The 72089-nt window shown below is 41.8% G+C and overlaps 1 protein-coding gene across 1 annotated transcript; it reads left to right on the top strand.

Annotated features, from left to right (window-relative positions):
* Positions 1 to 23280: 23280 nt before the first annotated feature.
* Positions 23281 to 69282, top strand: paxip1 (PAX interacting (with transcription-activation domain) protein 1). Its single transcript, XM_071206288.1, has 23 exons — positions 23281 to 23850; positions 27144 to 27278; positions 32325 to 32368; positions 32540 to 32603; positions 33079 to 33189; positions 33320 to 33395; positions 34675 to 35202; positions 39140 to 39252; positions 39384 to 40323; positions 43559 to 43653; positions 43769 to 43864; positions 44624 to 44761; positions 44988 to 45109; positions 53891 to 54075; positions 55724 to 55767; positions 56187 to 56254; positions 56352 to 56454; positions 60393 to 60561; positions 60651 to 60751; positions 60883 to 61017; positions 61204 to 61279; positions 68345 to 68409; positions 69020 to 69282. The coding sequence occupies exons 1-23, from the start codon at positions 23770 to 23772 to the stop codon at positions 69029 to 69031; spliced, it is 3501 nt and encodes a 1166-aa protein (XP_071062389.1). The 5' UTR covers positions 23281 to 23769; the 3' UTR covers positions 69032 to 69282.
* Positions 69283 to 72089: the final 2807 nt, after the last annotated feature.

Genomic DNA, 72089 nt, shown 5'->3' with positions numbered 1-72089 from the left:
GCTATAGGTGCGAAAATAAAAAATAATTAGAATATTTTTTTTTTTTGATAAAATATTTTTATATATTTATAATTCTGCAAATATTACGATAAACTCACAGCTATTTTGCGGCCCAGCAGTAACTACGGTACCGGTCCGCGGACCGGGGGTTGGGAACCCCTGCTTTTAAGGTCCCATGTCATGCTTTTCCAGTTATTCCCTTGTGTGTTATGAAGGTTTTTCTGCATGTAAACGGTCTGCAGAGTCACAAACCCTCAAAGTACACCCTGTAGGGAGTACTACAGGGTAACTCTCTAACTCTCTCTCTAACACAGAGAAGACCTGTCTATGCTGCCCCAGAACGCCTCGTTGGAGATTTATATTTTTCCATTTCTTTCTTCCTGGTACCAAGTGACATAACGACGACCTGTTGGCAGCTATGGCCACACCCTCTGCCAGCCTAACATTTACTGTTGGAAGCTCAGGTTCAGTTCAAAATTGTATCCAGTCATGCCAAGGGTCTGTTTCCTGAGATGTGAGGGGAAATCTCCACTGTTTGCCCTATCGACGGCAGAACCACAACGAAGTCAGTGGTTGAAATTTATTTTTAACACTGTTTCTTCAGAGGTTCGAAGAACGTTACTGTGTGCGCGGCATTTCACGGACCAAAGCTTCACAAACATTGCACAGCTTGGGGCTGGATATGCAAAGCGTGTGGTGAAGTCGGAGACGCGATGCAGAAAGCTCAGAGAGAATCGGAAATCTCGGATACATACAGAAACGGTAGCATTGGACTGTTTTTTTTGGCGGATTTGCATAAACTGTACATTGACTGTTTCATGTCAACCAGCTCAGATGGTAGCCAAAGACACGATATGGAATGGATGATATCCAAAGGTGCGAGGAAGAAAAGGGCTTTGAGAGAAAGAGATAGCTCAGTAATGGCGCATTTCCACTACACGGCCTCGCTCGGTATGGCTAGGCCTTGTTAGGACTGGCTCACTTTATGGCGCATTTCCATTACAGTTTAGGAACTGGGGTAGTATCTATAGTAACGCAGTGTAGGCGGGGCGATCGGCTTTTTGGCGGGCGGAGCGACGCTGCATAAAACTGCCGGCGCCATCTTCAATGTGACACAACTCACAAAACACAACAATGGAGGATGTGGAAGCAATTGTTTACTTGTTTCTTGGTATGTGGCTTTTTATCACAGCAAGTAGGCAAACTTTGTTTCCAAATAGCCTGCTTATAGTAAAACGAAACGCAGAAGAAGCTGACTGGAGAGTTTTGGCAACGCGGCAGAGACTACTACAGGACGACTCTAATCACTACTAGACTACAACGCTACTTGGTAAGCTAACGTTCGCTAACTAGCAATGTGTTTAGGCTCACGCTCACTATACGACCAAAGTGTTTCAAGTATTTAATTAATTGGGTCTACCACTTTTACGTATTAAAATATGTATGCTTTTGTTTGTGTATTTCAGAAGTTACGTCCTGGGAGACAATGACTATCCCTTGCAAAACTGGCTTTTAAAACCCTTCCCTGACACTGGACGGCTGACAGCAGAACATGTGCAATACAACAAGAACATTTGCAGAGCACAGGTAGTGGTTGAAAACGCTTTTGGTAGACTGAAGGGAAGGTGGCGTTGCCTCATAAAAAGAAATGACTGTGATGTGAAACGTGTGAAATCTATGGTGCTGACATGCTGCGCTCTGCATAACCTCTGCGAGAGTCATGGAGAGGCCTATGATGATGGGTGGAATGCACCAGCAGCAGCAGAGCCTGGGGTAGCAGTGGCACAAGGTGCAGAGGAGGAGGGCACTGACATACAAGAGGGTTTGATGCGCTACCTGAATAGCTACAAGTTCATTGTATTGTAATTAGTGCTGTCAAAATTATCACGTTGACGGCAGTAATTAATTTTTAGAATTAATTGCATTAAAATATTTAACGCATGTGCAGAATGGCCCGCCCCATACATCCCACCAGTGGCAGCGCCAGGGTATGGCTGGGGTATGCTACATCCATACCAATAAATGGCTTAGCCCCACCATGAAAAATGATGTTAAAGTTAGCAAAATAAAGTCCGCCAACTCGCGCAGAGAATTGCACAGACAGCAGTTAGTAAGATTGATTTTAGTAGCCACTTGTCTGGAAATACCTTGTACGCAGGTTTTGTGCGTAATCTGAAATGCGTACCGTCACTTGTGTCACAAAGCGCATTTGCGTACCGATGTAGGCCTACTTGTGAAGCTTTTCCAGAAGGCGACAGAGTCGTTCTCCGTGTGCACAGACGGGCTGCTGTTAACGTCGGTCTGTACAACGGAATTGTGCCAAAACTACGCCAACCGGCTGCGGAGGGAGACTCCCCCCCCTTCACTGGAGAACTGTGCTAAAACAGCTGATCACAACGTTCACACTCTGTGGTCACGAAGTACTCCACTAGCCACCCCCCGCCCCCGACTTTCCTGAAGTACTCCCCCGTTGATAGAAATCAACACATAATGAATTAAGACCCCACGGTTTGATGATTGATAGGTGCTCTCTTTCATTTTGACACAGAAAAATGTTATAATAAACATAGATACTGTGTTAAATGTTTATATCCGCCTTCTTTCATTTATCTTTCCATTCCCACAACAATATACATAAATAAATGGCATATTTTGGACATAGTTCGAATGGTGATTAATCATGATTAATTCATTTTTAAACTGTGATTAATCTGATTTAAAATGTATAATCGTTTGACAGCACTAATTGTAATACATTTGTTTGTCAAATGATTTAAACACCTTTTTTTTTATCAGAATTTACAATTTAGTAAATATTCGAATTTCAAGCACCAGTAAGTACTGCCCCATAATAAGAACATTTGAGAAAATATCAGATTATGAAAAGAAAATTAAGCAAATATTAAAAGCAAACTATAAACATAAATACAAAAGTGTAAAACACAGCAAAACTACAAAAATATAAATGCAACACTTTTGTTTTTGCTCCCATTTTTCATGAGATGAACTCAAAGATCTAAAACATTTTCTATATACACAAAATAACCATTTCTCTCAAATATTGTTCACAAATCTGAAAAGATCTGTGATAGTGAGCACTTCTCCTTTGCCGAGATAATCCATCCCACCTCACAGGTGTGGCATATCAAGATGCTGATTAGACAGCATGATTATTGCACAGGCATGCCTTAGGCTGGCCACAATAAAAGGCCACTCTGAAACGTGCAGTTTTGCTTTATTGGGGGGGTCTGGGGGGTCCGAAAACCAGTCAGTATCTGGTGTGACCACCATTTGCCTCACGCAGTGCAACACATCTCCTTGGCATAGAGTTGATCAGGTTGTTGATTGTGGCCTGTGGAATGTTGGTCCACTCCTCTTCAATGGCTGCGAAGTTGCTGGATATTGGCAGGAACTGGAACACGCTGTCGTATACGCCGATCCAGAGCATCCCAAACATGCTCAATGGGTGACATGTCCGGTGAGTATGCTGGCCATGCAAGAACTGGGATGTTTTCAGCCTCCAGGAATTGTGTACAGATCCTTGCAACATGGGGCCGTGCATTATCATGCTGCAACATGAGGTGATGGTCGTGGATGAATGGCACAACAATGGGCCTCAGGATCTCGTCACGGTATCTCTGTGCATTCACAATGCCATCAATAAAATGCACCTGTGTTCGTCGTCCATAACATACGCCTGCCCATACCATAACCCCACCACCACCATGGGCCACTCGATTCACAACATTGACATCAGAAAACCGCTCACCCACACGACGCCACACACGCTGTCTGCCATCTGCCCTGAACAGTGAAAACCGGGACTCATCCGTGAAGAGAACACCTCTCCAACGTGCCAGACGCCATCGAATGTGAGCATTTGTCCACTCAAGTCGGTGACGACGACGAACCGGAGTCAGGTGGAGACCCCGATGAGGACGACGAGCATGCAGATGAGCTTCCCTGAGACGGTTTCTGACAGTTTGTGCAGAAATTCTTTGGTTATGCAAACCGATTGTTGCAGCAGCTGTCCGAGTGGCTGGTCTTAGACCATCTTGGAGGTGAACATGCTGGATGTGGAGGTCCTGGGCTGGTGTGGTTACACGTGGTCTGCGGTTGTGAGGCCGGTTGGATGTACTGCCAAATTCTCGGTAGAGAAATTAACATTCAATTCACAGGCACCAGCTCTGGTGGACATTCCTGCTGTCAGCATGCCAATTGCACGCTCCCGCAAAACTTGCGACATCTGTGGCATTGTGCTGTGTGATAAAAGTGAACATTTTAGAGTGGCCTTTTATTGTGGCCAGCCTAAGACACACCTGTGCAATAATCATGCTGTCTAATCAGCATCTTGATATGCCACACCTGTGAGGTGGGATGGATTATCTCGGGCAAAGGAGAAGTGCTCACGATCACAGATTTTTTCCGATTTGTGAACAATATTTGAGATAAATGGTTATTTTGTGTAGATAGAAAATGTTTTAGATCTTTGAGTTTGAATATACATGGATCGGATTTCGAGGCGTAGTCATGGGGGAGGGGGTCTGTAGTTCGGTGGACTAAGGATTGCACCACTGCTTTTTGCAGATGATGTGGTTCTGATGGCTTCATCGGTCTGCGACCTTCAGCACTCACTGGATCGGTTCGCAACCGAGTGTGAAGCGGCTGGGATGAGGATCAGCACCTCCAAATCTGAGGCCATGGTTCTCAGCAGGAAACTGATGGACTGTCCACTCCAAGTAGGGAATGAGGCCTTACCCCAAGTGAAGGAGTTCAAGTATCTCGGGGTCTTGTTCTCGAGTGAGGGAACAATGGAGCGTGAGATGGGCCGGAGAATCGGAGCAGCGGGAGCGGTACTGCAGTCGCTTTACCGCACCGTTGTGACGAAAAGGGAGCTGAGCCAGAAGGCAAAGCTCTCTGTCTACCGGGCCATTTTCGTTCCTACCCTCACCTATGGTCATGAAGGATGGGTCATGACCGAAAGAACGAGGTCGCGGATACAAGCGGCCGAGATGGGTTTTCTCCGCAGGGTGGCTGGTGTCTCCTTTAGGGATAAGGTGAGAAGTTCAGTCATCCGGGAGGGACTCGGAGTTGAGCCGCTCCTCCTTCGTGTCGAAAGGAGCCAGTTGAGGTGGTTCGGGCACCTAGTTAGGATGCCACCTGGGCGCCTCCCTAGGGAGGTGTTCCAGGCACTTCCAGCTGGGAAGAGACCAAGGGGTAGACCTAGGACCAGGTGGAGGGATTATATCTCTTCGCTGGCCTGGGAGCGCCTTGGGATCCCCCAGTCAGAGCTGGTTGATGTCGCCAGGGAAAAGAAAGTTTGGGGCTCTCTGCTGGAACTGCTACCCCCGCGACCCGACCACGAATAAGCAGGAGAAGATGGATGGATGGACTTTGTATACATGTGTTTTTATTATTAATAGTAATAATACATTTATCATTTTTGTACACATTACTTATTTAAATGACTGGTGGCAGTGATTTTGCTCTGCTATGGTGTGAAAATACCTTTAATGACAACAGTAGTAAGCATTAATTGGTTATTAGCCAAGTAAAAAAGTTGTAAACAACAACAATTACACTGGCATTGTTTGTTTAGTTTTGAGTTTCTAAATGATGTTGTTTTCTCTCAACAGATCCTGCAATTTGTTCTCCAAAAAACAACCCTTTGTTTTTCCAAACTCCAAACAACCCAAAGGCACTTTTAAGAGCCACGTCTGCCTTGTTAAACTATCCTTGCTGTGTTGTACTTCATAGCCTCTTCCTATCTCTCTTTTTCTTTCTCTGTCTAACTCTGTTGTCAGTCTTTCTTCTGTGTCTCTTCACTATAATGAGTTATTCTGATCTCGAGGATCTCCTGAGAAGCACAGATGAGCTGGTTGGGCAGAAAGAGTTCAGGGATGACCTACGGAGTGCTGATGACTTGCTTTGTAAAGTGGAAGCAGCAGCAGTGCCATCAGTGCCAATGGTGTGCTGGAAGAAGAGAGACAGTGAGGGAAACTTGATCTTTGCAAGACCACGTTCAACCCGGAATGACTCCAATCAGGGTCAGTATAAGATATATATGTCTAGGCACTTGAGTATATGAAATGAATGAAAACATAACTCTTGGTAAGGGAAAAGTAGTACAATGTAATGGTATACATTTAAAAAAGTGTTTTTTCTGATACAGCTGGCTGCAGTCGTAACACTGATCCCCCCGTTGATGCTCCTGACTGTGATCTGGTCTTTGCTCCAGCTATCGCTCCAGGGACTCATTTGGTCTGGTTAGCCCGAAACACATATTCATACTTGTATCTTTATGTGATACGTACTTCATTTCTAAACTTCGTCATTTGCTAGAATTAAGAACACAGTAGTTAAAGCTTTCAAAACCACTCCATCCAGTATGTTTTAAAGAAAAATAATCATTGTGCTTTGGACTTTATTGTACCATTTTAACAGAGGGGTTTCTACGAGATCTCCAGCAGTCTCTGAGCGATACTACAGGAGATGAGGTGGTAGCACAAACCCCAAGTACTTCTCTGCTGGCGTCGACCAACTGGAGCACTCAGAGAGCTGGATGGCAGCGAGACCACATCTGGTTAACACCGTAGTGGCCCAAGCAAATGTGGGAACACACATTTGCCAACAGTGTTGGAGCAAAACGTCTGTTGTGCGGTGCCGGGATTGCCGACCACATCCCTTCTTCTGTGCTGACTGTGATGTCAGCATGCACACCAGACACCCCCTCCACAACAGAGATGCTACCACTGCAGGTTACTTCCAGCCATTGGCCCCAACAACACATGTAGTAAATATGGCCCGTTGCTCCTGCGGTAAGTTTTGGTTTGTGAATGTACATTTTCTTGCTGGACTTGTTGAGAACTTCATTTTGAAAATGTGAGCTTCCTGAAGATCTCTGTGATAATTCCAAGCAGTGTGCTTAAGTCTCTTTTTAATCTTCTGATGTAAAGTTAAATCCTAAATCTGTCACATAACAATGATATATCTCTCAAGAGACAAATTATTTTTCATTTCCATTTGAATTTTGTTCCAGTGCGGTTTGTAGCTGTGGAGATCCCGGAGTCATTGAGCCTCCAGCCAGGACAGACCGACTGTGATCACAATGAATGGGAAGAATGTTTGTCTTGTTTCTTAAGATAGAGGTTATTGAAGTTTCTTCTTGATAATATCCAACCCTTCTCAAAGACATGTGGGATAGCTTGTTTATTCAAACTTAACATGGGTATTGAGTAAAGAATACCAAATGCATTAAACAAAACCTTGTCTGTTTTTCAAGGACAACATGAGCTAAGCATGCCAGAGTTGGCTTGTGAAGCATGCGCTGCGACATGGACGACTGGGGTTGACCACCTTCTTCGGAGTGACTACTGGCCAGCTACCCTTCACTTCACCACCATTTATGCCACAGATGTTTTCTTCTCATTTGAAGAAATGGCTGCACCTGGACTATCCTTTCAGGCATATTTAAGGATGCTAGATCAGCGAACGTTGCGCTTCGGCCGTGTGAGTATTGAAGTTACTTGTCCTTTTTGATCTATTTGTATTGTACAAATTGTAAGCTGTGTCCTTATAATTTATAATTTATTTTTGACATATTGACTGTTGATGTCCTTATTTTGTTATAGACTGGGAAGATCTCAACTGACAGCTTCATCAAAAGTTTCTTTGAGCGGGAGGCTGTGCGTTATGAGGTGGACATCATGTGCAAGGAGGAGCCCTTCACCTGTCCTGCGTGCAGCCCTGATATGCTTGCAGTTTCCGTGGATGGAAACCGCAAGCATTACCGTTTCAAGAATGCAGCTAGGTACTATAGAAAATATATAATGTCACAGTATTTGAACAGATAACGAAACAAAAGTATCTCGATGTGAACCAATCAACCTTATAATATGAGATGTCATACATTGCTACTTTGATTTATTTAGATCTGAGGAACAGGCCATCTTTGACGGTGTCTTTATAGCCAGGGATGAAGACGTCTCAAGATTTGTGGACTATATACACACACAACCAAATATTATGTAATATTGCAGACTCTAATTATGTATAATAGAATATAATATCCTAATGAAGGGTTTGGTTATGTAAGTCTTTGCACCATTTTCATCAATACATTTTTATATATTAGGTCTCCGGAAGAGGTGTTGGAGGACAGTGGTCGGCAGCCAGAGAGACCTCCCAAAAATCAGCCAGCAAGCTGGATGAGGAGGGACTAGAGCTTGCCGTCTGTCGACATGGAGTGCTCCTCTGTGCTCTCAATATGTACAGGGGAGAAATCTTTGCGTATCCCCTGTACCTACAGACAAAGCTGGCCAGTAGTATGTTCTTTTGCATGGATGTGACCTGCAAATATTGGCCCTACCTCCAGAGAATCACAACAAGCTGTCCAGAGCTCCAGCATCTCCTCGACATGAAGCCCTTTCTCTCAGTGTTTCATGCCAAAGCGAATTACTTCAAATGTGAAGTAAGGAATTGTTACCATGTGACACAATCACTTATGTAAAAACCTCCTTGTGAATAGTGACAAGTTGTAACGAGTCGTACTTTTGAATATATTTTAAACAGGTGAAATGGAGTGGGGCATATCAAGAGGGGGCTGGACTAACCCTAGGGAGGAGGTGGAACAGGTCAATGCCTTCCTCTCTCGGATAGCAGTGACCACAACACACCTGTCAAAAGCAGGTGAGTTACGATAGAACCTTTACTGTCAGAAAGGCACAGATTAGACTAGCAAATTACACCAACAACACAAACTTATAAAAGCTCATTGACGGTTATGACCATAGAACACAATTTAGGATGGCAATATAGTATAAACCCCAGTTACAGTATAAGAAGTAAGAGGAATAGTAATAACGTGATGTTCTCTTTTGCAGGACGTACAGACATGCTGACGCTGATGGCCACCTCACTGTCCCGCAGATATCTGAAGGTGATAACATAGTTTTATAAGAATGACATATTCTTAGTTAGAATTATTTGTGGCTGCAGCCTAAATGTAGATTTCTGTATTTACTTGTCTTTAATTGTTGGACGTTTGTAGACCACAAAAGCTCTAGGAAAGCAATTGCAGTCATGATTTATCAATTTATTTTTCATTTTCAGAATTAGTGATAACCCTCTATTGACATTTGCATTACTTATGAAGCATATGTAATAATATTATCTTAAAACATTTGATCAAATGTCACTGTTATTGTGAATGACTGTGCTTAATACGCCTATTTCGTCTAAAAAGCAACAACAAACAACCCTAGGGATGCTGCTGCCTTGGCCAGCAAGATCGAAATGCTGACAGTAAGTGTCAAGAGACGTTCGCCGCGTCTCTACAAAGACACAGACAGCAACAAAGGTCGTTCCCGGATCCGCCGCAAGATCAGGGATGAGAAGGGGGTCCCGACAGCCACGGTTGAGAAATACAACTCAACGGTTCCAAGCACAGAAGCTCTGTGCCTCCAAGCCATTCTGTCTGTGGAGAAAGCGTGGCCATGGCAGCTACCAAACAGTGGTAAGTCCACCAGTCTGCTGAATGCTCACAGCAAATGTGGAAAACCTGATATATAAAACTATGTAAGACTTCATAGATTCTTTGATGTTGATCTTTCATACACATTCATTCATGTTTTGTCATAAATGCTTTCCAGACTCTTTCGACCTCAGGACAAAGAGAAGAGCGTTCGACCTTGCAGTGAAGAGACTACAGGAGGAGAAGAAGATTCTTGTCCCAGAAATGAACCACCACTGGAAGGTCCTTTCAACCCGCAGTGATTCCCTGAAAGAGCTGTCCTGCCTGCAAAGTACAGTATATATTACATTTGTACTTTGCATGACTTTACACCTCAGTGATAGGCGATGAAGTAACTGATATTGCCTTTATCTTATACATTTAAGATTCACCATTGGGCCTGAGCGAAGACGGGATGAAAGGTCTCCAGAGCATGTTTAGGAAAAAGCAGCACGACATCGGAGAAATGAAGACTCATGCGAGACGATGCTACCAGCACGTTTTGACTGGAGCAGAGACCATCAGCTTCTTCTAAGTGTTTCAGATGAGTCTTCTGACTACGACTCTGACAGCTCTGATGACACACGGTGAAGCCCCCTCCAGACTACCTTCTATTTATCATCTCCATGCTCCCCTCTGTGAAACACTCCGCCAACATGGTCTCAACTTCCACTCCTATGCCGACGACCAGTGGTGTAGTGGGCGTTGAACGCGGGGGTACGCCGTACCCCCACTTATTTGGAGCATGATCTTTTTTGTAATAGTCTAATACATATAAAATCATTGCCAGTCTTATCAGTTGCAAGTGTGTATTTGTTGTAATAATGACAAAAACATAATACATTTCACAGTAATTATAATAACAAATAAAAGCGATTTCCTTAAAGAATTATGATTAGTCATCAGGCTCGTGACCCCGCGGCGAGCTGGGGGTGTGTCAGTGACACACCCACGGCCAGTTTACCGCCCGCCGATTTTGCGGCAGCTCTTTCCCTCAAGAACGCTAACGAAAAAGCTCTATAATGGCAGGCAAACATTTTTTACTTGACTTCTTTTCTAAAAAGAATATAATTCACAAGAAGAAAGAGTCTAGCAGCACCGAAGCTACAAGTGAAGCTGCTACTAGTACTACAGTACATCATCAGAAGAGCCGCCTAAAGACGTGGATAATGCTAACTAACGTGCACGTTAGCTGCGCTAGCAACGTTCCCCTAGCTAGCTCAAGCTCACCTTTCCCAGAGGTATGGACGGAGGAGATGTGGCGGAGGAAACAAGAGGCATACCCGTGGATAGACTGCAAAGCTGGGAAACTGGGCTGCAAAGTTTGTTCATCCATATCTGATGTATCAGTCTTCAAAACGCAGTGTGTGTGTGTGTGTGTGTGTGTGTGTGTGTGTGTGTGTGTGTGTGTGTGTGTGTGTGTGTGTGTGTGTGTGTGTGTGTGTGTGTGTGTGTGTGTGTGTGTGTGTGTGTGTGTGTGTGTGTGTGTGTGTGTGTGTGTGTGTGTGTGTGTGTGTGTGTGTGTGTGTGTGTGTGTGTGTGTGTGTGTGTGTGTGTGAAAAAAAAAAGCAGCGCTGTCTGCTTATTTGCAATGTAGGCTAGGCCTAATCAGAATAATTTCCCGTCCAGATTCAATGTTTGCATTAGTAGGCTATATATATTTTTCGTTTTGTTTATTTAATAAGTTAATTTCAGGACAACTTTGGGAATTTTGTTTGTTTGTTATGAGTTTTAAATAGATTTTGAAAGTGGAGATAGAGAGAGAGAAAAGCAGCGCTGTCTGCTTAGTTGCAATACTGTAGTTTATGCAATTTAGGCCTATACATTGTTTATGTAACATATGTGCCAGTGTGTCCATGGTTGTGAGTCTGTGTGTGTCTGTTGAGCACAGCGCCGTCTGCTTTTTGCAGTACAGTAAGTCAAGTAGGACTAAGCATACCGGTAGTTTCTGTGGACCTGTCTGCCCGTTGTGTGAGTGCACTGCGCGCGTGCACACTTGTTTGGGATGACCTAATTTAAAATAGCGTCCCCCCAGTAAAAAAATCTCCACTACACCACTGCCGACGACACTCAACTCTACATCAGTGCCAATCCATCATCCCAGCTACCCCCACTGTCACTAGTCAACTGCCTCCGCGACATCCAAGCCTGGATGTCAACAAACCTACTGAAACTCAACAAAAACAAAACAGAGCTCATGGCTGTGGCCCCAAACACACTGCTCCGGAAGGTTGGAGATCTGCTCCTCACCGTCGATGGCTGCTCCATCCAGCCTGGGCGTCACTCTGGACTCTAGCCTCACCTTCAACTCCCACATCAGGTCTACTGTCAAAACCGCTTTGTTTCACCTTCGAAACATCTCCAGACACCGGCCCTCTCTCCCCGACCCCGTTGCAGAAACATTAATACATACCTTCATCTCCTCTCGCCTGGACTACTGCAATGGAGTTCTGTTCGGGGTCACCAGCAAAGCCCTGGACAGGCTCCAGTACGTCCAGAACTCTGCAGCCAGGCTCCTCACCCGCACTAAGCCCTGGCAACACATCACGCCACTCTCATCCACCTTCACTGGCTCCCGGTCAAGTCACGCATCCAGTACAGACTCCTCCTGCTAACCTACACATTTCTCCACTCCCTAGCCCCTGCATACATCTCTGACCTCCTTCTGCCCTACACCCCCTCTCGTCAGCTGCGGCCCTCCGACAAAAAAAAATGACACATTTCTTAATGTCTTAACATGTATGTCCAGTAAGTTATTCTTCACGTTGTTGAAGGCATTTTCTATCATTTCATTTTATTCAGTTGTTATTACATGTCTACTCTGAAACACTATGTAAACAAGGTCCCATAACAATAAAGTTGATACAAATTGTTTTGACTGTTCACTCATGTTCTGTTTGTATCTCTGTTTAGCAAACACACATATTGATTAGCACCATGAGGGGGCGGATAAACCTTTTTGTGTGATGTTTTACAAATCAGATATTCATGTATAGATAGAACTCAAATATGTGCAATAATATAGCTATATCCTGTACAATTATGTGAAACATGAATAAAACATCTTCAGGTGTTATACATACATATCTGTCCTACACTAATAATAAAACAGATAAAATAACATTGTATTCTGTGTACCTCATTTGTTTCATCCTCATAAATTACCTTTCACACACCATCAGTTGCCTGTTTTTGACTTCGCCTACCAAATTAGCCTACACCTGGTACAATGCATAAGCCTCATATAGTCCATATTGTGCTTGGTAATGATAGTTAGATATGTAAATTAACATAATGTGTTTTTGATAGCATTGTATACCATGTGTACTTTATACGTCTGTCTTATTCACCTAGTGGTTAAAGCACGTTATTACATGTTTAGAGTCATTGCAATGCAGGTAAGGTTGTGTTGCTAATCTCTGCTGCATGTTTGGTTGAATAACGGCAGATATGTAATATTCAATGCAGCCGAACCGTGTATTACAATGCCGTTATGTGATGACTTTCAAAGAGAAAAGCAAGCACACTCAGAATAAAATATTATTTAAAAAAAAATCGTATAAACACCATTTCCCAACGTGCATTGCGGCTAAACCATCCAATCACCGAGCTGAGGATCTTGCCTACGTCTGTTTCCGGTATTTGTTTATGACGATGTGATGTGAGATGGGGAAAACGTATCTATGCCACCATTTTAGATGCGGATTTTGTTAATAACTAATATGTTTGCGCTGTGGACCAACACTATACATTGACGGGGAAGGGGGTAGCAATAAAGATAACACCATTAAACAGTTACACAACATAACAGAAATAATATCGATAGCAGATGTCGAAACATCTTGAAAGGGATGTGCAAAATAGGCATTTCATACAGTCTTTAGTGAACGATTAGAGAATAACGAGTAATGAATATAGTTTATAAAGATCTGCAGATAAATGTTTAGTCTTCTCAAGCAGCAACTATCAAATATCTCTCCTGATTGTTGGCACTTGACAATCACCTTACCTGAATTTGACTCAGGTGCAACTAAAGTCTGATTTAAGGGTTGTTTATATTTCACATCATTAATCAGAATCTGCAAAGTAACTCAAATAAATGTAGTGGAGTAAAAATACCAGGTTAACCTCTGAATTGTAGTGGAGTAGAATTACAAAGTAACAATGAATTGCATGTTTTACATGTTGCTGTGTATTATAGCTGAGGATTATGGGTAGTGTAGTGTCTTCGGCCGTCCTAAACTCAGAAAAAACTATCTCCGAATCGAAGGGGGAAAAACACAAAATCATTGTCCACAATTTAAACCAATCAATGTTGTGTAATCTTGTGTTTTTGAGTTGATGAGTAATGCAAATATCACTGTAAAATCAATCGACATTAGAGAGAATACTTATTCACCTTTTTTCCTATCTTCTAAATATGACATAAATGTACTTGCTGACAGTTAATGTATCAACGTCCCCATTACTAGTTTCAAAAACTAAACCTTTCTTATTCAACCCTGTCTCCTAAAAATTACGTTCCCACAGAACTAAACTGCATTCTCAATTACGTTTAGCTAGAAACGTATTTTCTCCTACGTTACGTTCGTTATGAACGTATCTCAAATACGTTTATTTTCTACATATCTTCTAGAAACATATTTTCTCCCACGTTACGTTTCTTATGAACGTATCTTAAATACGTTTATTTTCTACATATCTTTGCCATTTATTGTCTTGCTTATAATAATGAGAATAGTCATTTATAAATATCATTTTAGAGCACACATTTGAAATCAGTAGGCGAGGCTGTAATTTCGCCAGCTGTTACTCTCATGAGCGAGGCAGAAAATAATAGTTTTTAACAGCCAAAAAGCTGCTGTGTCGTTTATTGCACCTCAAATATTAAAACAGATCCAGAGTTACGTGTTTCTGTACTTCCTCTAAGAAGAATGGACAGTAACAGAAGATCTCTGTGGCTTCAGGCTTGATCGCCGTTCAAATGACAGCGTTGGTTTCCCCAAAACTGGGCGGGGCTGTAAAGTGACGTAGATTTTACTCTCATCTATTATTCAAAACTATTCTATTTATTCTAACGTAAATTACATGCCAGTGTTTTATGTTTTTATTTTAAATCGTATAATGTCGGACTTGTTTCCCGTCTGTGAGGAAAATAAATGGGGCTTAGAGCCTCAAAATACTGAAATCTGTATTTTTGAAAATCTTTTTTCCTTATTTACTCAACAATAACACACAATTATCCTTGTTTTATTTATTCGTTTAATTCTATAATCTTGGGCTTTTTAGCATGCTTTTTAGCCGTAAATAAAGTCACCGGAAACAGACGTAGGCCTATAAGGGACATTTTGAGGATACACACAAACCCACTGAACAGATTACCCAAGATCCTCAGCTTGAAGCTCGTTGATTGGATGTTTAGCCGCAATGCATGTTGGGATATGATATCCGGAAAAAAAAAAAAAAAAAATAATACTTTATTCCAAGTGTTCTTGCTCATCTCTTTGAAAGTCATCACATATCGACATTGTAATACACAGTTCGGCTGCATTAAATATTACACATCTGCTGTAGTTCTTTATTTATAGAGCCCTGATGAGAAGACTTCTGGACAAACAGGAGAACTGCCGCCAAAACTGAATATGTGACGTGGATCATAAATATATCAACAATTAAACACCTTGCATTTTTTTTCACAAAATACGTCTCCTTGCAGTATCATTATTAATTCGGCTGACTTTTATATTTGATCCAATTGGTAGATAGGTTACATTTACACCATAACGGTGCACAGCTGATAGAAAAGGACTTTTAGTTTTTAAAGCTGATTTTCTTTGAATATCAGAATGTAAATACTGAGTTGAGAGAATAGTCAGGGAATTTGGGTGATGGGAGACACATCTATGGAATCACAATTTCAATAGCTTACCATTAAATGACGGATATGGCTTTCTGTCTGTGATGGTTTACAAATCAGATATTAATGTGTAGAAGTAAAGCATGAGAAATAGTATAGCAATATCCTGTAAAATTATGTAAAAAAAAAAAACATGAATAAAACTACACATCTTCAGATGTTATACATACATAAGTGTCCTACACTGGTGTACCTTGTGTGCACCTTCTAGTGGTTAAAGCACGTTATTGAATTATTTTTGTTGAATAATGTTATTTGATGAAAAAAATATTAAGAGTACATACTTTCATAGGAGGAAAGTACAAGGTCAATGATAGAAGTATAGAATATAAAAAAATCAACAAGATACTGTAAGTGATCTCTACAATAAAACAGTTTAGTGCACGATGTACACAGATATTAATATGAGGATGTGCAAAACAGACAAACAAATTAACCTTTATTAACACATTAAAGAATACTTTAGGTTAAGGTCTTCTTTCAAATAAGAAAAAAACGTTGGGGGTATCTATCTACAGATAAATATTAAGCCTGACAAAGTACTTAATGTCTAATGTATTGCTTTCCTGCAGTGTTAACTATGTTGAAGCACTTATTTTAACTGATATTATACACATGAATTATACTCTTATGTATGTAGATAGAATAAGAAATGTGCAGAATATGACAGTTTAATGGTGGAGGTACACACATATTGATAGATGTCTTGTAATGCACTGTTGAGGACCTGTGACCCAAGTGTTTCATTCATTGCATAACTACACCGTAGTTGTGTATATGATATGTCAATAAACCTTAGAAAATCTTGAAATCTTGAAAGGGATGTGCAAAATAGCAATTATATACAGTTAATCAACTATTAGTAGAGAATAATGAGTAATTAATATACTTTATAGAGATCTGCAGATAAATGTTTAGTCTTCTCAAGCATCAAATATCTCGCCTGATTGTTGGCACTTGACAATCACCTTTCTCTGAATTTTACTCAGGTGTAACTAAACTCTGCTTTAAGGGTTGTTTTTATTTCACATCATTAATTAGAATCTTCAGAGTTACTAAAGTAAATGTAGTGGAGTAAAAATACCAGGTTAACCTCTGAATTGTAGTGGAGTAGAATATATATTAATGCTGCCCATTATGGATACAAGCGATTTTCACCCATGTAGTAATTACATGTTTTAAATGTGTTTCCTATCGCCTAAACCTCCAGGGCTGTACACAGTTTAATACTGTCAACTTCAAATTTTTTGAAAAACGAAAACGTCTTTTAAAACTACAATTCCCAGTAGAGACGTGCCAAAGAGAACATGTTGCGAAACACAATAGCCAGCATGTGTAGTTCTGGGGGGGGGCGTTCGAGTCCAGTTTTGAATAGTCTGCCGTGGTTTCGTTCCATTTCAAAGAGCTTGACGCTCGGCATAACCTTGGCGCACTGCCACTCCGACATCCAATCACAGAGCTTGAAGATTAATCACGGAGTTTGTCAACGGGACTGTAGTCCCAAACGATAGCTGGGGATTATGGGTAGTGTAGTGTCTTCGGCCATCCTAAACTGAAATGTTTTTCGGATATCATATCACATTAACAACACCACATCTGGCGTCACAGAGATCTTCTGTTACTATCCTTTCTTCTTAGAGGAAGTACAGAAACACGTAACTGGATTTGTTTTAATGTTTGAGGTGCAATAAACGACACAGCAGCTTTTTGGCATGTTAAAAATAATTATTTTCTGCCTCGCTCATGAGAGTAACAGCTGGCAAAATTACAGCCTCGCCTACTGATTTCAAATGTGTGCTCTAAAATGATATTTATAAATGACTATTATCATTATTATAAGCAAGACAATAAATGGCAAAGATATGTAGAAAACAAACGTATTTAAGATACGTTCATAAGAAACATAACGTGGGAGAAAATATGTTTCTAGAAGATATGTAGAAAATAAACGTATTTGAGATACGTTCATAACGAACGTAACGTGGGAGAAAATACGTTTCTTGCTAAACGTAATTGAGAATGCAGTTTAGTTCTGTGGGAACGTAATTTTTAGGAGACAGGGTTGTCTTATTTACACTATTGTCTTTGATTTATTTCCCAAATTATGTTTGTGGATGTAATGATTGTCGAATATAGTTCAACTGGGGAGTAAAACTGTTATAGCAAACCAGATAAGTCACATGTTGACCTGACAAATCCACATTTTCAAATAGTGATTTTCACAGGAGCCAAATTGTGCTACATTTCAGGTGAATACTTTGCTAGTAGGTTTAGAATAAGTTTCTAGGTTTTAATGCTACAAAACATAATGTTTCTCATATGGTCCGTTGTTGCAGGACTGTCACATATCGTCTTTTAGAGATGCTCCTGATGTTTCAGGCCCTGGCATTTAGAACATCTGGTCTGCTCTCATTTCCACGTTTTTGGGCAAATTCAAATAGTACCAGTATTATTCATATGACATATACAGAAGACCATAACACAAATTGATATCTATCTTGCAAATAATGATTGTCACATTTGCATTAACATACCAAACATTTTAAAAGGCTTTACCCTATTGAGAAATAATTGTACAAAAAATATACAACAGAAACAACAATTTAATGAAACCATTTATTTAAACAACTTATTTTGTGTGTGTGTGTGTGTGTGTGTGTGTGTGTGTGTGTGTGTGTGTGTGTGTGTGTGTGTGTGTGTGTGTGTGTGTGTGTGTGTGTGTGTGTGTGTGTGTATGTGTGTGTGTATATGTGTGTGTGTTTGTGTGTATGTGTGTGTATGTGTGATCATTTTGAGCTGCTATACAGTTGGGAAGGCTCCCATGTGTCCTCCCAGTCCTTTCCACTGCAAAACACACATAAAGAACAGTTGAATAACTAGACAATGCAATTCCTGAAGAAATTGCTAGTGGGAATGCTTTATGCTGAAAATGTGACGCTAAATTGCTATGCTGAAATGTAATGTGGAAAAAGAAAGTGAAGAATTTAGATTGAAATGATACATGGACACTGGGGGCTTGAATGTGTGATTAGAGAAGAAAAGAAAGTAAAAAGGCTTGGAAAAGCAGCAGAATATTTGAACTGCAAACTTCTGAACTAACTTGATGGCGAATGATCTGTCGCCATGACAACGGCATTTGACGACACCCCATAATACGCTTAGAAGCGTTGATGGCTGCATCGTTACCAAACCTGTGAAGTTTTGGGCTGTTTTTTATTTTCACTGAAGTTATTTGAAAACCGTGTTTCAAGGCGAGCATTGTGTTGCCATGGCAACGGCATTTGAAGAAATCTCAAAACTGTCCCGTAGATGTCTTCACGGCTGGACTGTTAGCACACATGGGAAGTTTGAGCACTTTTTGAACATTTTCATAGGAGTTATAGCGACATCAAGTTGTATGGCGAGGGATGCGTGTCCATGGAAACGGCTTATGGTGATATCTCAGATTTAGCGTAGAGCTGTTGAGGCATGGACCGGTGATATACAAGTGAAGATTGGGGGACGATTGGACCGTGTCGATTGGACTTACAGCGACATCCTGTTTCATGGCGAGTTGTCTGTCGCCATGGCAACGGCATTTGAAGAAATCTCAAAACTGTCCCGTAGATGTCTTCACGGCTGGACTGTTGGCACACTGCTATCTGAAGTCTGCTGCTCTGAGCATGTCAGTTGGAGCGATGACATAATCGTGTTCCATTACACAGGTGTTTATATTTGAGCTAACGAGGTGTCCAGAGATCACAGGTTTCCATTGTTCTGAATGAGAGATAAACCTCTTACATGTGAACGTTTTGTGGAAGAACCGTAACAGATATCTGCGAAATTTCAAAACGTGAAGCATGTCAAGGAAGTTCAGTATCTGAAGTGTAATTGTTGTGTACTTTGGGGTTAATAATGTGGCCTTTTTGGCAGTTTAACTAAAGGTGTGCGGCTGCTGCCGTGAGGAAATATCAGCGTGAAATTACAATGGGCTTTAATGGAGGAATGTTGAACGTTTTTGTCACTTCATGTCCTCAAGAGCCATTTTGTTTAATTATTTTTTGCTTAATTATTTGTCATTTTTCAAGCTATGAGATGTTTTCCTACGTTTGTCATGATAAATTATGTCTCAGGAATGTAGGGTTTGGGAATTATGGCAGTTTTAAAAAAATATATGAAGGCAAATTTCAAGATTTTCTACCCTCTAGCCTCATCACGCACTCTAGTTAATGTTAAAATCTGAAGAAAACCTCTATAACAAGGTCTGAACAATGTTTAATATCTCTAAAAGTAAGAATCAGATGTAAAAGTTCTGTTACATGAATAATGTCAGAAAGATGTGTAACATTTTAAAGTTGGAATGAGGTTTCTGAGTGAAAGTATGAAGGAACAGTTAGCAGTTGAAGTCGCATGAAGATTTGTTGAAGTCTGAAGATTTTCTCCATTGACTTCAATGGTTAAAAATGTGATGTATTATGGGATGTATCTCTGGAATTATGAATGTTATGAATGAGAAAAGTAATAGCCATCGATTCCCGACCGAGCAGAACGTTTTGATGTTTGAATGGAGTTTCTGCGATGTTCAATGCGGGAGGAGAAGAGGGCCAAAATACTAGCGGAATAATAATAAACTTTCCGTGCGTAGAATAACAGATAGTGGGAATGCTGTTATCAGCATTCCCACTAAAATATGAATATGTCATGCTATATATATTTCTGATGCTTAATCAGGCAAGTAAGTCAATTTTACACTAGGTTCTTCTCTCTCCCCCTCCTCGACTCCTCTCTCCCCCTCCTCCCGGATTTGACCCGGAAATCAATCAAGACACGCCATGTTGAAGGACGCCACAATCGCTTCAATGCAAACGGAGGAGTCAAGGAGGGGTGATGGAGGAGGCTTCCAGAGGAGATGAAAGGGAGGATACACGAGAGCAGACTACGCGGAAGTGTTTTCACTCTTCGCGTATAAAAGCTCCGCCCCCAGCTGCACAGCCTCTGCTCACTGCAGCTGTTCTTACCCTTAAAGGAGGATCAGAGTCATTAAATGTTTAAAGTGCTTCAGAGTAAGAGTAAAATATATTATATCTCTTAAACGAATGAGAGATCAACATCTATAAAAACATTAAAGTGTGTGAAATATACTTACAAATTCAATAATAATATTTTGATTATAAAATAATAACGTGTTCTACTTGTGGTTTGTGATGCATGTGTGGTAGACCCACAGAACGTCACACGTTTAGGATATATACAAATACGGGGAGCATAAAACATATTTGAGTGATTCGTGTCTTACTTCTGTAGGACAAAAACATAACAACATCCAATACAAAAGTTGATCTGAAACAAGCTCTAATACCATAATGAAATTAATCCATCAATTATTATTATTGTTATGATTATATTTATAACTTACATTAAATGTTATAGCTGGAAAAACAAATACAGGACCGAAAGTAATACATATAAAACTATAATAAAATAAATGAATGGAAGAGATGGACGAAATAATTTCAATGTGAAACTAAATCCCAGGTTTGAAGGGATTGATGTGGAGGGAAGTCCAGTGACAGCCTAGAGGTGGTAAAACTGCGCGCACCATAAGTAAAGGGGCGTTGTTTATGGTGATGCTGGAGTGAACGAGGACATCCCAACTCATACCCGAGGACTCCTCTGTCCTCGCGTCTCTTCCTCGTGTCTCTTGCTCGCGTCTTACGGAGGCGGAGCTAAGACGCAAGGAAGGGAAAGGAGGAGGTGAAATATTCAATTGAGATGGAAAAACTTACCACTCGGAGCATGGTGTCCAGCACATTTTGACTTCTTCTCTTTGCTGAAAGGCATGACATAAAATGGACAGAAATATTATTGAGAGATACTTTCCAAACTTAGGTGATACAACTTTACAGAACATTATTTGTACCATTTATAGACCATCAATAAGGTTAGATTTCTACACAAACAATACTAACACACAACAGCATCTGAAACCAGAGATACAGAAGAATCCACTGTTGTACCAGTGTGGAGCAGCTTCTTTAAGGATCCCAGGCCAAGTCCCTACGGACTGAGCCACCAACACATTGTTGGAGCCGCCCACCACCGCCCATAGTGAGTTCTTATTACATTACGTTATTACATATTCATTGAACTGACACTTTTATCTTTTATATTTGTTTTTGATTGACAATGAACATGTTTGTGATTCCAATTAATGTTCTCATGCAAGCTTGTTTAATTATAGTAGAGGTTTGGCGTTCATGAGGTCAGAGTTAATTATTATTATTATAATCTTATTATTATTATTTCAAAGTAACCAACCTTATGGTAAATCAGCTGTTTGAATGGTTTGTTTTAGATCCATGAGCACAAATACTAGTTCAGATTTAGTTAAAGGTCAAATAATTATTTAATATATTAAAGCTGAGGATCTGACTTTGGTAATATAAATAGTTGCTTTGTCTAAAAATCCCTTTTACACTAACTCTGAAATGAAGTATGTCTAATCTGCGCGGACATTGGTGTTGTGTTCCATGTAGGGATGCCTAACAGCGGCTTGTTCTGCCCTAAATATGGAAAGACATGGACCTGTTTATTCTATAACCTAAACATCAGACTTATTGTCTCATCAGTATATGATTTAATGTATGGTATGTTGGCAGTTGCAATACATTTATATTTGTCAAAGTTAATGTTAGCTCAGCTGTAAAGGTTCAGGAGACAGAGCAGTTATGGGTATGCATGTTTTCTATTACTTTATGTACAAAGAAAGTTCCATGCACACATTGACATCACACTATAGCTTATCTACACATCTGTGTACCACCCCTGAACCCCAGGTTAAACACTACTGCTCTGATGGCCACCGTACAGCATTATTTTTTTCATAATTTCTTTGATTTGATTTACATACTGTATTTGAACTATAATTAATAATTCAATATTTGAATAAAATATATTGTGTTCACATGAAACTTATCTCTTAAAATTGTTACTTAGCTAAAACCTAAAAATCAATAATAATGTGGTTTGGCTGTTTGTGTAGAGCAGCGGTGTCAAACTCAAGGCCCGGGGGCCAAATCCGGCCCGTGACTTCATTTTCTGTGGCCCCAAGAGCTTGCAAAGAATATTATATGTTTATTATATGGTTACATGATGATTTACAGAAGCACGTTGCCCATAAACTACATGTCCAACAATGTATCTCAAATTATACTTTTTTCTCAGAATTTTACTTTTTTTCTTCTAAATATGCCCTTTTTCTTCGAATTTGACTCTTTTTTTTAAATGTCACTTCCTTTTTTTAATTTGGACTTTTTTTCCAGAATTTGGCTTTTCTTTTTAAATCATTCTGTGACGTTCTCACTGAAGAGACTTGCAATTATTTGCCCCAGACTTCGGCTTTCAGAGGTAGTTAATTATGAAGTGATTACCCTATCTGATAATAGTCCAATGCAGAGGCAATAATATAATATAATACATTATTTTATATATGTATTTTATATAGTCTTAATTTAGTTACAACCGGCCCCTTGAGTGCAGCCCTAATGTTGATGTTGCCCGCGATTACATTGAGTTTGACACCCCTGGTGTAGAGCCTACAAGAGTGATGTAAATGGTAAGAGCCATGGACATTTAACACTGACTTTTTATTCATTTAATCACTAGTATTCAAAATGTTATTACACAAGAGTCAAGACAAGGTTATTATAAGAATATAATAGACATTTACAGAACAAATAAACAGTTGTATTCATTTACATTTGCACTATACACTGTTCCTTTTAGAAAAACTTATATTCAACGCACATTGAAAGAAAAAATGATTTCAATCAAGAAATATACATTTGAAAACAGAGTTATACAATATGGACAGCATCATCAAAGCCTTTTTTGATGGCTTCACTATGACTTAAAGTTTTAGACGTTGTCTGTAAACAATACAAAAACATAAAAAATGTCCTCACTCCACTGTCTGATTAAAATAATCTAGGTTACATGTTTGGATAAAAACATAAACTTTCATATGACAGGGTGATTGAATGTCTCTTAAATAAACAATTCGACCCTGTACATCTGTTTTATCAGCCCTCTTCATCGTATCCTTTCTATGCAGACTTAGAGGCTGTGATATAATGGATTGGAGAGCAATAAAGGACAAATACACGTTTGTACGAATGATAATATATCACAAACCCCCCTACGTATTTCAGAATGTAGTAGTCCAAGGAGCGCTCAGCGATTTGGCGCTAGAGTCTCCGGTTTACTGTACGCTCTAACCCAGCTGCCGTAACATAGACTTTTTTCTCTTTTAAGCTTTTGATTGGGTTTTTTATAAATATTGTTATGACATTCATGGACAATCATGTCTGAAGAAGAAAATAAGGTTTCCGATGAACTTTTCAAAGATGTCAAATTCTACGTGGTAGGGGACATTGACGAAAAGGTGAGGCTCTGGACACAAAAACGATAGCTTCTTGTAGCTAAATTGTTTAGCATGCTAAATTGCTAGCAGCATTCAATCCAAATGATGTGCTCCAGGAGAAGCTAACCAGCGAGCTAACTAGCTGACATGCTAAATGAGTGAAGTTGCTCTTTGCACCCTCACATACAGTACTGGGTGATACCTATAGTATCCAGTCAGTTATATGTGAGATTGTGCTCCTGAAACCCGGCTTCACTGAATATTATGTCAAGAGGCTTAATCACCCAGCACTACACTTCCATGCGGCTCCTTAGCTATGAGTTTCGTAGTTGCACAGATGGTTAGCTGCTAGCCTAATGCCTTTGGTTGATCTTTCACAGAAAAAGCTGGCATGTATTAGTTTGTTTTCTGTAACGCAAGAGTGCTCAGCATGTCTGCGGATCCGGCTCTGATGGAACAGCTAGGTGCTCAGGATTAGGCTCGGTGTTATTCTGCATCAACCTGTGACCATCAACATCTTGCTCAATTGTGCGTCCTTATTGCGCATGTGTCACTGCTTGTTCCCTCGTTGTGCTGGTGACCTGTGGCACGGAGCTGCACTTCCTGCCAAATAGTGACTAAAATAAAATAAGATAAGATGGTACTTTATTGATCCCAATTTGGGAAATTGTTGTGTTGCAGCAGCATAAAAAGACTAGGCATACAATACAAATTCAAAGACTAGAAATAACAAGTAACAAGTTGAATACAAGGTATTATATCTACAAAAAATATATACATAAATATATGACAGAAGGAATATTAAATATTTAACAGATTATTTAAATGTGAAATGTACAATGTGGTTTTATTCCAAGAGAAACTACGGAGCAGAGAGTTCTCTTCCAGCCAGAGGTGATTTGTTGTACAGAGTTATGGCAGTGGGCAGGAATGTTTTCCTGTATCTGTCCTTGTGACCCGGAGCTGCAGTAGTCTGTTGGAGCTGTGCAGCTGTTGATGGAGAGGATGGGTGGGGTTATCAGTGTTTCCCACAGATCTGAAATATACTTGGGGGGGGATAACAACATTAACCTTTCTGTTGGTCGCTTGTGACCAGACCCTTCACGCGATGGCAGCGCGAACAGGTACAGCCAGGGCCGGACCGAGACAATAAGTCAGGAAATTATACACCCAGCCAGGCAACTATAGTTTAAATCTACTACCCACAAATAAATATATGGACATGGGTTACTATTTAAATACAATTTTAAATGTATTTAGGAACCTGTCCATGTGATTTTAAGTGGGGGTGGACCTCAAATCCTCTGGGGGGGTCCGGGGGCATGCATTGGAGTTAAGGCCCTGACACACCAAGCAGTCACCAGAGGACTAGCCGACGCTGAAGTCGGCTGTTGCCTGGCCGTGTTCTCCTGCGTTTTGGCCATGTGTCGCACGGGAACACACCGCACCGACTTCAGTGCGTGAGTGGCAATAACTCTCCTTACCAGCAGGCGGCGGTAGTGTGTATTCGTCATTCAAAAGAGGCAACAACCGGAAGACAGAGAAGAAGAAGAGTATCTTTTCTCCGTAATATCATACAGAGCTGGCCTCTCCTGGATCAAGGTGATGAGCAGGTCTTCGTTTGCATCATTCCAGATCGCCATGATGAGATGAAAATGAATAGCAGTCTGTGTGTGCCTTCTTAAATCGTTTGTTTACGTCCCTCACTTCCGCTTCGCTTCTCATGCACTGATTTGCGAGCTGAACAGCCAATCAGAGTGATTATTTGGTCCGACTGCCAGACCCGATGCATGGCCGATTCAACATGTTGAATCGGCCATGCATCGGGTCTGGCAGTCCAAATAAGGCGTGTCACGGTCGACGGTGCGGGACACACCAACCTGACTACGGCGCCTCTGACGACGACGGCCTCTGACTCCCAAAATCGGGTTGGTGTGTCAGGGCCTTTAAATGCATCAATCTGGTGCACTTTGAGGGGAAATAAAGAGACTAGATCTATGGGAACAGAACACCCGTATGAAACCGAACTGTATACATTTCAATAATCATAGAATCATGGCTATAACCAATAACATACCGTATCCAATATGAAAAAACACTGAAACTGGTTTATTTATCCAACGGCTGGAACTGCGACAACAACAACTTTAGGACGGCACTGTCCAACTCTGTTCACAGTTTCTGATCCACTACCAAGTCCTTAAACACTGCAGAGCCCTTACCGTGTTCCTGTTAGTGTTCACTTCTTGTCTGTCTTCTTCTGTTCATTTATCTGACGTCCAGCGCTCGTCTTTTACCCTCTTTTACTTTCTCTTTCTTGATCCTCCTTAGCAACGGAATTGACCAATCAGAATCGAGTATTCAACTAAGGCTTGTAATAAAAGTTGTTAGTAGTAGCTGGGCCGGCTAAACGGATTGGATTGCCGCCCTGTCTGTCAGCCTTCCATCTCGTGCACGCACAAATGTATCTCGTGCCCTCATTGGGCGTGCCGTCATTGGGCGTGCATTGCGCGTTCGTGTGTGTTGGAGGAGGTGCTCTGTAAGGAAGTCTGAAGGAAGGGGCGGATTCTTTTCCGCTGTGTACTTTCAAATGTTAGTGCACTCGAGCCGGTTTCTGAAACTTACCTACCCCACCTTTTAAGAGCTAAACATTTTAAACATTACCAATAAGATATAATAAACACATATGTTTGACATTTACTGTATTCAAGCTTCTATAAAATCATTTCTTCTGGTCTTATAAGTACGCGGGGGGAAATCATTTGGGAAAAGGTCAACTACTAAATGATCCCAAAAGAGAGACTTTTCCTTGCTTAATGCTTATTGTTCACAGCAGCATGTTGTGTGTTTATAGAAGAGCTCACTGAACCGCAGCTCTATACTAGTGACTTGTTTATTCCAAAAATATTGCTATTTACTGAACTCGGCAATTGCCTCCTCTCATACTCTCTTCATTTCATGTTGTTGATCTTTGGCCACTCTTTAAACTGTTAGTTAAGTCTGCTAATAAAGAAGATTTATCTACTGAATATTTTTCTCGATTAACTGTTGAACTAAACCATTTGAAAAAGTAGTGAAACATGTCCATCCCAGTCCAAGGGGATGTTTTATATATCTTGTTTCAAAGAACCAAAAGATAATAACCTTTTTAAAAACAGAGAGAAGCAGGAAGTCTCCATGTTTGAGAGGCTGAATACATGTTAAATGACTTCATCTAATGGTTGCAGCTCTGATGTTGATGTCATTGCTGAAGCCAGTCTGGGCTGCAGTCTGCAGTGAGATGGTCTTAACTGAACGGTGTGCTGGTGTTTCAGGTGGTGCAGCTGCTGAAGGCGGGGAAGGGGAAGGAGGTGTCCTACAATGCTTTGGCCACTCACATCATCGCAGAGGACGGGGACAACCCCGAGGTGGGCGAGTCCAGAGAGGTGTTTGACCTGCCTGTGGTCAAGGTAAGGCCTGTGCCACAGTGTGTTCATACTAAACAAAGTTAAGCTTGGTTTTATTTTTGCATGTACCGCTCTAGCGCCATGCAGTGATGACATGTTTCTGTACGCAGATCCGGAAGTTAGCATTGCAAGGGCTCCCTCGTAAAAAACAATGGAATTTTTACATTGGGGTTTCTAATATTCTAATATTGCGTGAGGCTATAAAGGAACTACATCATGGTGGCATGATGTCACCACAGCTAATATACATACATGCATGCATACATACATACATACATACATGCATGCATGCATACATACATACATACATACATACATGCATACATACATACATACATACATGCTAGGGGTGTAACAGTTCACAGACATTTCGGTTCAGTACGTACCTCGGTTTTTAGGTCTCGGTTCGGTACGTTTTCGGTACAGCAGAAACAATTATCACAAAACATAACATATTTTTTTTTAATTATTATTAAACTGTGAATAATGTATTCACTCAAATAAATACAAAATATAATAAAATAAACATTAAGGTGCAGATTTTCGATGAACTGAAATAATCTGTATTTGAACTGTACTGTACTAGTACCTAAGCAGCCAGCTTGACATTATGACTTGCTTGTCATGGTATTTTCATGTTTTTTTAAAGAAAGATGAACTTGTCCACATTCCCTGCCCGAAAGGGCAGATCTGCTGGCACTGGCAATGTCTCCTGCTGTGGAGAACACCCTCTCGCTAGGGACAGAGGTAGCAGATACAGCCAGGTAGCGCTTTGCTAACATGGCAACATAAGGATATTTGCCGTTTGTAATAGCTTTGGCTCGGTCTGAAGTTTTTGCGAGTGGTGGAGGCTTAAATGCTAATGGAGGTTGGGTTTGCACTTCAGTCTTTTGGTACCGGTGATATTCATGTTCGGGTGATGCCTTTTCAAATGAGTGTGCACGTTTGATGTATTGCCAGCCGCGTAACCAATTTTAGTAGAACAATGCCGACAAACAGCTTTGGTTCGGTCCACCTGTCTTTGTCTGTCATCCTTGTACGTAACTGCGAAACCAAAATGTTCCCAAACCGGAGACTTCAATGATGCTGGAGGATTTTCGAGCTCAACTTTATCTGCATTCGCCATTTCGACAGTTCCTGAAATTACTGACTACATATGAACGCATCCCTCTGATCAGCTCGTCCAATGAAATGACTTGCTCGCTCTATGACGCGTTGATCACAATGGGAGCAAATTACTCTGAATGCTGCGACGCAGCACCTGAGATTACTTCCAAGAAGTTGTTCACGTTCTCAATTTTTTATGTTTAACGTTATATTCGTTCGGTACACTTCAGTACACACGTGTACACTAGGGATGTGCATCTCCATCACTGAGGCCGATGCGATGCGCATCTCGATACGTTGCCAGGATACGATACATTAACGATACATTTGAAACACCAGGCGATGCGATACGATATGATTCACCCCTGTTGCGATACAGTTCGATACGATTTGATTCAACATTATGCGATTCGGTACGATGCGATTCAACACAATGCAAAAATAATGATACTTCAATATGGTACGACAGAGGATTTTTGTTTTATTCCTTATATGCAGCAAATCATACATTAACAAAAAAGTGCTTTACATATTTGGTACTGCACATCCCATCATGCCGTTTATTTTTTTTCCTTTAAAAGCTCTCCAGAGTACAATTGTATAACACCTCACAGTTAAACAATGTAAGGATGCATTGCTCATGATTAACAATGTGCAAATAACAGCTAGCATAGTGCAATGCCCATACAGCTGCTGCCTGATGTGCTTAACACTCATTCATAGGCTGACTCACCAGTGAGCAGAAAGCAGTGGGTTCTATGGGAACAATAAAGAATACAAATAACCTTTCACAAACAGGTATTTCATAACTGCTCACAGTGAGGAAGACATTTAAACTGTGATTGGCCGTCACAGGCTGCTGTAAACTAAACACCACTCTCTCTGACAGAACGCCTCACTGAGTGATTTATCTCATGTCTAACTTTCAGGTTTCTCTTTTCAGCCGCAGACCCCATGTCGCCTCTTTATGTGCGTCGCTAAGTTCCTCGTACTACGTGTGTACTTTAAAGCAGCTCGGCATCGTTAACAATTTGCGAGCGATTTTTCAAGTTGACCGTCTGTAGTATATAGTGCCGCGCACATATACCATCATGACGTTACTGATGGGGTGCGGCTGCGGAGTGATACTGTGTGCATGCAAGCCCGAATCTGGGACGGATCTATGTATCATGGCTGTAGACCTGTTGAGTAATAAAGATACCTCATACAAAGGTCTACGGATACCTTATTACTCTCCATGACCTGCGGTCAACTATATAGCATAAAGGACTATTACACCGTGTTTCTTGAACAATCCGAAGTGTTGCCAAACGTTTGATTTGTAGGTATTTTTCGGTGCGCTGTGTTTCTCTTTCTCCTCAACTTCCGTGTGTGTTGATAACTGAGACTCTCGGCCTCCGTAGTGGCGAAGCAAATATCAAAGATCGTCTCTGCTGAGCGTTGACAAGATGAGGGGATTTTGAATCGGTTTTTTACCGATGCAAAGAGGCTACGCAATCGATGCATCGCGAGTTCAACCCGGTTCAACCCAAACTGTAGCCGATGTGCACTCTTTCAACCGGTGCACTCGCATCGTGAACGTTTATGCCGGTGCACCGATGCGAATCGGTGAATCTTAACATCTCTAGTGTACACGTGTACCGTTACACCCCTAATACATGCATACATACATACATACATACATACATACATACATACATATACCAAAGCCAATTCCTCGTATGTGTAAGCCTACTTTGTAATAAAACCGATTCTGATTCTAAGCTGAAGGTGGCTTATGTTCGGCATTATGTTTTTTGTCTCATTTAGACACTTGTCTGCACACGCCATTTTGATAACACTTAGAGTCTTAGGGCATTCAGCAGTGTGGTATTGACTGACAGATTTTATGTTGTAGAACAAAACCTTAAAATCTTTGAATATAGTTTTGCCCACAGACCTTATTTCAGACCTCTAACTACAGTGATGCAAATTAGTCGCTTGTCGGCACCTCCCGCTTTTTTAACGCTGATTTGGGTGACTTGTGTAATTCGTGGAGAACCGAAGAGTTTTCGTTTTGGGGGGGGGGGGGTCCGTCGGTCCGACTGACGGACAACTTCTCACTTCAAAAAAGAAGAAGAAATCTAGATCGCAAAATAATTAAACAAGCGAGTGCCTGTTTTTCCTGGCCAAAGACAACTTCCTTGAACACAACACGAGCGTAACGTGTCTTCACGTGGTTATGTCTCGTCTGAAAGGAGTGTAGACTAGAGCAGCGCCATATAGATTATTATTATTATTATTATTATTATTATTATATGGTTCTGGACTAGAGTGCTGACGGAGAGCACCGGAACGCCGCTCCAGCTCTTCAAATATTGCAGTACCCATACATATGCCGCAGTGTTTGCGTGGCTGTGTCTTTAGTTGTAAGCACAGTGGCGATCTGTTGTTATTAGCATCGGGTTTGCTAGCTATGCTAACGAATTTAAAGAGCTTTTCTACAACCAGGTGGAAGAGCGCTCTCTCCTGAGAGGCTCAAATAACCTCAGTGAGGTTAAGGCACACCTTGATATGATCATTATAGTTATTAATGAGACATTAGAGACTAAATGAAAAACAGGTATAAAATACTATATGACAGTAACAAAAAAGTTGTTAAAAATAACAAGAATAGAGTTTAAAAGGGGAGTGATTTGTAAAATATCCCAAAAGAAAAATCTGCTTACAGTTCTGTTTAAAATGGGTATTGAAAGATGTATCCATAGATCTCCTCATGTTGCTCTCAAAGTGCACCAGATTGATGCTTTTAACTTCAATATTAAAAAAAAAAATCTTCCCGGGGGAGCATGCCCCCGGACCCCCCTTGAGGAGGTTAGGTCCCCCCCCCCCCCACTTAAATTATGTTCACATGGATAGGATACTAAATACATTTGCACACATCTTGTGTCCATATATTTCTGTTTCGGTGGTCATGTCACAACCGTGCACGACTGCACGTGCATGCATGCTGTCTCTGCGGTCCTGCCTTGGGTCTCGTCATGCTGCTTCCCTGATGGCTTCCCCAGGATTGTAGCTGACATCCTCGTGGATTCATCTTCTTATTACAGACACATGCATTTCCTAACATTCGGTCTATATGCTGTAAAATGTATTATCTCTTGGATTTACACACGGCATCTATTGCACGTCTGTCTGTCCTGGGAGCAGGGTTCCCTCCTCTGCTGCTCTCCCTGAGGTTTCTCCCATGTTCCCCTTTAAACTGTGGGTTTTCTCTGGAAGTTTTTCCTTGTACGATGTGAGGGTCTAAGGACAGAGGGTCTAAGGACAGAGGGTCTAAGGATAGAGGGTGTCGTTTTTCTCATACTGATATTCTGAACAATCTGTGCTGTTGTATTTGCTGTAAAGTGTCTCGACTGTAGGCTATTTTTATTATATGTACAGCACTTTGGCTCGACCAAAAATCGTTTATAAATGTGCTATATAAATAAAACTTGATTTGATTTGATGCGTGAGTTATGGTAAGATATCTGCTTTTTCTTTGCACAGCATGAAAGAAAGGCCAAATGAATGGGCTGTGATTTTAGTTTTTTTAAGCAGAGGTTGAGTTCAATCATTTGTACGGCCCTCTGAGGATGTTGTAAACATTGAAAGGAAAAAGGTTCCCCACCCCTGCTGTAAATAATAATAAAAACCCTTTTTTAACTTAACATCTCTGTCTCCTATTGATCTGAGTATATTATAAAGAATAGCCAGTTAATTGAAGCATTATAGCGCAGGCCTTTGTCAGATGGTATATTACGCTGTTTTTTTTCTGCTTCGAATAGTTCTCTCTTTTTTCCCCATACCTGTGTTTGCATCACTGTAACTAAAAACATCTTTAAAAAAACGTTGGTAAACTTTAAAATAGTGTAACAAAGAGAAAGCAGTTGATATCAACTTGCTTTAATCTATGTTTTCCAGCCATCCTGGGTGATCCTCTCGGTCAGATGTGGAGACCTGTTACCGTATCCTTCCACCATCAAGTCCAAAATACCTCTAAGTGGTGTCATTTAAAAATGTAAAATAACAGTGGCAATGACTAGAGAAAAATAATGTTTAGGATTCCAGATATGAAAAAAATAGGGTTTATTCGCCCAAAGAAATGTTCTTTTTTTCTCCCTAACTATGAGCACCAGTGTTACAGGGTTCTCCCCAGAATCAGGACAAATATTCTTTGGTGTGACGGCTTGTCTTCCTAGGGTAAGTGTGTGTAAGAGTGTGAGTTGTGTGTGTGAGACACTTGAATTATTGTAGTTAAGACATGGATTTCACAAAGGTTGATAAATGTTGTCTATTCTTCAACATTATTTTGAAAAAGCTAAACTTATATTTGGTAACTTGTGGCCTTTTGCTGACCTGACAGGAGTTACTTTTGAAATACTTCACTGTGTGTGTGTGTGTGTGTGTGTGTGTGTGTGTGTGTGTGTGTGTGTGTGTGTGTGTGTGTGTGTGTGTGTGTGTGTGTGTGTGTGTGTGTGTGTGTGTGTGTGTGTGTGTGTGTGTGTGTGTGTGTGTGTGTGTGTGTGTGTGTGTGTGTGTGTGTGTGTGTGTGTGTGTGTGTGTGTGTGTGTGTGTGTGTGTGTGTGTGTGTGTGTGTGTGTGTGTGTGTGTGTGTGTGTGTGTGTGTGTGTGTGTGTGTGTGTGTGTGTGTGTGTGTGTGTGTGTGTGTGTGTAGCTTCCAGATGATCTCAATGCGTTCTGGGCTTACATAACCTTTTATGGAGGAGCATGTCAACTTAACCTCAACAAGAAGGTCACCCACTTAGTAGTGAAGGAACCGAAGGGGGTAAGGTCCAGCTCTGTGTACTCTACCATTTTGCATATCCACCATGCATGTTATTGCTAAGAATGTCTGTCAAAGAAATACAGTGGTCATGTTGTAGGCACTCAGTGGTTGTATATTTCTCGTCTTTCAGGCAAAGTTTGAGTGTGCCCTGAAACACCCGGGCATCAAGATTGTCACCCCAGACTGGATCACACATTCTGTTAAAGGTGATGGTAATGCTGTGTCTGCTGTATCAATGCATTCATTCAAAGATTCCATGATATGCCTGTTATAGTTTCCCACTTCCCAAGGTCATGTACTCGGGTTACTTGTTTTGAACCACCAACAGTCCAAACCTTTAATATGATTATTTTTCTATTACAGAATTCAAAGATTAAATAAAATAAACTAAAAAGATATATATAAAAATGGCCTTTCAGTCTCAAGGTATAAGGACACATCCTTTTATTTTAAAGGTGCAAGAACAACTTAAAATGCAAGTAATATAATATTATAATAATAATAATAATAAATATATATTTTCAACATAATGTTGCTAATCATCACTTTTGTCAAGTATAATCCAGTCTTTTAATATATTTAAACTTATATATTTATGTATTTTTTGCGTTAAAATACATGAATTTAAAAAAGGGAGAAGATGCTATATGCCTGACCATAGCTTAAAGGCGACCTATCATGCAAAATGCACATTTTGATGTCTTTTATACATAAATATGTGTGTCAGGGAACTCACAAAGTGTCAGAAAAGAAAACACACTCTTTCCCTCCGTACCCAAATCTCTAAAAACGGGGGTACAACGGAGCTGATCCAGATTTGCCGTGGGTAATGTCCAATATGACATGATTTACGTCATATTGGACATGCGGACCCATGGCACTATCAGAAAGTTGCTATCAGAAACAATGCCTGACGTGTTTTGGACGTTATATGGTCTTTGTTTACATTAGCAAGCATCGCTAACACTCAGAGCTAACCTGTACTGGAGTATGTGTAAAAAAGCAGGAAATAAAAAAAGGAACTCACCTTGTGGTAAACCTGAGAGACAAAAAGAGTTTGAGCTCCATACTGTTTCAGAAGTAATCCTTGAAGTAGTTTGGAACATGATGGCGTTTAATCACGGCAGAATTTAACTATACCTGCCGGGTAATTGTGAGCAGGCATTAGCTCCACCTCCTCTTTTTTATTTTTTATAGTTAAGGACCCACAATCTGCATTTCTCTGACAGGACTGGAATAGAGGGATAGGAACAGATAGGAGGGATTTCTATTTTAGAAATCCCTCCTATCTGTTTGGTATTTTCAGCAAAACACATCATAGACATGTTTTAATATATTTGCATATATATATATATAATATATGCATAAAAAGAACATGATATGAGATCTGCTCATTTCAATCTGCAGTGCTTTGGCAGCTGAACACTACAAGACTTGAAATGATGAACTATAATTGTGACAACTCTCCTTTTTCCTCCTTCACAGAAAAAATCAGGAAGGATGAGTTGCTCTATCACCCCAGACTCACGTACATAGAGCCTGAGGAGGAAGACAGTGAAGCTGACTCATATGACCAGCGCTACCATTCAGATGGAAGCTTCAGCCCCCGGCGTTCCAGGATGTCTAGTGGCGGCTCGTCTGGTGAGGAGTCCAGCCCCCGCCGACGGCCGGGACCCAAAAGACTGAACTCCGTCTCCCCGAGCTCCCCCCGCAAAGCTGACCGCCGCAGCGAGCGCATGTTCGACGACTCCGACGACGACTCCTCCACAGAAAAGGAAGGCCCCAACCTGAACTGGACCCCTGCGGAGGTCGTCACCCCGATGCCCCCTATTTCCAGCGGCACAGCCAGGCGGCGAGGGGGGCCACCCGGCAACAAAGAACCAGCGCCGTCCACAGGCAGTGGGCTGATCAACCTGTGTGCCACTGTGCCTCCGGTCCCCGGCAGCGCAGCTGCTACGCCTGCTGAGGCTCGCTCTGCTGCTGCCGCCGCTATCACTCACGCCATACAGCCAGGTCAGTCTACACCAGTGGTTCTCAAATGGGGGTACGCGGACCACTAGGGGTACGTTTGAGTACTGCAGGGGGTACGTGAGATAAATGTTATGTTAATGAAAAAAACAAAGTAAGTAATACATTTAAACAAACTACTAATAGTAGATTAACTACTTTATTCAAAGGTTCACAGTAATTCTGGATAATAAAATGGGAAAAATAAACGGGGTGCTCTCTTTTCCTCTCCCTCTCCTCACAGCCCGTCAGTCTCGTGCAACTCGCTGAATAACCTGTAATAAGTGACCTGACAGTAAAGAATAAACATATTTCTAACTAGTTGAGCTAGTTCCAGAGTAGATCAAATAGCTAAGCGTGATGTTCTAACTCTCATGCGGCTTTCACACCAGCGCTTTTCTCTTTCTAGCTCCGAGCGGTAGCTTTTCTGGTTCAGCTCAGGTTTCCCTTTTCTGCTCCCGCTCTGTTCACACCGCCCAGAGCTGCCGCTGCTGCGTCATGATGTCACCGTTTACGTGCCTGCTTCATAAAATCCAAACCACGCAGAAATCCCTCACATCGACAACAACAACAATGGCCGATTGTATTGAAGCGCTGTTCGCTTTGGTTATCCTTTTACGAAATGAAATGGAAGGCATCGGACGACTTTACAAGGGACGACTTTGCTTGGAACTTTACAAACATCACACGCAGGCATTTTGTTGTTGTTCAGGAGGTTGATCCTGCCCATGCCTCTGCCCCCGCCTCGACGTAAGAGAGACGTAAGCGACGCCGCGTCTTAGCTCCGAAGCTCTTGCCTCTAGACCGACAATTTTTTGGAGCTGGATTCCGGAGCTAAGAGGCGGCGCCTCTGCGGTGTGAACAGGAAAAAACTGTACTTTTCAGGCTCTAGCTCCGAGCCGGAGCTGAAAACACGTTGGTGTGAAAGGGGCATTAGTGTGTGTTTTTGCTCCGCTCACCGCTGCAGGTGATCATGTAGAGCTGCGTGTGTCTCCGTCAGCAGCAGCTGATCTCTCTCTCCTGTCAGATTAGACTTCACTCGCGTATATGTTTATATCCATCAGATCTAGCTAGTCTAGCTAATGATATGACTGCCTGCTTATCAAAGGACACCTAAACAATAACCGTTGCTTGGCAACAGGGTGTGGCCACAAAGTATAGTGCAGCATTATGCATATGTTTCAGGGGTAGACATTAAGGGTGAAAAGCCACTGGCCCTCCGGGCCGATAGAATTGTATTGTCACTGGCCCCACCATTGTAACCCCGGAGCATTCGTCCCAAAAAAAAAAAGACTAATAATGAAGAAAATTAACACATTTGTTGCAATAGTAATTTATGCACTAACTACATTACTACAACATTTGAACAATCAGTTCTTCCTCATTTTCCTCAATTGTTCATATTTGGTTTATTAAAATAATGATATTGTGGTCATTGTTAAAAAATGTCTGCTATTATTATGAGTATTATTATTAGTAGGCCTATAATGCGCTTTCTGCCTTCCTGTCATTAGGAGTTAGACAATGGCTATAGATTAGATTAGAACCTTCATTATCCTAAACTGCTGGGACATTTCCCTAAAGCCAATACCTTTATATTTTCTACTCTTCACTTACTGTCAGCAGGTCGGCATTGATGTACAGAGCCGATAGAAGACCTTGTTTATATTGGCATCATATTGAGAGGTGCAGCCAGTGACGCGTCCTGAAACCAGGAAGTAAGCTGCTGGTTCCCTCGACAAAAAGCAATGGGATTTCTCCACAGGGTTTTGGAAAATAGCTGGAAATAAGGTCTGTGGAAAACAAACCTGTTTGATAAATGCATGTTTTGTTCAGGCGGATAATCTCCACATGTCTACCCTACTTTTATCATTTTCGAATCATAAATCTAATCGATAGATTATAAAAGGGTTTTAGGACGCGTCACTGCACCACTAGAAGCCAACTCCATCGATCAAGCTGAAACTTTCTCTCCCTCTTCTTCTCATGCTCCCTGTCACTCTCCTTTAACTCCTCCGGTGACTTTCTTTTATTTGAAGATTGTTTTTTGCACGGCGTTTGGCCGGTTACCGCTGGTATTAAAAACATTTTGGCGAATGGTTAGGTGGCGCGATAGTCTGTAGTGATGGAGCGCGCTCCCGCTCACGGGAGCCTGCTCCGCAGCAAACAGCTGTTTGCTTTTCTCCCAACAACGACAAGCGACTCACGAAACGCTATGTTGTAGCGTTAATAAACGAAACAATTTAACAAAATTGCTAGTCAAAATACCAATACCACAGGAATTTTTTTTTTTTTAAACAATATTTTTAGTGGCCCGAGTGGGCAAGTGGAAAGTACGTTATGCTGGCCCGGGGTGTCTAAATAGTGCTTCCGGGCCAGCGGGCCATTTATAATGTCGAGCCCTGTGTTTATATGAGGGGTCAAAATCCCGTCTGGCCGTTATAGGTATAAATGCTCATATATTTTTTTCTCTTCATTCCCCACGCCCCAAAATAAATAAATAAATATACCAATTTTAGGAAAAGTAATGAAGTTTGAGCAGTGTGGGTTTTATATGAACAGAGTTACACATATTCCAAAAAGATCCTCAGTGAAGCACAAGCCCATGTTTCACTACATTGTACAACTTATTAAAAAGATCAGTTCAATGCAACTAATGTCGTCTTAGTGTTATTGCATGATGTTAAAATGGGTTTGCCATGAGTTTAGTGATGGATTGTAAACATTTGAAATGTAGCATTTAAGTGTTTCTCAGTTACAAGGTTGTTGTTATAATAAATCAGACACTGATGGTGCAGCACTGTGCTGTACCTCTTTATATAGGCTTTTTTCCCTAACATTGTTTTTGCGCTGATAGGGGGTACGTGGCAAAACATTTTTTTCAAAGGGGTTACATTATTGAAAAAAGTTTGAGAACCACTGGTCTACACCATCCACAGGCTGCACACTTCCTCCTACATACAGCCCTTCATCCCCATTTAAAGCCCTGCTACATAATTGAGGCCCAATCCCAAGCCGCCCCCTACACCCTACCCCTCCGTTCGCGCGGAGGGTCCGCCACATTAAGTGCTGTTCCAAACCAACGAGTGTGGAGCGGTGTGGAGGGGGAGTGGGCTATCAAGCCCTCTAACAGCGAGTCTGCAGCGGTGCTGACTTGAGACCGGTCTCTACCTGACCGGTCTCAACGCTGTGTGTGTCCGTCAGGAAACAAGCTGTTAACAAGTAGTTCCAGCAAACATCCACTGATAAACTGCGATGTTAACGACCTCATGATGACCTCATATGTTTTTAACTTAGGATCAAACCTGTGTTTAGTCTAGAAAAAGGTAAATGTGTGCATTTTATTATAAAGTTGTGTATATTTACAGACTGTTGCAAAAACTAAGAAGCTTATAAACATCAGGTTTAAAACTAAAAGAGCTTTACAAAAAAGTAACACAATGAAAGATGTTTGGAGTTTTATTTGAGTTATTAATTTAAATGTTTTGTCTAAGAGATGCTGATTTGAACCCGTTGTTACATACAGTTACGGCACTTCCTGTTTGTGCCGGAGAGGGGAGGCCGTCCCAAAGCTTGCTGCTGTATTTACTCCCTCCATCTGACAGGAGGGAGCCTCGTTGAGCTGCGAGTGTGGCTACAGACGGAGTTCACTCCGTCACGGAGGGGGAGTGTGTAGGGGTAGGGTGTAGGGTGTGGTTTGGGATTGGGCCGAAGTAACATTGACAGCTCAAAGAGGCCTCACTCTGTCAGACCATGATGTCAGATTTTGTGATGAATGTCTTTGAAGTTTTTCAGTCCAGTCTACTGGCAGATTTCTCCACTTACTCCACCTCCTATTCCAGAATGTTAATGGGATCAATGGCAGGACTTTTTTATTGAAGGCATTACATATTTCTAACCCAGTATGCTGTAAATTAACGTTTCACCTCTGTCTGATATTTAGGTGTACCAGTTCCAGAGGGCGTCCCTGGGTGGAGCCCAGCTGCGAGAACCCTCCGCAACATAACCAACAACTCTGACATGCAGCCAGCCAATCGACCTGCCAACGTAGCACATGTAAGAAAATCCCTGCCTGCTGTAATTGTACAATTTAATGAATGTAAACAAACAATGACACCAAATTACCACACAGATATCATTGGGACCTTTCTACATTGCTAATTCTCCCTTGCCCTCCTCTGTTGCAGATCATCCAGAATCTGACAGCCAATCAGACAAAGCCATTAGAGCAACAGACCAATCAGAGCCATGCTCAAACCCCTAACAGTACCAACCCTCTTCTCTTCCCGTCTAAACTGGCCGGCCAGCCCCTTACAGCAGAGCAGCAGCAGTTACTGCAACAGTCACACCAGGCAGCTGAGCAGCAACAGTTACCACAGCAACCGCAACATCCCATGATGCACCTCCAGCAGCAGCAGCAGCATCAAATGATGCAGCTACACCACCAACAGCAGCAACAGCCACAGGTCCCACAACAAGGGTTTGCACAGTTACCCCAACAGCAGCAACAGTTTTTGCAACAACAGCAGCAGCAAATTCACCAACAGCAGATGATTACGCAGCAGCAACAACAACAACAACAACAACAACAACAGCAGCAGCAGCAGCAGCAGCAACAACAACATGCGTTCTCCCAGCAGCAGCAGCTCCGGCCCCAGCAGCTCCTCCGGCCTGGGTTGCAGCAGCTGCAGCAGCAACAGGCTCTGCAACAGCAGCTGCAGCAGTTCCAACAACAGCAACGCATGCAGATGTTACAGCAGCAGCAGCAGCAGCAGCAGCAGCAGCAGCAGCAGCAGCAGCAGCAGCAGCAACAGCAGCAGCAGCAGCAGCAGCAGCAGCAGCAACAGCAGCAGCAGCAGCAGCAGCAGCAGCAGCAGCAGAAGAATCATCAGCAGCTACACCAACAGCATCTGCAGCAGCAGCAACAGCAGCAGCATTTCCTGCAGCAGCAGCAACACATGCAGCAGATGCAGCAGCAGCAGCACCTACAGAATCATCAGCAGCAGCAGGCTCTGCAACAGCAGAACCAGCAGACCCAGCAGAACCAGCAGCAGACTGTCCTGCAGCCGCAGCTACAGCAGACTCCACACATCTCCCAGCTGTTCGGACACGAGCCCGGTCAAGAAAGTGAGTAATAACAATATTAATAATAATTAAAGCTGCAAGCAGCGTTGAGCGGGTCTTCGACGTTCCGCAGGCTGTTGTCCGCACGTAGACATGTGTGTCTAGGTGTCTCGAGGACTCGGTCAATATATTTAGGAGTTACAGCAGTATCATAAACATTGTGTTTGATGGCGAGTGATCTGTTGCCATGGCAACGGCATTTGAAGACACCCCATAATACGCTTAGTTGTGTTGAGGGCTGCATCGTTATGATACCTGTGAAGTTGTGTGCCGTTTGGAGCATATTAACTGGAGTTATGAGAAAACCGTATTTAACAGCGACCATTTTGTTACCATAGCAACGAAATTTGAAGAAATCTCAAAACTGACACATATATGTGTTGAGGGCTTGACGGTAAGCACACATGTACAGTTTGAACAGTTGTTGACCATTTACACAGGACTTATAGCAATAGCGTGGTTAACGGCGAGGGGTGTGTTGCCATGGCAACAGCTTTTGGGGAAAACTCACTATTGTCATATTGAGCTGTTGAGGGCCGGACCATTAACTGTCATCTGAAGTCTGGTGGTGTTTAGATTTTCCATTGAATTAGGACAACACCGTGTTTCACGGCGAGGGACGCGTTGCCATGGAAACGGCATATGAGGACATCCCCTAATTGACATAGAGCTGTTGAGCGCCGGACCATTAATGATAGTCTGAAGTCTGGTGCTGTTTGGACGATTTTCCATTGACTTACAACAACATCGGATTTTTTGACGAGGGATGCGTTTCCATGGAAACGGCATACGTTGAGATTTCAGATTTCACTTGGAGCTGTTGAGGCATGGACCAGTGATATAAAAGTGAAGATTGGGGGACGATGGGACCGTGTCCATTGGATTTACAGCGACACCGTTGTTTATGGCGAAGGAACGCCAAATTAAGTAACATCAGATTTGACCTAGAGCTGTTCAGGGCTGTGGTGTGAACCATCATGTGAAGTTTGGTGGCGTTCTGAGAATGTCAGTTTGAGTTATGACATCATCGTGTTCCATGGCGAGGGACCGCCTAGCATCGAGCGAACGCGAACTTTGGCGAAAAATAAGGAATCGCGTTCCTGGAGTCATTTCGTCCACGCGCATTTTTCAGGGCAACCTCTATTGGGCTCAGGGCCATCTGCAAATTAGCTTAGACGGCCCACAGGGCCATCTCCCAAAATCCTTAAAGAGCCTGTGACAGCATCCCAACAACTGTTGTGCAATGAAATATTGGGCTCCTAGTAATCTCGAACCGTCAGTTTAAAAAAGAAAAAGCGATACCGTTCCGTTAAATATCAATAATTTCGAACATCGCGGGAAATTCCTTCGACTCATTTTGAAGTTTTGGGGGAAGCCGGAAGTGACGTCAATGCGGGAACGCTTCGAGAGCCAAACACGGACAAAGTGTGTTGTCATGCGTAGAAATGGTGAATTACTGAGATTAGGCACGTTAATAACGTTTTAATGAAGTTGACTACAGTATATTCATATTTGTCAGTGCTTTCATGTCAATTCGGCGACATAAACATAAATGATCGTGGTGAAGATGATGATTATATTAGGATTACAAATCGGGAGTGAGAGCTGCTGAATTTCCTCTCGTCGGATGTGATATAAAAACAAATCGATTATTTTTGTGGTTGTAAACTCAAGTGGATGAAACTACATTTATTAGTGCTTTCATGTCAATTCGGCGAACATATGATACATTAAATGATCGTTTGTTTGAGCCGGTCTGCATTTCCTGATGAGAAAACAAACCGATGCTTTTTGTAGTTCTAGTACACCAACATGGATTAAACGTGTGTTTTTTTTACCACAATGTTGGGGAAATTAATGGATAAAATGCACGGATTATTATTATTATTATTCCCACTCCGATCGGGACACTAGGTCCACCGTTTAGGCGGCGCGTGAGGCTCAGGTTTGAGAAGGCTAAATAACTTCTTTTACCTGCCGCTGCCCGCCTCCGGCGTCTATAGAAAAGAGATCAACTCAGTGTGCGGAGTTTAAATCTCTCAAGTCATATTACAGGATAAAGGAAATACAGTTTAAACTGCCGTATGCAGAGAAGACGCCGACGTGTCGCACTTATCATTCATATTACATCATCAATCAGATCATCGATCATATAATATCATAATATATCATATATTTCCTTATCTGAGTCAGCTTCTCCAGCCTCATCTGGCCGTGCAACACTCACGGTGTCACAGACTGTATGCAGAAGTATTATTTTAAGCAACACATTATGTTGACGAAACACTCGAGACAAATGTAATTAAAGTCAGATCCACTCGTGTCTTAGACGTGAACGCTCTCTCAGCTGGAGAGAGAAACCCTGGCTTGATTTACCGAGTTGATAACCAGCGTCGTAGGACCGCTTAGCGAGATCTCGTTTGTTAGTTTGTTGTTGTTAGTTTGTTTGTTACTCAAACATATCCAGGGTCTGTTGAACTGGCCTCGTAGTACAGGGCACAGGTGGCTAGCAGCGCTAATGTCAAAGACACAGACATTATACATTATATTTGTATTTTACCAGGATGCAGTGACACAAATATTTACATATTTACATTTACTATCTAATGCACCCGCCGCCCCTGACATCCCCCACTCCCCCCGTTGACAATTTACTAGCGGTACCGAAGTGGGCCGGTCGAGAGTCCCGGGATGATTGTTAGTCCCATTCCACCACTGGCTACATGACCATATGATCGCCCATATTGACGCACCTCATTCCTAAACTTCTAACAGATACAACATAAACCGATCCTTCAGCCTCATATGAGCTCTCAGACACGTTCAACATGAACCTGTCTGAGCTGTCTGAGCTTGCTGCTGTGTGCGCCGTCGTGCGTTTACATCTGGCTGTATATATATAAAGGTTTACATGCAGATGCTGGGATCCTGGACGGTGCAGCAGGAGCGCTGTGCCCGCAATGACGTCACCCATCATTTGGCGGGACTTGAAGAATCCGCGAGAAGATCCAGAAAATTGTCAACATTGAAGGCAGATGAATGGTTATCAAAGTACAAATATCCAAAATCAGTTCAGTAACGGTTTTCAAGGGGACAATATGTACTCAAATTGATGGGTTTGGATGATGGGGGAAAACCGTGTCACAGGCTCTTTAATGTCATGCACTGAACTAATCGCATGAATTGAGGACTAGAACAAGAACCTGCAGATTCACTTTCTTACTATTCCAACTCTCAGTTCCACAGGATGGCTTCCTGCTCGGCTGTGTGTTTGCTATTGCTGACTACCCAGAACAGATGGCTGACAAACAACTCCTTGCTACATGGAAGAGAGTAAGACATTAATGCATCTAACATGTGTTTTTAAAATAGTGCCAATAAGCAAAGATGGAGAATTTCTTTTAATTCTGCTGTGGATTATTTCATGTTTGCCAAACCCCTTCCTCAGGTGATCCAGGCCTGTGGGGGTGCTGTAGACCCCACCCTGACCAGCCGCTGCACACACCTGCTGTGTGAGAGTCAAGTCAGCAGCATGTATGTTCAGGTAATGTGTGCTATCAGAACAGAACTCTACCAATGTTAAACACTGCAGACTGTCCGAACCATTCAGAATCCCAAGTTTTTCTTGGTGTTTACATAGTAAGAGAAAACAATCTGGTGATATTTGTTGAATATATTTTTTAAACACAAAAGAGCCATACAACAAAGTTTAAAGAATGTGCATGGTATGAATAATGTGTAATGTGCAAAAAGTCTAAATTGTCCAGAAACGCTGCATTAATGTAACCCGATTCCCGAGAGACTTTCCTTCAATGTAATGTGTACATTCATTTTGCATTAATAGAGTGGTGCAGTGATGACTTTTTCTGTAGGCAGACCCAAAATAAATAATTGCAGGAAATGAGCTCTGTGTCTCACACATTTCTGCGTTAGGCTATAAATAATCTACATCACGGTCGCAAATATCACCACTACTAAGCTAAAGACGGCTAAGTAACAGCGAGATGTTAGCCGTCCAGAGTTTTTAAAACACATGGAAGTTTCAGATGTTAATCGGTGAGAGTGGGAGCGCTAGGGGGTGGCTACTTGGGCTCAAGCCCCGGATGTTTTCTGAAAAGCCCCGAATGTTTCACTGAGAAACGTCTCGTCAGTAATGTGCAGTACCGGAGTCCAACAGAGAGGCAGCAGCTGCGGGACGGTAGCCTGCGTACTACCCCCACTGCGATGCTCCGGCGAGCCCACAGTTCACGCTTTTGTCCATCTTTGTCCGTGTCGTTGATGATTATGCTGTTTTCTGTGGCAGGCTCTCAGAGAGGGGAAGCGCTGTGTAACTGCCCACTGGCTCAACACCGTCCTGAAGAGGAAGAGGATGGTTCCTCCTCATCGAACGTTACATCTGCCCTTCGCCTTCCCCCCTGGGGCCAAACCCTGCTCTCAGCACGTAGGTCCAGTCGACACATGTCTGCTGCTATCATTCATGAGTGTTATCTGATGGTGTACTCCTATATACCAACACAAGGAAGTGCCTTTTTCTTTTTGGCATTGTAGGCTAAGACAATAAGTAATACTAATTTATTATTTCACTTTGTGCTCATTTCTGCCATTGTCAGTATCTTATGTATATTACTATTGTATGTCTGATGCTGTCTGCCTGTCCTCTCCATCAGATAATCTCAGTGACGGGTTTTGTGGACGCTGACAGGGACGACCTGAAGCTGATGGCCTACCTGGCTGGTGCCAGATACACAGGATATCTATGTCGGAGTAACACCGTCCTCATCTGCAAAGAGTGAGGGGGGGGGGGTTGCTGCAGGTGTCAATTGTAGCTCTGATCATACACTTTCAGTCGATATCATGCTGATACCTGGGCTCTGGGTACCCGTCCATCCGTAGTTGGTGGTTGACCATTTCCGCGTGTCCTCACCCAGAGTTTATTTATCACTTGTTGCCAACTGTGTTAGGACAGTGGTTCCCAACCGGGGGTTTGTGAGAGGATTCAATCAATCAATCAATCAATCAATCAATCAATCAATCAATCAATCAATCAATCAATCAATCAATCAATCAATCAATCAATCAATCAATCAATGTTTATTTATATGGCCCAATATTACAAATGTTACATTTGTCTCAGTGGACTTCACAGTTTGTACAGAATATCAGTATGACAATACGATACCCGCTGTCCTTAGACCCTCACATCGTACAAGGAAACACTTCCAGAGAAAACCCACAGTTTAAAGGGGAACATGGGAGAAACCTCAGGGAGAGCAACAGAGGAGGGATCCCTCTCCCAGGACGGACAGACGGACGGACGGACGTGCAATAGATGCCGTGTGTAAATCGAAGAGATAATACATTTAGACCAAATGTTTGGAAATGCATGTGTCTATAATAAGAAGATGAATCCACGAGGATGTCAGCAGTCCTGTGGGAGCCATCAGGGAAGTAGTATGATGAGAGTCAGGCAGGACCACAGAGACTGGTTCAGCCACGACTCAAAGTCCAGGACTCAGATCCAGGACACATGACCACAGCAACAGGATTAGCCTCGACTCAGGATCCCGGCGTATATGTAGACACAAAAAAGAGATTTGGGGGAAGCTGGGTTAATCGGAACATGAGAGTACACAGCTACAAACAGACAGAAAGACGGAGTAAGGTCCCCCCCCCGACAGTCCAAGCCTATAGCAGCTAAACTAACATGTCTACATACATGCACTCCCTTAGGATAGGTTGAGGGAAAAGGGTAACAAGTAAGAAGTAGGAAACAGAGGTGGAGAGGCACACGCAGGGAGAAAGGTCCCCACTGGAACCTTAATTGGAATTGGTGAGAGGTGAGGAGTAGGTCTGTGACTACGTTCCACACTCCCCGGCCGGAATAGGCCTCTCTGCAACCTGTTACCCTCTAATACAGTGGTCGCCAACCAGTCGATCGAGTGTGGTGCGGGTAGATCGCAGACCGTTAAAAAAAAAAGTAACAAAATAAAATAAAAATAATAATGTTTGAAAAATACGTTTTTAGATGTAAACCTATCATCCACCACCCCGTTAGCAGGTGCCACTTGATTGACGTATATTTGAGACACCTCAATAATATAATACATTAACCGTGCTTTACGTGAACCTCATCATGACACAAGAGAGGACGGTCGGACTGCAATTTCCCGTGTTCAGTAGATGCAACAGAGGCAAGTCACCAGACCAATCAGTGCGTTGCATGGAAATACACGTGTGCTTGTGTCATTCAAGCTCGGCTCTGTGTGTGTGGCAATAGCGCATTTAGTGTGATAGAGGGAGAGAGGGACCGGTGCTAGCGGGGACCGTGATGTTAGCATCTGGTTAGCAAGCTGCACTAACGGACATAAGGAGCTGTTTCCACAACAAGCTGGAGGAGAGTCCTCCCCTGTCAGACTGAGGGGCTCAGGTGAGCTAAAGGACTCTGAGTGTTTAGAACGGTTTTGTCACAAATTATTCAAAAGATTATTTCCGCGGCACACCTTCATATGATCATTATAGTTATACAAACAATAAGAGAATAAATGAAAAACAGGTATGAAATACTATATGGCAGTAAAACAAGAATACAGTTTAAAAGGGGAGTGATTTGTAAAATATCCATAAAGAAAATCTGTTTACAGTTCTGTTTCAAATGGGTGCTGAGAGAGGTATCCATAGATCTCTTCATGTTGCTCTCAAAGTGCACCAGATTGATGCTTTCAACTTCAATATTTAAAAAAAAATCTTCCCCCGGACCTCCCTAGAGGAGGTGAGGACCCCCCTAGAGGAGGTGAAGTCCGCCTCTGACTCATAAAAAATAGCACTTTACCCCTGCCTATGCCGTGAGCTGATTATGGAGCCTTCATTGTAACAGTAATTCAGATGCAATTAGCCTATATAAAAGGCCTCAAATTGGAAGCACTGCCTGGGCCGTCTTTTTCACTCAATTCTGCAATAGGTAGATCTCGCCTTTCACCTAGGCCGAGGTCGGTGATCTTGGGCTTAAAAAGGTTGGTGACCACTGCTCTAATAGAACCTTGAGAGGTCAGAGAGGGGAAAGATTTTGGATAACGTTTTAAATATAAGATCTACGTTTTTAGGATTTAAGTGAAAGAGTAAGAACTAAAATGCATAGGTGAAGAGGCACAACGTATCTACGTCAATGCACTCTTATTAGATTATTTTTATTTTATCACTATAAGCTTTATCAAAAAGGAAGGTCTTAAGAGTACTCTTAAAAATGGATAGGTTGTCTGCCGCCCGAACACAAACTGGAAGCTGATTACACAAATGTGGAGCTTGATAAGAAAAGGCTCTGGCTCCCATTGTACTTTTAGAGACTCTAGGAACAACCAACAACCCTGCATTCTTGGAACGCAATGCCCTAATAGGACTGTAGGGTATAATGAGTTATTTAAGGTAAAATGGCGCCTGCACATTAAGGGCTTTGTAGGCGAGAAGAAGAATTTTAAATTCTATCCTGTGTTCTATAGGGAGCCAGTGTAAGGCAGCCAGAACATGAGTAATGTGGTCCCTTTTCCTAACTCTGGTTAGTACACGAGCTGCAGCATCAAAACATTTAAGGTCATCCACGTTATTAAGTCCTTAAGGCAGTCTTGAATTATATTTAAGTGATTGGTTTCATCAGGCTTGATGGATAAATATATTTGAGTATCATCTGCATAACAGTGGAAATGTACAGAATAATTCCTTATAATATTGCCTAACGGAAGCATATATAATGTGAACAAAATAGGTCCGAGCACTCAGCCCTGTGGCACTCCATGGCTCACTTTGGTTTGCATGGAAGATTCATCGTTGACACGTACAAACTGAAAGCGTTCAGATAGATAGGACCTAAACCAGCCTAAAGCAGTTCCCTGTATGCCAACTAAGTGCTCTAGTCTTTGCAATAAGATATCATGGTCGATAGTATCAAATGCAGCACTGAGATCGAGCAAAACAAGAATAGAGACAAGTCCCTTGTCAGAGGCTATTAGAAGGTAATTTGTGACTTTAACCAGAGCTGTCTCTGTGCTATGATGTGTTCTAAAGCCAGACTGAAAATCTTGAAATAAATCTTGAAATAAATCATTGTTTTTTAAGTAATCACACAACTGTTTTGCGACTCAAGAATTTTTGAGAGGAACGGAAGATTAGAAATAGGTCTATCGTTGGCTAAAACCTCTGGATCGAGGTTGTGCTTTTTAAGAAGCGGTTTTATCACTGCTACTTTGAATGATTGTGGAACATAGCCTGATAATAAAGACATATTCATAATATTTAATAAAGAAGTGCTAATTAATGGAAAAACTTCCTTCAACAGCTTAGTTGGAATTGGGTCTAACATGCACGTTGATGGTTTAGAAGAGAGAATCATTGAATGTAATTGTTCAAGGTTCATGGCTGAAAAGCATTCTAGTTTACCATCTAGTGTAATATTAGAACTTACGATTCCGGGAGCTGTTGATAACACTATACTGGTCAAAGGCAAGAGGTCATTGATTTAGTTTCTAAGATTAACAATTTCATCATTAAAAAATCACATCAAATCATTGCTACTGAGTGCTATGGGAATAGAAGGCGCAATCGAGCTGTGGCTCTCTGTCAGCCTGGCTACAGTGCTGAAGGATTGGGGATTACAATATATTTCTACAAAAAAAAACACTAAATCAATGTTCATAAGCCTGGTGTCCTGCTCCCAGGACTATCAAAGATTATGAAAGACAAGCAACCACAAATCTCCTTCAAAAGCCTTAACACTTAAGCCTTAAGACTTAATAAGTCTTAACAACAGATGTAGAAACTGCTATTATTATTTTCACTGACAATAAGTGTAAGTGTCAAGTTTAAATGCTTCTTAACATTTAACAAACTATGAATGTGTCATACCCACTTAACGGGAAGAAACTCAGCTACCTGACGATATGAACCATTTTTACTGAAACAAAACACAAGTCTAACGCCAAGCCTCTCTCTGAATTAGCACTAAGCGAAAGAGTGCTAACACACTTGGCACATAACTCACGGTATAAATATTGTATACTTCATCGGATCGATCATAAACAAGATATCATCTGAAAGCTGAGATTCCACGGATTTCAATGGTATAAGTATCATCACTGTGCGACCAAAACTCAGGGCAGCGAAAAACAGCAAAGACAACACACAACTTCACTTTACTGAGCAAAAACAGAAAATACGTCTTACCTTTGCTGTTTTCTGATCAAAAGTCGTGTTCAAGGGCATTAAAACGCAGATAAACGCCGCTGAAGGTTAATCTAATGTCTCTGTGTCAGTTTGAAATGATTACTGATAATCCATCATCATATTTATGGCAATAAGTCTAGGGCTGCGGTCGGACAATCCAAAAATCAGCTCCTAACGTCTAACCCTATCGTCTATTCCTTGACCTCTGAGTGAAACGTCATGGGGTTAAGGGATAGTGGATAGGAGAATTCAAAAGGACTTAGGAGAAGAGACTGCGGTACTTTAGAGAATCCGACTGCACTTTCACTATCCGACGTGTTTATGATGCGGACGTCATTGTGTGCTTCTGCTGCTGTGGGGAAACCATGGAAACTACAGTTTTCTATACAGCGGACGTGGACATGGAACATGGATGTTTAATAAGAACGAGGGACTACTGTAAACTCATCTAGAGACTCTGCACCGTGCTCTGATGCTGCTGCTTTGCTTTATGAACGTGGACAACAGAGAAACATATTCTTCATGACCAAAGTTGGAATTGAAATACAAAAGAAAAGTGAAACTTATGCTCGTCCCCCTCTCCCTCCGGTCCACATTAATACCAATGATCCCAATACGTATGATTGTATGAACTAAAGATCTTAAAATCAATACAAATGTATTTATTATAAACGTTAGTCCTTAACATCTATCACTGTGTATATCACCATTCAAACATCTTTTAGAAGTTGAACAAACTCCACACAGCTCAGTAAAGACTGTGAAATGTTGACTTTATTTGATAATTTCAGTAAAAACTAACGTTCATATTTCTCTTTTTGATTATAATACGGATGAACGTTCAAAACAAAGCACTTTGGCAACTTACCACATACGTTTTAAAATGCTTAATAAGCACTGTAACTTTGATGATATAATTTCTCGGTCATAATCGGTTGTTTCCGTGCACGGCCGTGTGACGGCAAATGCTGCGGCTGCAAGGCATTGTGGGGCAGCATTTTCTCCTCTCCTTTCGTCAAGGCAGGTCCAGTGGTTCCTAAGCTAATGGAGGTTATAAAGGAAGTTTGAAACCTCCTTTCCTATCATCTAGAGCAGTGGTTCCCAAACTTGTTGTGCCCAAGGCACCAAAGGACAAGTAAAAATCTCAAGGCACACCTATTGTGCAAAATAGCCCTTATAACACGTGTCATCACTCATATCATGTAACATATCTGTACATGTGCATAATTATTTACTAATGCCAAATAAAATGTGACAAAGACAACTATATTACTCATGAAATATTTATTAACGAAATATTTCAGAAATTAATTTGAAACGTTATCAAATTAGGCTTCATCAAAGCAGCAACACACTCATTTAAACCAGACAGGTCACAACATTAAAAATGAGACAAAGGAAATTCAGCACAGAGAATTGTCAATGCAAGGAAGCTGCATTGTCCATGGTCCTGAACTACAAATTATAAATGTAACATTTCAGCAGAGATGGGGTCGTTACTAAAAAAAAGTAATATATTACATATTACATATTACTTTAAAAAAAAAAAAGAAGTAATATATTACACTACTTCGTTACTCTCTACAACTACATAAAGTAACTCGTTACTTTACTCGTTACTTTACTCGCAGGGCCGGCCCGCCCCTCCCTGCAGGCAGATCACGCAGACTGCTAAAGTTTCAAATGTTCTCTTTAGTTCAGTTTCCATTGTCGCATAAGACTGATCCAGATCCTGAATGTTTTCCTATCTGACCATGGCTGTCCTCTGTCTCCTGCTATCTGACCGTGGCTGTCCTCTGTCTCCTGCTATCTGTATATTTTGCGCAGTCTATCTCTGCTCACGCTGTTGCGTCGGCGTGTTCTGCTGCGTGTTGGCCATGTGTTGCACTGGAACCAGACACCGCAAAGACTTCAGCCGAGCACGTACGAACTGCGCATGCGTGAGTGGCAATAACTCTCCTTACCAGCAGGCGGCGGTAGTGTGTATTCGTCATTCAAAACAGGCAACAACCGGAAGACAGAGAAGAAGAACAGACTGTGATATAAACAAACAACAAATAGCGTGTGCGGTAGCTCCACCTTAGCATGTGTTCTTTGCAGGTGCTTGTTGAGGTTTGACGTGGTGTTCACAGCAGTGGATAACAGCTTCTGGCCTGGACACAGTTTGCACCTCACCGTCACATTCCTGTCTATTCTTCGGATGAACTCAAAATAATGGGCATACCTCCACCCCTCGAGAGTTATCGCTGACTCAGCCATGTTTATGCAGCACTGCACGCGGAGATGTGGACGCGCAAGTCGCGCAGATTACGTACATATAAACCTACAGAGTACTGATATAGTAAATTAAAAAATAATTATTTTTGTGTAGTTGTATATTGCAATAATAACGTGTTGTCACAAAATCCCACGGCACACTCGGACTTGCCTCACGGCACACCGTTTGGGAACCACTGATCTAGAGAATTCGAACGGCACTTATCATGGCTGCCACTGAGGGACTTCCGGGTCATTTCACTCCATTAGGAAGGTTCCTAAGCTAAATGGACTATTCAACTTCAGCCTAGTTTTCCGTTTTCAGAGCATAACATAGCTTTCGGTTTTGGGCAAACTGCGTGCGCATCACTATCACTCCTCATTGGTAACGTGTAGGTGGATTTAGGAACCCCCTCTCGATTCTATTGGCTCTAACGGTTCAAAAGAGGTGTCAATCATCAAAATCGACCAATGGGTTCCAGAGATATGGCAAATCCACCCAAATGACCCCAGAAGTGGGTTTCTTCTGCTAAATCTCTCTAAAAAGGTCAACTGTCACTTTTTTTGCATTAATATTGATACAGGGTACTTATTATATGTTATCGTTTGGATTCCTAAAGCTTTTAGTCTACTATCCCATCATTCAAGGGTGGTTTTCACTATAAGTAAGGTTTTCTTTTTGGACAGGTCACTATAATTTAAATTGTTTTACTATGTTAAATCTGAATTTACTTTCAAATAAAAACATCTATATTGATTCTGACTTTTCTACATCAAATCAAATCAAATCAAGTTTATTTATAAAGCACATTTTAAAACAACTTTCGGTCGCGCCAAAGTGCTGTACATGAATAAAAAATATACGGAACATATTGCAATTTGTAGCATTTAAGTTAAAAACAACAAATATAAAGGCAGACACAGTTAAAATACAAAATGAGAAATGTCATGCTCTGCTCACTTTTAAAAGGCCAGAGAGAAAAAGTGTGTTTTTAGAGAGGATTTAAAAGCCCCTAGTGTCTGGGCCGACCTCACAGGTAAGGGCAGAGTGTTCCAGAGCCTGGGACCAGCTGCTGCGAAGGCTCGGTGCCCTCTAGTTTTTAGCCTGGTTTTCTGCACTACCAGCAGCATTTGGTCGGCAGACCTTAGAGCTCTGGCTGGGGTGTATCGCTGGATTAAGTCAGCTATATAAGCCGGAGCCAGCCCGTTTAGGGCCTTAAAAACAAATAAAAGGAGTTTAAAATCTATTCGGAACCGAACTGGAAGCCAGTGAAGTGAGGCCAGAATGGGGGTAATGTGGTCACGCCTTTTGTGGCCAGTCAGGAGACGTGCAGCTGCGTTCTGTACTAGCTGCAGGCGTTTTATGGATGCCTGATCCATGCCCACATACAAAGCGTTGCAGTAGTCCAGTCGCGATGTCACAAAAGCGTTAATTACCCTCTCTAAGTCTTTAAAAGATAAAAACGACTTGGTCTTAGCCAATAGTCGTAATTTAAAAAAGCAGGTTTTGACTACGCTGCTGACCTGTTTATGGAATTTAAAAGTGCTATTGAAGGTTACATCCAACTCACAGGTTTATAATTGCTTTGAGAAAGAAGATGATTAATTTACCCCTTTTTAGAAGTGAAGATATAGTCATTTTCGAGGCTGAAACCTGAAAATCAGGTTCAGGGGCTTAAGGGTGAGTTAGACAAGTAACTTTCATCTAAGGAGCAGTTGGGTTGAATACGATTACAAAGGGTTTAAAACAAGAATAAATCCAGGCGAATCATCACAGATGAGTGAAAGGGTACTTATATAATGAAGACCAGCTCAAGGGGTACACCAGACCAAAAAGGTTGGGAACCACTGAGTTAGGAGACTGGGCTAACTTATTTCATCCATAAGGATACAGCAAGCTTACCTCAAACTGTCCTTTCCTTACTTTGTAAAAACACAAACAAATACCTAGATAGAAATGTTCCCGCTGCCGTCAAGTTTGATTTTGTTACATTAATAAGTGATAAAGGACTGCTAAATGTAAGAAGGCAAAACCTATGTGTTGTGTAGCACTTATTAGCAGAACCGTGTGAGTCATATGGTCATCTTGCTGATCTCTCCTCAGACCCAGTGGCCTGAAATATGAGAAGGCTAAGGAGTGGAAGATCCCGTGTGTGAACGCGCAGTGGCTGTGTGACATCCTGCTTGGCAACTTTGAAGCCCTGCGGCAGGTCCAGCACAGCAGATACTGCATGTACACACACCCCGAGCCGCTGGTGCCCAACACACAGCTGGTCCAGAACCTGCTGGGTGAGTAAATGGATACAGTCATAAACACACACACATGTTTTATCTTGGATAATGAGTGTTATTTTAATGGAGAAATTGGCAAATGGTAAAATAATGGGGAAATAAAAAAACAGAAAGGTTACCTAGTCAAAGTAACATCAATGTCAAGCATTTTTGTGAGCTAGCCTGGGCCTACCTATTTTATTTATTTAGTAACTGAGAATTCAGAAATCCACCCAAAAAAGGCTTGCATTTATTAATGTTACCTTTGTTCTAGGGTGTGCTTGGGTGTGTTTTTATTATTTCAATATATATCTTTTTTGTTGAAACACGCCATAATCTTTTGCACACTTAACCCTGCTTTCATGCCATAGTATGCCTCACCGTCTTTATTAGCACACAGCAGGAGCGGGATTCATTTTGAATTAAAAGACAAATCTTGGCCCCAAAAATCTAAATCAAATTGTGAGACACAGAAAGGATCACACTATCAAATGTCAATGGAAATCACAATATGGACTAGTGCAATATCCAAATGCCAGGAAGCGCAATATTCCTCACAGGTAGAATATGTGTAAATGTCATTCTGCAGGAAGCAGTGATCCGTTTACAAATCATATTCTAGTGACTAAATAAAACATCGATATTTGTTACTAGAGATGCTCCGATCGATCGGTCACCGATCGAGATCGGCCGATACTCACTCTCTACCGATCGATCGGTGCTCTCTAAACATGCTGATCGCGAGAGCCGATTGCATGACCTAAAATACATGACACTTTTCTCTGTGCGCGGCAAAACAAGCTCGCCAAAATGGCTTCATCGGTCTGGCATTATTTTAAGGTGTCCGAAAAAGACAGTAAAATAGCGGTATGCAACGTGTGTGAAGCAGAAATCCTGCAGCTCCGCCCGCCGGACCGGTGAGTGGAGCGAAACACACTAAGAGTTAGACCTACACACTTAGCTATTTGATCTACCTCTGGAACAAGCTAAACTAGTTATAAATATATTTATTCTTCACTGTCGGGTCACTCATTACTGGATCAGTGAGCTGCATGAGATACTGACAGGCTGTCAGGAGAGAGAGGGGGACAGGGAGAGAGAGGGGCGAAAAGAGAGGCTTCCGCTCATTTCTCCCGTGTTGTTCTCCAAAGTGAATGTTAATTCAATAATGTAATAATTAAGTTGATTGTTGTTTGTGGAAGCTCCAGTGAATGAGTCCCATTAACTGAGTTTTAAACATCACTTTAAATGGAAGATTTAAAGTGATGTTTAAATCTTCCATTTAGGCCCCGCCCACTCGATCGGATCGGCGATCGGTATCGGCCGATACTGATTCCGGCGATCGGCCCCGAAATTGGCGATCGGAGCATCCCTATTTGTTACAGATCATCTTCAATCATAATAAGAATAAGAATTGTTTATGTTGTTTAATCCCTCCAATACCGTTAGTCATGGAGCGAATACTTTTTCTTCACAAATCCTGCAGGCCTTATTTCACACTCCTTAAAGATAATATCTGGGTCATCTCACAATAAGCGAGGCAGTTATCACACACACTCTGCACACTGCTTTTAAAGTGTATGGACTTGTATGTCTACATTTTGTGAATATTCTATCTCAGGAAAGATTATGATCTGCATTGACCTCTGTGTGTTTCTCTCTGCAGGCGCCTGGAGAGCGCCAATCAAAGTGTCTCCAGAGGCTGTGGCGGTGAGTCTGACGATTTGACTCTTTGTGTTTGCCTTGTTGCTGCACATTGACTCACACAGGAGCAGCCTTACAGTCAAATCAGGCTGGCTGGGCTTTTGGAGAATAATTCAAAGAAAAATACAAAATAAAATGGCTTTTATCAACTTCAACGACATTAGAATGATTTGTTTGTAATGCTACCCTAAATCATTCTATTTACCCTTTATTAATTGCAAGTCTATGATGACGTGTTTTACACTATTGCCTACTTCTTCTTTGATGTGATGCAATGCTCTGTAGTGTTTCACATTTATCTCAATGTGAAAGATGTCAGCACAGAAAGAAAAGAGCAAACAGTGGATGGTAGATGCTGCTCTGCTTGTTTGAGTGTGTATGTTGGCTCATCTGAGTGTGGTTCTGTCCTGATGTGTGCTGTGTAGAGCCTGCAGCTGCTCCACAAGCAGAAGATGAGCGATTCCAGCAGCCAGCCCACCAACAAGAAGGCCAGGTCAGTGCACTCTGTATCACACACACTCACACAGTTGGAGCTTTGCAGAGTACCGTGTTATGATATGTCATTTTGTGGCTAAATGGTGTGTGTGCAGGCTGGAAGACATCCAGTCGCCCAATAAGAAGCTTCCTCTAGAGTCCACTCCCCGAGTCATGTTCACAGGCTTTGAGCCGGCACAAGTGCAGCAGTACACAAAGGTAAGGTCGGCTGGACACACACACACACACACACACACACACACACACACACACACACACACACACACACACACACACACACACACACACACACACACACACACACACACACACACACACACACACACACACACACACACACACACACACACACACACACACACACACACACACACACACACACACACACACACACACACACACACACACACACACACACACACACACACACACACACACACACACGCAAGCACACACATGCAAGCACACACAAACAAACCACATGTATTTAAATAAGCATGAGACTTCACACAGCTGTTTAACCTGTTAAGCCCCAAGGTCCCCGCCGGCGGGTACCCTTGTTTTTTTTTCTCACGACACTGTGTCTCAGGGGATCTTAATATTTAAGAACCTATTAATGTGTTATACCAGATTAACGGGAATAATCTCAGCTAACTGACGATACAAACCATTTTTACCAAAACAAAACACAAGTCTCATAAGAAGCATCTAAATGACCCCTGAGCGAAAAATGCTAACCTATTACTGCACCGATAATCACTCCTAGCTCCCTTATTACTTATCCTAGGTGCACATCCAACACATCGTTTATGATCGCAAGGAGACACAGAAAGATACAAACTCGCGACGTTATCAACAAAAACGTACATCAAAACAAGTGGCGCTAGGTAGCCCACAACGCTAACATGGCTTACCTTCGTCTTTGTCTGGTCTAAACTGGTCTTCAATGGCATTAAAACGATAAAAAACGATGGTGAAGTTAATCCATAGGTTAATCCAATGTGTCTGTGTCCCTTTGAATGATTTCTGATAATCCATGAGCAATAAATCAGCTTTTCGGTTTTGAGATGTCAGACCTAGAGACAGCTTCACTCTGGAGCAAAACTGTGTACACGAAGCCCCCACCTTTTCGTTTTGCCATGTGTGTATGTGGGGAGATTCCCCTTCGATTCTATTGGCTCTAACGGTCAGAAAGAGATGCCACATGTCAAAATCGAAGAAGGGGGGCTAGAGATAAGGAAAATCCACCCAAATGGTTGCTAAATCTGTCTAAAAAGGTCAAATATAACTTATTTTGCATCAATCTTGATACAGGGTACTTGGTATATGTTGTACTTTGGATTCCTAAAGCTTTTAGTCTACCTTACCATCATCCAAGGTTAGTTTTCACTATAAGTACAAAATATTTGCCCGAAAAAAAAAAGTTTTAACAACATGTTTATTTATTGACCTTTCATTCCTGTATAATCATTTTGCGCAAAGATGGCACTGTTTGTCAGAGCACTTCATCCTTCTGGGATTTCATGAAGAACCGCTCCAACGCCTGTGTGTATGGGAACACCTCTGATCTGTTTCCCACATATCTGAAATAGCGGTAGCGGGGGTGGGGGAGGGGGGGTGAGGTGAGGTGACGTGCAACAACATTAACCTTTCTGTTGGTCGCTTGTTAGCAGATCATTCACGCGATGGCAGAGCGAACAGGTACAGGCAGGGCCCATAATGATAGCCCTATAGTTTAAATCTACTACCCACACATGAACATATGGAAATGGGTTACTATTTAAAAAAATTAATGTATTTATAAATGTATTTAGGAACCTATCCATGTGATTTTTAGTGGGGGTCGACCTCAAATCCCCTATGGGGGTCTAGGGGCATGCCCCCCCGGTAAGATTTTATTTTTTATTTTGGAGTTAAATGCATCAATCTGGTGCATTTTGAGGGGGAAATATAGAGACTAGATCTATGGAAACACCTATATTAAACAGAACTGTATACATTTCAATAATCATAAAATCATGGCCATAACCAATAACATACCATTTCCAATATGAAAAAAACACTGAAACTTGTTTATTAATTTATTTTTGGTTCATTTATAGTTGTGAGTGTGTCTGTGCTCCTGAATCAGCCTCTCCTGTCTCCCTCCTCTCCTCCCTGCTCCTCTTTGAGGCAGCAGCAAAGACTAGTTTTCTCTCAACAAGTTTTAAAAGTGTATCTTACCTTTTTTCACCTTAATATGTGTTTGCATAACTGGTGACCACACCGTTTGAGACCCACTGAGAACTTAGACTAAGTTAACTATCTAAACACTCAGAGAGTCCTTTACCTCACCTGAGCTGAGCTTATCCCGAGCTTGAATGACACAGAGACCAATCAAGGGCTTTGATTTATGATCTGTATGACAGTGGCCATGTCGGCAGGCCACATCATGTGGACAGCCAGTCACCCTGTGTGAGGCAGGCCACTTAACAGGCCAGAAGGAGGCGAGATCAGTACAAGGGAGCGAGGGATCATTGTCCACAAGTTAATCGATCGCAGATGGCGTCGTGGTCACGGACGAATAAAAAAAAAAAATATAAAAAAAAAAAACACCTAAATGGGTCGCGAAATATACTTGGGCGGCCGTTAATATACCTGGGCGGCCCACCCAAGTATAGTCTATATGTGGGAAACCCTGAGTGTATAATAGGAAGATGAATCCACAAGGATATCCATCCAGGACCTATGATCCAGGACCACAGCCACGACTCAAGATCCAGGGCTCGCGATCCAGGACACAGGACCGCAGGATCATCCATGACTCCGGATCCCAGCGTATATAGACACCAAAAAGAAAGACATTTGGGGAAGCTGGGTTAATGGAACATGAGAGAACACAGGTATAGACCGAGAGAAGGAAGAAGTAAGATGTCCCCCGACAAACTAAGCCTCTATCAGCAAAACTAGGGGCTGAATCTAATCAGCCCTAACTATAAGCTTTATCAAAAAGGAAGGTCTTAAGCGCACTCTTAAAAATGGATAGGGTGTCTGCCGCCCGAACACAAACTGGAAGCTGATTCCAGACAGGATGCTGACCTTACAGTTTGCTGTTAAACATCAAGAGCCTGTTGTAGGTCGCTGGGTGTTTCTCAATGTCGAGTAAAGCTGCTCCAGAGCCACTATTTCAAGCATACTACGTCATAGAGTGCTGCCGAAGTACTGTTCCAATGTCCAGGATACTTGGAATTCTACAGAGGCCGGCGTACTTCGTAGCGAGAAATTCCGATGCTGCACATGTGTAAACTCCGTGGTCTTAAAATCTCCACAATCCTTTGCGCATGGACCAATTTCCCCAAATCTGTGGCGGATCATGTAAGGCGGGCCTCTCATATGACGCACACCTGCACACTTGCTCGCCTGTTCCACTCTTTGTTTTCCGAATGCCAGGAAGGATTCTTGCCTCGCTTCTGAAACAAGACGCTCGGAAGACATGTGCTACCAAGCAAGCATACTCGAGATTGAGAAGCGTATGTGTAAGAGGGGAGGAAACCTTTTGTCTGAGTCTCCACTGGATGGCAGCACTAGCCAGCTAGCTCTGTTAGACATTGTGCGGTCAGTGGAGACTCAGTTCTCCCAGCTAATAAAGCATGAGCCTCAACCAATGAGAGTGCAATCTCTCTGATCCACTCATCTGTCAATTGACACTTGTTTTATAAAAATAGGAATATCCAGATGCGAACAAAATGATATGGGTTTAATATGTCACAAGTCATATACAAGTAAAGTCAAAGTTATCAACTGAATGGTTTCATTAAACAAACTGTATCCTAAACATAATAAGCAAAATAAGGTAAAGCTGTAACGGGGTGGGTCAGGTTGCGTGACCCAAAAGCTGTAACGGGGTGGGTCAGGTTGCGTGACCCAAAAGCTGTAACGGGGTGGGTCAGGATGCGCGACCCAAAAGCTGTAACGGGGTGGGTCAGGTTGCGTGACCCAAAAGCTGTAACGGGGTGGGTCAGGATGCGCGACCCAAAAGCAGTACAAAAACAGGGGAGGCAGATATAGGACTAGAAACAAAAAGAAAGTGATATTTCCTTTTAGCATTAGCTCCTCTGTCTCCTGCTGCTAACAGTGTGTCTTCTCTCCCCCTGCAGAGGTTACATGCTTTAGGGGGGGAGGTAGCAGACGGCAGTCAGAAGGTCTCTCACCTGGTGGCCTGTAAGGTGACTCGCACCGTCAAGTTCCTCAGCGCCATGTCTGTGGTGAAACACATCGTCAGCCCCGAGTGGCTGGAGGAGAGCTGGAGGAGCCAGAAGTTTGTGGGTGTGTTTTTACATTAAGGCTACACATTTTCTTACTGAAAAGAATAAGGATGTATGCAATTTAATAAAAAAAGTGTGTGTGTGTTGTAGATGAGCATAGCTACACCCTGAGGGATGCAGAGGCAGAGGTGTTGTTTGGCTTCAGTCTGGAAGATTCACTGAAGAGGGCTCACAATGCACCGCTCTTCAAGGTGAGACAACACGTCTGCCATTGGTCTGGTTACTCCAGAGTTTAAACACAGTGGGGAATGCTTCGATGGTTCTAATGAGTATGTCCCTGTCCTCCACCATCTGTCTGTCTGTCTGTGCGATGGGGGTGCAGGGGAAGTATTTCTACCTCACCCCGGGAATGTGCCCCAGCCTCAGCACCATGAAGCCCATCCTGGAGAGTGCAGGAGGGAAGCTGCTGGCCAAACAGCCGTCCTACAGGAAGATCATGGAGCACAAACAGAACAAGGTGCTCACACACTTTCATCACATGATATAAAGTCCTTACTGGGTGGTAGGGATGTTATGAAGGAATCATGATAATGCATTTCATTTTCATATAAGGTAGAATATAATAATATAGTAATAAGCATTTTATTCATAAAGATTATTGGACTTCTTTTATTCACAAACTCCACGTTGGTGTGTTGTTCAGAACCTCCCAGAGATCATCTTAATCTCCTGCGACAACGACCTGCACCTCTGTAGAGAGTACTTCTTGAAAAACATTGGTAAGACACACACACACACACACACACACACACACACACACGCACGCACGCACGCACGCGTGCGCGCACACACACACACACACTAGGGCTGCTCGATTATGGCAAAAATCATAATCACGATTATTTTGGTCAACAATTAATATCATGATTAAATACGATTATTCATTGACTTTGAAAACATCCATGTATTGAACTTTAAAACAAATAATAATTTGAACAGTATCTTTTTAACTGTTGATTACCCTGAACGTATAATTCAACTGAAAAACCAATACAAAAATTAATTAAATAAATTATACATTTAAATCAACAAATATTTTGGAGCGCACTTCCACAAGCTACTAAACATATATAAATATGATAAATAAAAATGAATTAGACTAAAATTAATGAGATCAAATATGTTGTAGTGCACTGTCACAACCTAGCAAAGCAAAATAATCTGTTTTTTCCCGATTATGTTGCTTTCGTAATTGTGGCAGGCCAAAATCGTAATTGCGATTAAAATATAATTAATTGCACAGCCCGAACACACACACACACACACACACACACACACACACACACACACACACACACACACACACACACACACACACACACACACACACACACACACACACACACACACACACACACACACACACACACACACACACACACACACACACACACACACACACACACACACACACACACACACAGACACATACACACTTTTTGTCTAACACGCTAACACAGTTCTGTACTGTTATGCTGTTATGTTCAGTCATTGTTCTTATGTTGAACATGAATACATTTACTTTGTAAGTAATTATGGGACGTTTTTCTTCTTTCTTAGCAATTTTCCTTCATACTTTCTTGCCGCGAAACAGGTCTTAAATTCTATTCAAAGTGGTCTTAAAAAGGTCTTAACTGGTCTTACATTTGAGTTGGTGAAACCTGCAGGAACCCTGTGTGTAGTAATCCTGACATACCACCATACAAGCTAAAGTGGAACTATTAAAGAAGAAGGTTAACTTATCCCTTGCCTTGCTAATTTATCAAATGTATACATACAAAATACCAGAGGTGTGGACTCGAGTCACATGACTTGGATTCGAGTCACCAATTTGATGACTTTGGACTCGACTTGACAAAATCACAAAAGACTTGCGACTCGACTTGGACTTGAACACCAATGACTCGGGACTTGACTTGGACTTGAGCCTTCTACTACTAGAGTAAAAGTAGAAGTATTCAGATCTTGTACTTGATTAAAAGCAGAAATACTCAGATCTTGTACTTGAGTAAAAGTAGAAGTACTCAGATCTTGTACTTGATTAAAAGTAGAAGTACTCAGATCTTGTACTTGATTAAAAGCAGAAATACTCAGATATTGTACTTGAGTAAAAGTAGAAGTACTCAGGTCTTGTACTTGAGTAAAAGTAGAAGTACCAGAGTGTAGGAATAGGAATACTCTGTTAGTAAAAGTACTGCATTCAAAATGTTCCTCAAGTAAAAGTAGAAAAGTATTCTCATCAAAATATAGTGAAAGTAGCGACAGTAAAAGTAGTCGTTGTTTGATTGGTCCATTTCAGAATAATATATATGATATGTTTTATAATGATTGATCATGAAAGTGTTCTCAAAGCTGGTGAAGGTGCAGCTAGTCTGAATGAATTTGTAGACTGCAAGGTAGCTTGTGGATTTACTCCAGGTGGAACTAAAGTCTGATTCAACACTTTATTAGATTTCACATCATTCATCCAGATCTGTGAAGTAACTAAAGGTATTAAATACATGTAGTGGAGTAAAAGTACACCATTTACCTATGAACTGTAGAGGAGACGAATAACAAAGTAGCAAAACATTGAAATACTTAAATAAAGTACAAGTATCTCAAAATTGTACCCAAGTATAGTACTTGAGTTTATGAATTTAGTTACTTTACACCAGATGCCATAAAGATAGAAAGACTCAGCCTTGCACAGAGGCATGACAATAGATTTTCAAAATGCTCAACAGTGCTGCCAAAATTATAAACTGACTGCTACACAATTAAAATAAATGCTTTTATATATTTTAATTAGATGTGACTCTTTGGCGTTTCTGTTATTATTAACACTGCTGCTTTAGTTGTTTTGACTGCTAAAATCCTCTGTTATTCCTCATTTTAAAGCCGATATTCTGTGGGGTCGGGGGGCTCGGGTCCTTGTCACCTTTTCCATACCTGATGAGTTTGCATCCCTGATAATACTTAGTAAGGAGGTCATAATATTTTTGACTCATGGCTGAAGTTAAGTTTCTCCAGCTCTCCCCAGGTTGGCAAAAAAATGCATCTCAAAATGCATCAGATTGATGCTTTAAAATATGGAATATTCAAAATGTTCTTCCGGGGGAGCATGCCCCCGGACCCCCCTAGAGAGATAATATCCTTCTCACCTTTTTCACGCCTGACCCATTTTCATGCCTGACAAAGGCTGTTTGGTTAAATTACGCTGGTCAATCAACATGACTGAAAAGTGTAGCACTAACGTCAACACCAGTCGTTTTACAAACGGCTGAATAGCAATAGTGTTTCTTAAACGTATACGTTAAGTTCAGCCATAAACCACATAAGTCAGTCAGGGGTAGACAGTAAGGGTAAAATGGTATTGTCACTGGCCCCACCATTGTAACCACTGGCCCGGAGCATTCGTCCACCAAAAAAAAAATCGACTAATAATGAAGTAAATTAACACATTTGTTGAAATAATTTATGCACTAACTACATTACTACTTGTACTACAACATTTTAATCATCAGTTCTTCCTCATTTTCCTCAATTGTTCATATTTGGTTTATTAAAATAATGATATTGTGGTCATTGTTAAAAAATGTCTGCTATTATTATGAGTATTATTATTTGTATAATGCACTTTCTGCCTTCCTGTCATTAGGAGTTAGACATGTAATGGCTATATGTAATTGATTTGATTAGAACAGGGGTGGGGAACCTCCGGCCCCCGGGCCGTATACGGCCCGCGAGACCGTTTGGTACGGCCCTCGAGGTAATTTCTAAACACACGAAAAAAACAAAAAAATGAAAGAAATCTAGACCGCAAAAAAAAATAAACAAGCGAGTACCTGTTTTTCCTGGCCAATGTCAGGGTCCTTGAACACAACACGAGCCTAACGTGTCATCACGTGGTATATGTCTCGTCTGACAGGGATGCAGTTCTGACGGAGAGCACCAGAACGCGGCTCCGGGCCGGGACTTCACAAATCGCAGTATCCATAAGGAGGGTACACATGCCACAGTTTCTGCGTGTCTGTGTCTTTAGTTGAAAGCCCAGTGGCGATCTGCTCATCTGTCACACTGATCATACAGTCAATAACTTTGTTGTTATTAGCATCTGGTTAGCTAGCTATGCTAACGAATATAAGAAGCTTTTTCTACAACCAGTGAGGTAAAGGCACATCTTTATATGATCATTATAGTTCTAAAAAAATAAGAGACTAAAGGAAAAACAGGTATAAAATACTATATGACAGTAAAAAAAAAGTTCTTATAAATGAACAAGAATACAGTTTGAAAGGGGAGTGATTTGTAAAATATCCATAAAGAAAAAGAAATCTGCTTCCAGTTCTGTTTCATATGGGTGTTGAGAGATGTATCCATAGATCTCTTAATTTTGCTCTCAAAGTGCACCAGATTTGTGCTTTTAACTTCAACATTTAAAAAAAAAAATCTCCCCCCCCCACTTAAATCATGTTTACATTGATAGGAAAGTCATGGTAAGATATCTGGATTAAGAGGTTGCTTTTTTTTTTCCAGCATGAAAGAAAGGCCAAATGAATGGGCTGTGATTTTAGTATTTTTAAGCAGAGGTCAATCATTTGTACGGCCCTCGGAGGATGTTGAAAAAATGTAAATGGCCCTTGAGAGGAAAAAGGTTCCCCACCCCTGGATTAGAACCTTCATTATCCTAAACTGCTGGGACATTTCGCCAATACCTTTTATATTGTCTACTCTTCACTTACTGTCAGCAGGTCGGCATTGATGTACAGAGCCGACAGAAGACCTTGTTTATACTGGCATCATATTGAGAGGTGCAGTGACGCGTCCTGAAACCAGGAAGTAAGCTGCTGGTTCCCTTGACAAAAAGCAATGGAATTTCTCCACAGGGTTTTGGAAAATAGTTGGAAATAAGGTCTGTGGAAAACAAACCTGTTTGATAAATGCACGTTTTGTTCAGCCGGATAATCTCCACATGTCTACCCTACTTTTATCATTTTCGAATCATAAATCTAATCGATAGATTATAAAAGGGTTTTAGGACGCGGCACTGCAGCCAACTCCCTGCACTCCTTTAACTCCTCCGGTGACTTTCTTTTATTTGAAGATTGTTTTTTGCACGGCGCTTGGCCGGTTACCGCTCGTATTAAAAACATTTTGGCGAATGGTTAGGTGGTGCGATAGTCTGTAGTGAAGAAGGAGCGCCCTCCCGCTCACGGGAGCCTGCTCGCGCTGTGCTCCGCAGCAAACAGCTGAATGATGTATTCAGGATGTATTGTCAGAGCTGTTTGCTGGGGAGCACAGCGCGAGCAGCAAACAGCTGTTTGATTTTCCCCCCAACAACGACAACCGACTCACGCTATGTTGTAGCGTTGATAAACGAAACAATTTAACTAAATTGCTAGTCAAAATACCAATACCAAAGGCCACTTTGGCCATGAATTGCATTTTTTTTAACAGGGCATCACGGCCAAAGTGCGGGGCCGTCGTGAAATTCCCACCCTGCTTCTGACTTGAGGTGACTTGATAATTTAATTCAGGGGTCTCCAACTAGGGATGCCAGAAACTGACCATGATCAAAAATCAGACAGCCCTGGCGAATAATAATCGATTATTCGACGCAGGGCAGCGCAGAGTGCAGCAGTCTGCACTCTGCGCTGCTGGCTTCCTCCAAGTTTACAGTAAAACAAACTGGTGGTGTGACCAATGGCCATTTACAATTATTAATACTATTACTATTATTAGCATTAGTCTATATGTTGGTTGAAACTAAGCCAGGAAAAAAAAAATTAAATAATAAAATAAAAAATATATAAATAAAATCGAATTTTAAAAATAATGTTCGCTTATGGAGACTGTAACGAATTATCGAATAAATGCTAGCATCCCTATCTCCAACACGCCGATCGCGAGATGCAGCTAGAAGAGCAGACTCCCGTCGGGGAGAGCAGAATCTTCAGCCGCTCCTACTCTTGCTGTGAATCCATGCAGGCAGGGGCGGGACTTTATTTTGTTGGGCCACCATGCGGCCAATCATATGCAAGGACACATTAGGATCATACCATTATGTGAAAGAAGGGTGGGGGGCAGACGCATCAAAGACAGCATAGTGGTACAGGCCAGCTGCACAGAGCGACAGGGAGACGGATTTAAATGCAAGCGCGTCGGAAAAAGTCAAGAAATTAGCAAAAACCGAAAAAAGAAGCAGCATCTGCTGCTTTTCAGTGATACTGGAGAAAGCAAAGCTGAGTGCAGGATTTTTAAAATGAAAATAATCTTCAGAGCAGGGTTTTCTTTTTGGTAATCACTCAGGATGTATTGTCAGAGGTGGGAGAAGTTCAGGTCTTGGATGTAGATTCCGGTGTTCTTTTCCCCATAGAGACCGCCTCGCTGCACATTATCCCTTGCATAAAGATAGATTGTGGGTCCCTTATAACATGTTGTACACAGTGGAAATAAACATTCTGGTCACCTCAACATCAGGGATCTTATACATTAAACTCCTTCTTAGGGATGCTCCGATCGCCAATTTCGGGGCCGGAATCAGTATCGGCCGATACCGATCACCGATCCGATCGAGTGGGCGGGGCCTAAATTGAAGATTTAAACATCACTTTAAATCTTGCATTTAAAGTGATGTTTAAAACTCAGCCAATGGGGCTCATTCACTGGAGCTTCCACAAACAACAATCAACTTAATTATTACATTCAAATGATGTACATTATTCAAGTTTACATTCACTTTGGAGAATAACACGGGAGAGATGAGCGGAAGCGCTCTCTTTTCCTCTCTCCCCCCTCTCTCCCCCTCTCTCCCTCTCCTGACAGCCGGTCAGTATCTCATGCAGCTCACTGATCCAGTAATGAGTGACCCGACAGTGAAGAATACATATATTTATAACTAGTTTAGCTTGTTCCAGAGGTAGATCAAATAGCTAAGTGTGTAGGTCTAACTCTTAGTGTGTTTCGCTCCACTCACCGGTCCGGCGGGCGGAGCTGCAGGATTTCTGCTTCACACACGTTGCATACCGCTATTTTACTGTCTTTTTCGGACACCTTAAAATAATGCCAGACCGATGAAGCCATTTTGGCGAGCTTGTTTTGCCGCACACAGAGAAAAGTGTCATGTATTTTACGTCATGCGATCGGCTCTCGCGATCGGCATGTTTAGAGAGCACCGATCGATCGGTAGAGAGTGAGTATCGGCCGATCTCGATCGGAGCATCCCTACTCCTTCTGAATCAAACCGTCACGGTAGCCTTACCTTACTGTTCCCTCTTAAAATAGAAAAAAAACACGTTACTTTACCAGCAGAGAGAAAATGGATTATTAAATGATTAATGTGGCTAATAAAGAGCAGTTTGATTAGTAAGTATTATCCTGTTGATCGATGTCATTACATTTGGTGAAAAGCACATAATGACTTGTTTAAGACTCGTTTTGTCAAAGTTTAGGACTTGGACTTGACTTGAACCTGCCCATCCTGACTTGAGACTTGGCTCGGACTTGCAAAACAATGACTTGGTCCCACCTCTGCAAAATACATCAAAGATGTGAAAGCTGCAGGTAATGTCTTCTCTAAGATGTTTACATGTTTGACCCCTGCCTTCAGTAGTGCTACCGGCAGTGCGCATATAAGAGGAAGTAATGGTGGGCATGCATACTATGCCTTTATGGAGTAGAAGCACAGCTGCTCACACACACACTGTCATTGGTAGTGATGGCGTGAGGAGGGGTAGTGTTCGGCAGAGCACATGGTCAGCAGCATTGTGTGTGAAGTTGTGTCTCTGCTGTCTCTGTTCCAGACGTCCACAACGCTGAGTTCATCCTGACCGGAGTCCTCACCCAGAAGCTGGACTACGACTCATATCCTTTATAGCCCTGAAGCACACACACACTCACACTCTCTCTCACACACTCACACACACACACACACACACACACACACACACACACACACACACACACACACACACACACACACACACACACACACACACACACACACACACACACACACACACACACACACACACACACACACACACACACACACACACACACACACACACACACACACACACACACACACACACACACACACACACACACACACACACACACAGATCCATTATCCTTATGATTGAAGAGGATCTGTATTCTGTCAGGTGAATATGATCTGGATCGCTGCAGCTCCACAATACTTCCTGCAGAATGATACTTACACATAATACACGCTAGTCAATATTGTGACTTCCATTGACATTTGATTTATTCTGTTTGCATGTCACATGATGCTTCCTAATGATCCACGTTGATCCTGAATATGTCACAGTATGTATTATATACTGAGTATATAGTGATAGACAGCATATTTGTGATATGAAGAATCCTGCGAATCCTGTGAATGAAGACATTCTTCTGACACCTTTTCATCACATTCAGAAGACACAGTGAGTTTCCTTGACAGGCCCACATATAAGTTCACCTGAAGGTGATGAAGAGGAGGAGCAGATGGAGTCCACTCTGACTTTTCTATCTTTTTATTTCTGTGCATAGATCTCTAGTCATTTTGTAGCTTTTATTACCTGTTTTAAGGATGAATAAATGGATGTTATTTTTCCGAGATGTATTTAAATTATGGAAGATTTTAACCTTTTTGCTGTTTGAATTTGAATGTGTATTAGCTTCCGCTGGTACACGCTGCTCTTTGGAATAAAAACTGTATATTATGATTGTGAAACATGTCTGTTTGCTTCCTGGTCATGCTGGGAGGTCATGTGTCCCATAGATTTCATATTTAGGTGGTTAGTCTTCAGCATGGGGAACAAAGGCTCAGATGGAGCATGCTCAGAAGTTTGGGGGATCACTCGAACGAAAGCTCTGCTGCCACTCTCCTCTGGTGTTCCTCCTGATAATTCCTGATAGACCAGATTTAATGAACTGGTAATGAGGCTCTGGGGTAGTTACTGCTGAAGTTCTAATTGCTGACTGTCAGACAGGTCGTGGGGGGGGGGAGATGCAGTGTCGCCTGCGGGGCTGCCCTCAAAACTGCAGCAGAATGAATTAAAGCGCCTGAGCCAAGGTCATGTGCTACATATTCTGAGAGTGAAGGTGTGAGGCGTCACACTGAGCTGGAAATACCTCATCTCTTTCCTCTGTAGAAACCTGCGGGACTTCAGATGGAAGCTGTGAATTTATACTAACTGAAAAGTTAATTATAAAAACATCTTTTTGTTTTAATAACAAGCCTAAAGGCCACTTGATTGCACTGTGAGGTGAAGATTGATCCATGTCAGCAAAAGCATTTTCAATGGTGAAGATTTTAGTGAACCTTATTTATAGATTTTTTACACACATCTTGACCGCATTGATAAAGCAGTTATGGGTGTCATGTTACAGTAGTACAATACAAACAAAACAACATACAACACATCACACAAAGACAAAACAAACAGTCGGCTGGATCAAACATCACATCTTACAAAATACATGAAACCCTCACACTTCAGGTTTACTACAAAGGAGCAGCGGGTGGTGCTGAGGCACTGTCAGTATGCATCTCTCCCATGGCCGTATCTACCATTGAGGTCACCGAGGTCCGGACCTCGGAAATATTTTCCGAGCTGTGTATAACAAAACTTGTGAAATAATTGCACTAAAGGGGGTTCTTTGTAGCACTTCCATTTGCTGACCATGGGGGCGCTGCATAACTACGTAGCCTCGATTAAAGCAAACAGAAGAAGACGACATGTATCAACAAACCTTCGCAGCCATACATCCATGCCGCAGTCCTGTATCGGAGCAGCGGAGGCAACACACTGCATAATCGTCCAGGAGCGACGTTTGGTCAGGGTCCCGTGGCGTGCAGTTGTGACGCTCCGAGGCTCCTTCAGCGTCATAAAGGGACGCAAATAGCTTTCAACTGATTGCAATGTATTCCCATCTGCGGCGGGATTTGACGCTTATGGAAGCACGGCATTCGTTTGTGTCGGCTGCCCTTAAAGGCAATGTGAGCGTCCATTCCCATTGGATAACGGAAAATTTTACACCCGGAAGTAAGTAGCCTATTCTCCTTACTGTCGATTGATTTTACAGTGATATCTGCACTACTCATCGACTAAAAAACACCAAATTATCCTTGTTAATTACACAACATTGATTGGTTTGAATTGTGCACAATGCTTTTGTATTTTCCCCCTTCGATTCGGAGAAACAAATATTTTTTCGGAGTTTTAGGACGGCAGAAGACACTACACTACCCAGAATCCTCAGCTATCGTTTGGGACTACACCATGTGCTTAGCTTGACAAACCCCGTGATCAGTCCTCAACCTCTGTGATTGGATGCGTGACGTTTACACAGAGCGTCCAAAAGGACTTTGAAATGGAATGAAACCCATCGACGGCACACTATTCAAAACAGGAATCGAACGTGTCCTACCCCCCTCCCCCCCTTAGGTCACAGGCTCCTCCAACAGTGCTACGCAATAAAACAGATACACAGAAAACATAGTGAAATAGTGCAATAAGAGTCTATATACAAGTGATTGGAATATGATATATTAGATAAATAATTTCTAAGTAGCAGCCAGATGAATGTTATTTCTAAATTCAGGTGTTTAATAGTCTTCTGGCCTGTGGGATGAAGCTGTCTCTGTGTCTGGTGGTTTTAGTCCGGATGCTGTGGTACCGCCTGCCAGACTGCAGCAGACAGAACCGTTTGTGGCTGGGGTGATGGTGGTCTTTTATAATCCTGAGGGCTTTCTTTAAGGTTAACCTGGTATTTTTACTCCACTACATTTATTTTAGTTACTTTACAGATTTGGATTAATGATGTGAAATATAAACAGCCCTTAAATCAGACTTTAGTTACACCTGAATGAAATTCAGTGAAGGTGATTGTCAAGTGCCAACAATCAGGAGAGATATTTGATAGTTGGTGCTTGAGAAGACTAAATATTTATCTGCAGATCCGTTTAAAGCATATTCATTACTCGTTATTCTCTAATAGTTCATTAAAGACTGTATATAATTGCTATTTTGCACATCCCTTTCAAGATTTCAAGAGTTTCTAAGGTTTATTGACATATCATATACACAACAGTGTAGTTATGCAATGAATGAAAAACTTGGGTCACAGGTTCATCAACAGTGCATTACAAGACATCTATCAATGTGTGTATACTTCCACCATTACACTGTCGTATTCTGCACGTTTCTTTAATTAAAGCCTTATTAGTTAGCACATCCTCCTATCAGGCACTACACTGTTTTACTCTAGATATCATTTGAGTATCTTCTTGATATTTTCTATTCTATATTTATTAGGGCTGTCAAACGATTACAATTTTTAATCAGATTAATCACAGTTTAAAAATTAATTAATCATGATTAATCACCATTCGAACTATGTCCAAAATATGCCATTTATTTATGTATATTGTTGTGGGAATGGAAAGATAAATGAAAGCAGGCGGATATATCCATTTAACATACAGTATCTATGTTTATTATAAAAAAAATTCTGCATGTCAAAATGAAAGACAAC

This window comes from Pseudochaenichthys georgianus, chromosome 17 (assembly GCF_902827115.2).
Source record: "Pseudochaenichthys georgianus chromosome 17, fPseGeo1.2, whole genome shotgun sequence".
Classification (NCBI taxonomy): Eukaryota; Metazoa; Chordata; class Actinopteri; order Perciformes; family Channichthyidae; genus Pseudochaenichthys; species Pseudochaenichthys georgianus.
Note: the sequence above shows the minus strand (reverse complement) of the source record. Positions and strands in the feature narration are given on the sequence as shown.

What these genes read in the sequence shown, in the direction of transcription:
- paxip1 (XM_071206288.1), top strand. Translation starts at nt 23,770, where the DNA reads ATGTCTGAAGAAGAAAATAAGGTTTCCGATGAACTTTTCAAAGATGTC. An exon ending in TAGGGGACATTGACGAAAAG is followed by an intron (nt 23,851 to 27,143) that starts GTGAGGCTCTGG and finishes CTGGTGTTTCAG; the next exon opens with GTGGTGCAGCTGCTGAAGGC. An exon ending in TCAGCAGCATGTATGTTCAG is followed by an intron (nt 43,865 to 44,623) that starts GTAATGTGTGCT and finishes TTTCTGTGGCAG; the next exon opens with GCTCTCAGAGAGGGGAAGCG.